We start from the raw sequence: 65,743 nt of genomic DNA, 5'->3' as shown, positions 1-65,743 counted from the left end.
AGGGGACGTTGCAGGGCAACAGCAGTAGCTGTGTGGGGTGAGTTTAGTGAATGATAAGGGGACGTTGCAGGACAACAGCAGTAGCTGTGTGGGGTGAGTTTAGTGAATGATAAGGGGACGTTGCAGGGCAACAGCAGTAGCTGTGTGGGGTGAGTTTAGTATATAAGGGGACGTTGCAGGACAACAGCAGTAGCTGTGTGGGGTGAGTTTAGTGAATGATAAGGGGACGTTGCAGGACAACAGCAGTAGCTGTGTGGGGTGAGTTTAGTGAATGATAAGGGGACGTTGCAGGACAACAGCAGTAGCTGTGTGGGGTGAGTTTAGTGAATGATAAGGGGACGTTGCAGGGCAACAGCAGTAGCTGTGTGGGGTGAGTTTAGTATATAAGGGGACGTTGCAGGACAACAGCAGTAGCTGTGTGGGGTGAGTTTAGTATATAAGGGGACGTTGCAGGACAACAGCAGTAGCTGTGTGGGGTGAGTTTAGTATATAAGGGGATGTTGCAGGACAACAGCAGTAGCTGTGTGGGGTGAGTTTAGTGAACGATAAGGGGACGTTGCAGGACAACAGCAGTAGCTGTGTGGGGTGAGTTTAGTATATAAGGGGACGTTGCAGGACAACAGCAGTAGCTGTGTGGGGTGAGTTTAGTGAATGATAAGGGGATGTTGCAGGACAACAGCAGTAGCTGTGTGGGGTGAGTTTAGTATATAAGGGGACGTTGCAGGGCAACAGCAGTAGCTGTGTGGGGTGAGTTTAGTGAATGATAAGGGGACGTTGCAGGACAACAGCAGTAGCTGTGTGGGGTGAGTTTAGTGAATGATAAGGGGACGTTGCAGGACAACAGCAGTAGCTGTGTGGGGTGAGTTTAGTGAATGATAAGGGGACGTCACAGGACAACAGCAGTAGCTGTGTGGGGTGAGTTTAGTGAATGATAAGGGGACGTTGCAGGACAACAGCAGTAGCTGTGTGGGGTGAGTTTAGTGAATGATAAGGGGACGTCACAGGACAACAGCAGTAGCTGTGTGGGGTGAGTTTAGTATATAAGGGGACGTCACAGGACAACAGCAGTAGCTGTGTGGGGTGAGTTTAGTATATAAGGGGACGTTGCAGGACAACAGCAGTAGCTGTGTGGGGTGAGTTTAGTATATAAGGGGACGTTGCAGGACAACAGCAGTAGCTGTGTGGGGTGAGCTTAGTGAATAAGGGGACGTTGCAGGACAACAGCAGTAGCTGTGTGGGGTGAGCTTAGTGAATAAGGGGACGTTGCAGGACAACAGCAGTAGCTGCACAGTGCGCATTGATACAACGTCAAACTGGTGTTTTTCCTGAACCCGCAACATAGACCAATCAGAAGCCTCGGCTCCATTTCAACCTTCACATGTCCCGCCTACATGTGGAGAATAGGAGACTCGCCAGACTGATTAGCGCAGTGACATTTTACACAGCAAATCAGGCTGGAACCCAGGCTATTGTAAGCCAGAGATACATCCCTGTCTAATACAACTGCTGTTCTAAATCCTTTAGATCCATTATTGACCTTATACCAACCTTGAAATCTACCTTAGTTTACGTCACCAAGAATGGTGGTCCCTTATTGGCTGTTGATGGTGACGTAATCTTAAACAAGAGAGGACACCGACAATCCGACATAAATAATAATAATAATAATAATAATAATGATAAATATAAATTAAATCATGGACATTTCTTTTTAGAACTACTTTTACTTTGAATACAGGACCTTTACTTGTGGTATTATACTACTGATACTTTTACTTATTTTTTTTATTTTTTTAAAGTCTGCTTTCATCTGTGTGCTGAATGAGAGAATGCGTTCTGAGATGACTCAATGAGGCCACAGTGGAGTTTCATTCAACTAAGACAGGAATGCAACCCATGCAAAGGGACTTTACGTGGCCTTTGAAGAAACATAACATGCACGCCGCAAAGAATCCCAAGGCTCCATTGACCTCGAAATGTTTAGACACGCAATTCGTGAATATGGAAGAGGGAAAAAAGGCAGTGAATATCTGTTCTGAAAAGGCATAATGGATTATGAATAAATTCCAAAGAGGTGAGATTCTGTTTGATCTCTGCAGATTGATTTATTTGAACAAAGTGATGATAAAGTAGCCCTTTATATATAACCAAATGCACGCTATCAAAGCACTCAACATTCTGTTCTGAAGGTTTGACATGGAATACATCAATTAACATTGTAAGACACACACCACACACTCCAACACACACTTCGACACACTTTGACGCACGCGCGCACGCGCGCACGTGCACACACACACACACACACACACACACACACACACACACACACACACACACACACACACCTCAGCCACAGACCCTGGAACTCCCTGAAGGACCCCTGGGGGTCCCCGGACCCCACTTTGGGAACCACCGCGGTACAGTAACTCAGGGCTCCTCTCTCATATGGCTGCCTGTCTTGCAGCAATTACATGATGTGTGGTAATTGCTGGGCTCTGAAGCCGCTCTTCAGACACACTTCAAAAGAGAGGGGAGAGCGTCCACGGACGCAATTAACAAGATCAACGGAGCCCAGATGAGCTGGCGCGGCCCCGCGCGCCTCTCCCCATTGTTCTCATTTTCACTCTCATTAGCGAGCGCCCAGTGGGAGAGAGGGGCGGGGCGTGAAAACACTCTCGCACACACACGCACGCACACACACACACACACACACACACACACACACACACACACACACACACACACACACACACACACACACACACACATCACACACATACACACACACACACACACACACACACACACACACACACACACACACACACACACACACACACACACACACACACACACACACACACACCTGCAGAATTGTGATGTCACCAACACAGCACTGGAGCTACTGATGTTGTAGCTGTGGTGGCTTGGCTGTCTAAAGGAAGTGGAACTGGAGTCTTGAGGGATGTGTGTGTACATGTACATGTGTAGGAATGAAGCGATCAGAAAGTGCACAACACTGGACCAGTCTCAGGCTTCCCTTTGCAAACCACTCATTATTACACTCTGTACTGCATGTACAATAACACCATAATAGGTGAGGACATTCTTATTTTCAGTCACCATTAAAGCCTGTTTACAGGTGTTTCCGAACAAGTTCAACTTAGCAACCTGGTACCCGTCAGCACACGACCCACACTGCATCCTACATCCAGTACCATGACAAATAAACAGTCGCACACATCTTAAATGGTTGCAGCCTGCACTATAAAGGACTGTACATTGCCAGACATGACCGTCTGGTGGACCTGGTCTCAGACAAGATCAGAGGAGTACAGGACAGGACAACAAGAATGTATAAACACAGCACTGTAAAAATAGACTGGTTTGTCAATTCACTACAAGATATTCCAAATACCCCAGATATTGTGTTCATCAATGAAATTAGAAAATCTGTCACTATCTTTGAAATAGGCTGCCCATTTGATTTGTATATGGACACTTGTTTTACATCCAAACTTATGAAATATCAGCTTTTGGTGGAACGTATTATGGCCTTGGCTTGGGATATAATTGTCAACTTATTGTCCTTGTATTTGGAAGTCTGGGCCATGTCCATAAACTTGTGCTTAGGGGTCTGCAATTGGGTGGATTGCAAAAGACAATTGCAAAAAAGTTTGTAAATACTGTTCTGTCTCAGCTATGGGCAGTCTGTCTGTCTGTCTGTCTGGAGAAGGCGTTGTTTCATTTATCCCAAGGTGGCTTAAAAAAATCAATCAATGTGCTTTTTTCCCTCTGTGTTAAGCATGTGCAGCAGTTATATCTGGTTGGACCATATAATGTAACCTAATCCTGATCAGTGTTTGGGTCTATTGTAGTATGCCTCTTGTGCAGATCCAAATAAAATAATTCAAATGTGTGTGTGTGTGTGTGTGTGTGTGTGTGTGTGTGAGTGTGTGTGTGTGTGTGTGTGTGTGTGTGTGTGTGTGTGTGTGTGTGTGTGTGTGTGTGTGTGTGTGTGTGTGTGTGTGTGTGTGTGTGTGTGTGTGTGTGTGTGTGTGCTTTTGCGTGTGTGAGAGAGAGAGGAATAGCCTATGTGATGCACCTGGGAAAGGATATCACCACGGCAACTAGATTGAGACTGTCAGCACACTGAAGGAAAGCTGCACCGATACACACACACACACACACACACACACACACACACACACACACACACACACACACGCACATGCACGCACGCACACGCGCGCGCGCACACACACACACACACACACACACACACACACACACACACACACACACACACACACACACACACACACACACACACACACACACACACACAGTACACACACACACACACACACACACACAGTACTGTAACTCAGCCATTTACATGTTGAACATCTCTAGTGACACCTAGAGGAGGCAAAGTGAGAAGAGCAACAGACAGACAGACAGATAAGATCTGTCTGTCTGTCCGCCAGTCTCTGTCTGTCTGTTGCTCTGACAAATGGACAGACAGAGACAGAGATGGAACGATGGGAGATAGACACTTTAGACACTGAATGTAATTTATTTAACTGAAACCTATAAAGAATAAAAAAAAAAAAAAGGTATTGTCCCCAGTCACGGTGAATTGACCTATAGCTAAGCCCCTCCCTAAACTGCTATGGCGCAATCACAGCTAAGCATTACATGGGTTAGACAAACCTCTCCACCAATAGTTTTCCTATGATGATAAAACATTGTTTTAAAAAAGAAATGTCACGCACATATTTTTCCAGTGCATATGGAAGGCCTTGTTGTCGGATTTGGAAGAGATTTTGAAGGTCTGGTTCCAAAAGTGAACCAGTATTTAATGTGTAAAATCCATGATATTTACATTGGAATGAATGAGACTGGCTGGAAAGTGTCCAAGTGGGAGTGTCTAAGAGGGAGAGGGCGGGGCTTTGCTAAAGGTGAATTGGTCATTGGCTCCATCTCAGTTAAAAAAAAAAAAAAATGTAGGACTGAGGCCGATTAAAAAATAAAAAAGTCTTCTAAATCTTAAAAGTTTTCTGAAAAAAACATGTTTCAGAATGTCAGATGGTGCTCAACGAATTTGTCATGTCATGGACCCCCAGAATTTTCTGTATTTGGCCGCGGACCCCCCATCTGAAAATATGTTTTTCCAGGGACCCCCCAGAAGCAGAGATTTGAGTTAAAAACATTCGCTCTGAAAGAATATATATTTGCGCCACATTTTCACAATTATTCAATAGCTAAAGTATAACATAATCCTTAAAACACCAAAAAGGGTCCTAAATGGGTTAACCACAGTTGATGCTGAGGGCTGGAGACAGCAGAGCAGAGGGTCACAGTGATCTATCTCTGCTCATCAAAAGTCTCTGCTGCCTCTCTCTGCCTTCGCTGTCACCCTGCACAGACAGCCTCCAGACCAGCAGAAGATGTGCATATTGCATCCCCGCGTGCACGGCACCAATTCAATTTCTATTAGCCATAAACCAAAATGAGGATATATACAATAGGCTGCGGTTGCCTCGGACGGACGTCAGCACGGGGCACAGCGTTTAACTTTCTGTTGTCGTTTTCCTTCAAAGTTGGATTTCCTGCTGTCTAGACCACTTTGCAGAGGGATTTTTATTCGAAAGCGGCCGAGCGGGCTTGTAAAAGCCTATTGGTTAGTGCTTTTAAGAGGCCCTTTTCATTTGTTTCTCCTGAATGTTTAATGCTGCATGCGGCCCCAGTGGCGCACTGGGAAGGGCTTCTAGATGTGTGATGTGTGGAGGAACGATGTTTTCGTGTCAAACCCCATGTGTGCATCCTTCTCACTTTGGTATACAGTACAAGTACTGGCAGATGGCCAACTCTTATCACATATACATGTGCCTTTAAATACATTACTGTAGCAGAGGGGAAATGGACCACAGAGTTACAGGAGACTGAGTTGTGGGCCATGCAGGTTATCACATTGATCCCTTAGTTTTGCACATTTTGTCTACTGTAGGGAATAGCATCCGCGATTCAAATATACAGTTTGGGAACATACAGTATTCAGGGAACAGGACAATATAACAGACCATTTTCCATGGCAGAGTCGGCAGCCATATTTATTTAACATAAATGGTTGTTATGTTACTTATTCACATGTGCTACAGTGACACTAATTAACCAGTTAAGCCCTATACATGTACTGTACATCATTTCCGTATTTTTGCCGACGCTACAAGTTGAAGCATTCATTTCCATCCACCAACTGTTTAAAAACCCAGAAGAGACGTGCTCTGGCCAATGGAGTGCGACGTTGCTACGTGGCGGCCATCTAACCGATTTTCAAACGGTTTGGTTTGTTATAAACGTCAGAGGCGTCCGCATATTTATATGCTTTTATGCATGCATCTGCATCTATCCCGTAAGCCCGGAGGGTCGTTGGGGCACCACAGACGATCTAACTGTAGTTGTCATCATGTTGTGTCTTGGGCAATTACTAAACCTGGCGGCGCCCATCCCTCTCCAGGTTGGATGCAGTTTAACGTCATACCCAGGACGTTGCTTTTATACGACGTTCATATCAAAAATAAAATTGAGCAGATAAGCGCCCTGAATCATAATTCCGTTTGTAATAAACCAACCCGTTTGTAAATCCGTCAAGATTTGAGAGAGTTATGAGTATTTTAGCTTGATCTGCCATAGAACATACTGTACTGTAGCTCCGAAGCAAGATGGCCGCTGGGTGAACTACTTCAGAGACATCTAGCCTTTATACAATATGTCTATGGTTATAAAGGATAGAGGGAGGACCGGGAGCGACGGCTCTGCCCCCTGCAATTCATTTCAATAGAAGTTGCTCAGTGTCGTTTTGAAGCACCCGGAAGACTGCCGGGAGTACCATTATAACTCAATGACTCCAGCGAGTGGAAGTTGAGTGCGGACCGCGTTGATGCACATGACGTCACTGAACGTCCGTCCACCTCCATGAACGTGCTGCAGTTCCACTTTTCGCCAGTAGGTAGTGGCAGCTTCAACGTTGGATAGCCCTTCTGGGGGCTATCCAACGTGAGCCAACCTGCACAACAGCAGCAACAGTACAACTATAGTTATGCCAATATGGCTGCAGTGGGCCTATTGTATTCATAGAAATGTGTGTCATTTTCCCCAGAATAATGGGCAAGAGTGGACATGCCACGGTATTGTCAAGGGGCGCTGATTGTACAATACAAGCAAACAGTAGCTATAATGTCTAGCCATGTCTATGTCCTCTACCCTGCCCCAACCACAGAGTGTCTCTGCCAAGCCACAAGGGGATGAGGAGGGGTGGAGAAACAGGGGCCGCGCTACTCCTCCTGCAATAACAGCAGCGTTACAACGCCCAGGTCCGGCTGTACTGTATACTGTACATACTATTGTGATTGTTATTGTCGTTTGGCTTTTATACGCTGCGGTGGAAAAAGCTGCTGCGTGTGAAAACGAGGTATTAAAATTGTGCTTGAGTGTCTTTCTTCCGTCGATGCTAACAGATGGAGCTACAAGTATAGCTAGCCGGTTTTGGCTGTGATTTGTATAGGACAGATTTAGTTTGGCATTGTTCTCGATCGCTTAAAGCAGTTCTGCTTCATGTGTGTGAAATGAAGCTTTGGCTGCATACACACACACACACACACACACACACACACACATGCGCGTATATGCACTTGGCTGCCTCAGATATGTGACATACAGCACACTCAGTTCGGTAAATGTCTGCCTCGGCGGCTTAGCAAGTGAGAGAACACAGTGTGAATGTGTGTGTTTACAATCTCAACTCCGACGCTGTGAAACTGTTTCTTAGTGGCCAGATGGAGCTTATATCTTTTGAACACGCGCGCCGCAAAGATGGAAATACACATTGCGCAGAGTGCTAAAAACACATAGCGTCTCGCCACTCTAATCAGGACTGATTGAGTGTGGCTTTCGCTGGGCAGAGGGGTAAATGTTTGGCTCAATTACTGGGTTCCGGAGGCCCTGTACTCTATAGTGAATGCTGAGACATGGAACAACATGGCCACTCAGAATCTAAAAGCACCACATCTCACCAGCCAGATGATTACAGTCTTCATCAGTCACTAACTGTTACTGTGTGACCCTCCACGGCGCTCGCATACGCGCAACATGCACTACGCACGCACAACGTGCATAAATTCACAGAGTCTATAGTCTACTCAAGACATTAGTCATGTAAAAATGTAATCACAGGGCGTTTAAATATATAATATTTGACACAAGATCAGTATAACAATATAGAACCATGAAGCATACAAAAAAAGTAAAAAAAAAGAATCATGATACCTATACCTGTGACCTAAATAAAGTATTCTTGTAAGGCAATATTAAACCATGCCAGACCATCCATGCCCAGTGCTTGACTGCCCAAAACGTTTTTATGTGTTTGAGACCTAAATTATGTAACAGATCTGTCAGCAGTCACTGTGTTTTACTGGTCCAGACAGATGCAGACAAACAGAACTTCTTGACCCGAATCCCAACTTTGAGTGTGTCAGTATTTGTGTGCTTGTATGTGTGTGCTTGTATGTGTGTGTGTGTGTGTGTGTGTGTGTGTGTGTGTGTGTGTGTGCGTTTTGTATGGGAGTGAACTGAAGTTGTAACACTACCAGTAGACACACACACGCACAAACAGTGGAACACACACTTGCTTGCAAGCACACAGACAGACAGACAGACAGACAGACAGACAGACAAGGTTTTAACAGGGCCTGTGTAATTATATGGTCAACCACACTCACCACCACTACTGTTATTTATAGGGTTGAAAACAGAGTGGGGCTGCAGGGTGCTTTTCCCCTCACATTCCACAACATCGGGACTTTTTTTTGGGGTATGGAAGGGGAAGGCTTTAACAAATGATATTTTAAGTAGCGTGTAACTGTGTTTTGGGGGTTGGAGGGCGTGTCCGTGTGTGCGTGTGCGTGTGTGTGCGTGTGTGTGTGTGTGTGTGTGTGTGTGTGTGTGTGTGTGTGTGTGTGTGTGTGTGTTTCCGCCTGTATGCAAGTAATATGTTCATGTGTACGTGAACACAAGTCTGCAGAAGGTAGAAGACGAGGCTGGAGATGGAGTGTGGAGGATGGTAGTGTCACGTTGCCAGACTGTTGCCTCTCGCAATGTTTAAATGCTTTCGTCATACAGTCTGGAGCAACGGAAGCTCTGCGATAAAGCAGAAGTGAAGCCTCCTCCCCACTTCTGTTTCGTCTTTAGTGGCGCACATTTATCCTAATATAAATCAAAGTCATCTAAGCATAAAAGCTTGCTGCTAGTAGAAAAAAAGAAAAAATAACTTCCTTTCTCGGATTTTGGGAGGTGTTGTTCCAGACTCCATAGCATTTGGAAGATTGTGGAATTGTTGTCTGGCTATAGAGCGTTGCAGTTCCGCCCCCGCCGAGCGGCCCGGAAGAGAATTTCCAATACATTTTTCCCACAGACGTTTCATAAAGTATATATTTACAGACCTGTAAGCTTCGGACAAAGCCAACTTGGATGGTGACAACTCATGACAATAAACACAATTTTTTGGGACGAAAGAGTATTAGAAAGAACATAAAAAGGGCAGTGTACAACTCTTTTTTAAATTTTTATTATTGTCATGATTTGTCACCGGCTTTGTCTGAGGCTTGCAGGTCTTTAAATAAATACTTTCTGAAACGTCTATGGGAAAAAAACTGAATGGGAAATTATCTTCCGGGCCGCTCGTCGTCGAGTACAGTGTTGTTCATGATCTCACTCAGTGCCGAGGTGAAGACCACAGGCTTTCAGTCCGCCGGTGTTCCGCGTCAAACGCTCCACTGAGTGACATCCTTGTGCCTGCATGCCGCGCTGCTCCGGGGAACGGCATTGATCGAGCAGCACATTCACTCCGTATAACTAGTGCAGGTCGGCAGCACTCATCAAAGAAACATGGAGGAGAGGACTGGGATGCAATCAATGGGAAAGGCAAGGCCCGCACTACAGCCACAAACCCTCACGGCTACCAAGGCATAACACTCAGAACATTTTGCAGGCTAAGCCAGCTGTTGCTCCCAGGATGCAACAGAGCGTAAACTAGAAAAAGTGCCCTTCCGGGCACAGGTCTCCACCAGGTTATCCACAGATCCGTGCAGTTAGAGGTAAAAACACTTTTCGGCCAGTTATAGCGCCACCTTGAGGCTGAGTTGAAATTGTTCATGTGGCATTTCGTCCTCGGCCTAGTGGGAATGTGGGTGCACAATTTCACGGAAATCACGCGATGTGTTCATGATTTGCAGCATTTTGTTTGAAACTGAGCACTCCTGTGAACTTTGGAAGCCAATCTTAACCAATCAGGATGGAGTCTGATAAATCTGAAAGACCCGTTTCGTTGAATGGCTCTAGAGAGACTGTGTACCAATTTGCGTGATGTTTGGACAAAATCTGTAGGTGTACTGTGCAAAAACTTGTTTTGCACAAAGCGGCCTCCTGGTGGCGCTATAACAGGCCGTTCTGGAAAGTTTGGGGCAGAGGTTCATGGTTGGCATCCAGGGAGTGTGTGTGCAAAATATGGCATCGAAAAACTTGTTTTGCACAAAGCGGCCTCCTGGTGGCGCTATAACAGGCCGTTCTGGAAAGTTTGGGGCAGAGGTTCATGGTTGGCATCCAGGGAGTGTGTGTGCAAAATATGGCATCGAGCGGGTTAACGGTGGCCGAGATTAGCTGTTCACGGACACACGGACACACGGACGGACGGACGGACACGCGGACGGACGGAGTGCAAAACATACTCTCCCCACATGCCTTCGGCCTGGTGGAGACAATTAATAGACGGAGGAGTTACAGTAACATGAAGAGAAAAGAGAAATGAACTTGTAGTAGGATAGACCTTTTTATTGGCTGATGATGAGGCCTTCAGTGTCAGTCTCAGTCAGGGGTTCCATGAGAACGCTGTGTTATCTCATGCTTTTGCCGTTTGCGAGGACGCACGTATGGAGCGTGAGCAGAGAAAATTGTTATTATTAGGGTCGGCTTGGCACTTTTTGGCACATTTTGTTGCCCCCCTCGGCGTGTTGCCCTACTCGCAGTGCGTATTGCACATATACGTATAGCGACTGCGCTGGTCTCAGTTCAGTCACTTCTTTCCCCTCTCTCCCTCTCTTTCTCTCTCCCTCCCTCCCTCCGTCATTCGCTCGGTGCCGGTCGTGCACATGTGCGGCACAAATGAGGGAAGTGTAAAATGTACAGGATATCCTGTTGTAAATGAAACTCCTCAATGGGTGAAGGAGAGTAGTGGGTGTCGTTGACAGAGGGGGAGTTCATGTGGAATGCCTGTAGGTGGGCATATGACACAGAGAGGGCCACTTCCATACGCACATGCAGCATTGTGAATGCATAACAGCGCGCGTGCGTGCATGCGTGCGTGTGTTGAGGCGGCTCATATTGAGTCCAGGTGTGACTGTGAAAAGACTGAAAAGAGTTTGTGTGTGTGTGTGTGTTTGTGCGTGCGTGCCTGCGTGCGTGCGCGTGTGTGTGTGTTCCTAAACCTAAATACCTGCATCTATTTTATGCCTGCTGCTTTATGTCATGATTCATATCATCATATTTATATCTTTTCTTTAAGCACCACCTGCTGCTATTTCATGTGATTTTATACCTGGTGCAGTTTTCTCATTTCTTTCTCCATGTCATATCAACCGTGCATCACACACACAACAACTTATATGCACGCACGCACACAACCACTTACAGATAATTCAGCAGAGTGCCTGCTAAATGCCTAAAGCCACTCATTTAAACCTGTGATCGTGTTATAATGCAATAAAGTTGTGATTCTGATTCTACTAGTTTATTTAAATGCATATCATCTCGTGGAGGTCATCTCACCAAGATCCTAATTGTGGAAAAAACACGTTGCAGTTTATTCATCCATGTCAGAATCATAATCATATGGGGCGGCGGTGGCTCAGGCGGTGGCCGCGGCGGTGGCTCAGGGGTAGAGTGGCCGGATGGTAACCGTAAGGTTGCCAGTTCGAACCCGGGCTCCCCCAGAGTTACTGTCGAAGTGTCCTTGAGCAAGACACTGAACCCCTAATTGCTCCCGATGTGCTAGTTGGTGCCTTGCATGGTTTCCGCTGCCATCGGTATATGAATGTGTGTGTGAATGGGTGAATGTAATGCACAATCTCTGTAAAGCGCCTTGGATAAAGGCGCTATATAAATGCACCATTTACCATTTACCATATACAGTAGATAGTGCTGTATTCTATTCAGTGTTGATTTTGTTGACTAAAACTATGACGAAAATTCTTCGCTGACAAAAACTAAATGTAAACTAAATGAGCATCAACGCCCGCCAAAATACAATTTAGTCGACTAAATCAACTGTAGATGTAGTCGACTAAAATCTTATGATATTTAGTCGACTAAAACTAGACTAACACTAAAACATTCCAGGTGACTAAAATGTAACTAAAACTAAAATCAAAATTTGCTTTCAAAATCAACACTTATATGACTGTATAGCAGTGATGGAAAAACTATGCTCAATTCTTTTAACACCCCGATCGCCCAGGACGAAGTTCACCGTCCTTTCAATTAGTAACACCCAGCGCCCAGGACAATGTTTTATCAAAAAGACGGAGGTTATTGACATCAAAACCGATTTTACTCCAATACAATTATTTGAAAACTTCAGTTATTATTTGAAAACTTTATAGTTACTTTCTATATTTGGATTATTATTACATTTGTACACATTTGAAATCTTGTGAAAGGGACGTTCTGCATCATAAGTACTTTCTACGTTCTACATTTTGATATACTTTTGTAGGCTACTAGAAATCCAAACTTTTACTTGTAACAGAGTGGCTCTACGTTGCAGTATTGATGCTTTTACTTCAGTAAAACATGCAAGTATACTTATTCCACCACCGTGAAATTCACTGGAGGCGTTCCTGAGATATTGCGCTCACAATGTTGGGACGGACGGATGGACGGACGGACAGACAGACAGACAACCCAAAAAACATGCTGGCACAGCTAACCGCCGGCGGGGGCATAAGAACTATGGGTGACCGCCCGAGCCTTTGCAGTTGTAGCCCGCAGTCTATAGAATCGCCTTCCCCTGGCGATAAAAAATGCATAGTCAGTTGATTATTTTTAAAAGCTGTTAAAACTGACTTTTTTTCCACAAGCACTTTATCTTGTAAACATGTGTTTTTTTGTGTTTCTTTTCCTTCTTTGCTGTTTTTTATTTTATTTATCCTGTTCTTTCCTTTTCTTCATATATTACAGTTATTCTTGTAACTCACCATATCCATTGGATTTGATTTGGATCTCATCAGCTAATCTTCCAAAAGTTCAATCCATTTGCGTTCGTTTTCCGACGTCGTTCAATGGTCAATGTTCAATGTTTGGTTGTGCAGCTGTTGTCGCTTCGAGACTGCGGTGGTAAAGCTGCTCACTATGGTGTGGAAATCAGCCCTTTCGCGGTGCGTGTGGCATAGATTAGGAGGCAGGCAAACATCTCACACCTGAATTGGATTGCAATACTTAACCCATTCTGGGCGGGGTTCCCTATTTGTACCTTACCCCCTCAGGCCGGGAACCCATATTTGGGTTCTGTACAGTATGTACAGTATTCAAAAATGTAAAAATTTTGATTCTGCTATATCAATATTTTAAGTTTTTCAGAAACCTTAGGTCAGGATTTAGAGGCGTTTTTAGAATCGGCCTTAGGCCTGAATGGGTTAATAAATAAATCCGGTCCTGGTTACAACACACAAATAATGATAAAAACCTAAAAAAGTACTACAGTTAATACTTAATAATTATTACGCATGCACGCACACACACACACACCCTCACACACACACACACACACACACACACACACACACACACACACACACACACACACACACACACACACACACGCGCACACGCACTCGTCTGGTATAGTGTAAGTGAGGCCAGTCAGGTGGCCACACCTCGGCTGGATAATTGACACTAGCTTTAACAATTTCAAGTATCAAACTCTTAACGCTTACGCACGCGGTTCCTCCCTCACAGCACCGCTGAGGACTTGAGCTATCCCTGTGTTGCAACAGTGTAATTGTCTCCGTAATTAACCTTAACGGAGTGGCTGACCCAGCACAAACAAAAAGGCTCTTCTGGATTTAGTACACACCGCAAGGCCAGCATGTCTCTGGGACCTAATGTTGCTGTATTCAGTTACTTATAACTTGCCTCTCTATATTAGTTGCACAGCCCATGAAAACAATAGGGATGTCCCGATCATGTTATTTTGCTCCCGATCCGATTCCGATCATTTGATTTTGAGTTACCTGCAGATAACGATTTTTCCCAAACCAATATTTATATTTTCACATTAACACATTTTGCCATATCACAATAGTACAATATCCAAAATTACTGACAATACATCACTTAAAGAGAGATAATAAAGAGACACAGAGAGACAGATATGAAATCTCCCTATGATATAGGGGCATAGAAAGGACACAATGAATGCTATACTGTCCATATATGGAGTCTTACAGTGTACAAGGTTTGATGAGGTCAGATCAACATATGGAATGTCAGCTCCATATATGGAGATCTAAGGGTTTGAGGTCAGATAGAGTTGCATGGCTCCATATATGCAGATCTAGGTGATGATCCAGTCTTCTCCATGACTGGATGAACCGGTGCCCGGCTGTAGAGCGCCCAGTCGGTAACCATGGAAGTTTGAGATCCATCCAGGTTTAGATGTCAGTGTCGTGATCTTCATAATGATGGCCATATTTGGTAGCGTGACGCGTCACGAGGAGTAATGTCACGAGGCTTAACCATATGGAGGCTATAATGTCACAAGGTGGGATGTCACGAAGCGTGACCACATATGGAGGTGTGACGTCACGAGGTGTGACCATATATGGATGTGTGATGCGACACACGTAAATGCAGGTTTTCATAGTAAATGCGACCTACAGTCGCAATTAGACTATACCCATTTGGCTGGGGACGGCTTGGAACCCCTTCAAGGTTTCCTTTGGGATCCCTGGACCCCAATTTGAAAACCACATTTGAGTGCCCAAATGGTGGCAATTATAGTTTAAAAAGCTAATTTGTTCTTCTATGAAAAAAAACAACAACCCATGGACACAGGGAGCGCCTCGAATGCAACAATGTATTAGTGCTCTTGAGCGAATGCGTTCAGGCAGCACCTAAACAAAGGGCCAGGACATACAAGCAGCAGAAACAGACTAATGCTCTTCCTCCTCGAGCAGCTTTCTTCCATTAACATCTTAAACATTAATGACATAGTATGAGCTGCCCATCTGAAGCTACAGTCCCAACATGGACTTTGCTACTGCAGGAAGGACGGGTCGCGCTACAGCAACCTGCATGCAGTGACAGACAGTAACGCACAATTGCTTCAGTTATTTAGAATCTTTACTTGATTATTTGCATTATTGGTTACTTCCACTCCACTACGTTTCAAAGACAGATAGGCCACTTTTGACTCCAGTACATTTCTAGAAAAAGGAAAGGGTACATTATCGTTTAGGCCGCCAGCATTTATTGATACATTTTGATATAATTCACGCCAGCATTTGTCCCTGTACATCACTAGCATTGGCATTAAGCGTAACATTTATTAAGAGTTAGCACTTATTTCAATATAGTGAAAATAGCAGATCTACAAGCTCAAGTTATTATTATTATTTTATTTTTTTGGGGGGGGTGATGACTCAATATCCAAACAGAAATGCATTAATATTAAGAGCAGTAACAGTAAGAGCAGTATACTTTTGAATACTAAAGTATTCTTAAAGGCCAGTGCTCCAGTACTCAAGTTGACAGAGCCATTTTTACTCGAGTTATAATAATTGAGTAACATTTGACCAGGAGTATCTATACATTGACTCAAGTTCTGGCGCTGAGTACTTTTCCACCACATGCAATATTTTTGGTGGTGTGGTGACCGAGGAGGGCCCCAGGGATCTATACTTGGCGCCCTCATTTTCTCCCTCTACTCCTAATCTCCTCGCCAGAAATACCAATGTACTCTGCATAGATATAAATAATATATGGTTGACTGTGTCATATATGTCTACATCATAATAATCTATCTATCTATAAATGCACCAAGTCTATACAGTATGTGTGTGTAATCCACGTAACTAAATAGAGAACCGTTAGCCCCACCGACTTCAAGTTCGACACACACGTTCCACACCACCGCAGGGGGTGCAGTGCCCGGTGTCGAGTCGGTCGGAAACACGGTTGTCCAGAACCGCAACAAAAGACCTCTGCCCGGGCTCTGGACAGGGCCCCTGCCCAGGGTCCATACAGTATATGGAGCTCGCCTGTTCTGACCGCACAACACTGCATATTTGGGCATGCCTGACACAGAACTCCACAAGCTGGCCTGTTCTGACATCCCAAAAGGGACACAGACATATCTGGGTGTGTGGGGCATACATTTCCAACTTACATCATTCCAAGTAGGCCAGTGCCCAACAGGCACCGCCATAGAGGCCCCACGGGCACCACTCTAGTAAGGTAGAATGCACAATGGCAATCCCGTATATTGTATCGCATCGTATCTATGTTTTATAGCATACTGTACACACACACACACACACACACACACACACACACACACACACACACACACACACACACACACACACACACACACACACTCCTTATAGTAAAGTCCAGATGGTTGACAAACAAGGAATCATACAAGCCACACATAGAGAGAGAGAGAGAGAGAGAGAGAGAGAGATAGAGAGATAGAGAGAGAGAGAGAGAGAGAGAGAGAGAGAGAGAGAGAGAGAGAGAGAGAGACTCTTCTCACAATAACAAGCGCTGTGTTGTGAGCTTTTTCTAAAAAAAAATCACTCCGGTGGGTCTGTTTACCTTGTCTCAGTCCTCTGGGGTAATTTAGGGAGAGGAAAAGAGACAGAGAGACAGACAGAGCACTGGGAAAGTAAAACTAGCAAATAAGCGTCAGGAGGCAGCCTGTCTCCTTCAATGTTAGGTGTTTGTGCTGACAAACACACACAAAGACACATACGCACACTGATACACCAGCAGCACAGTATATGTTTTACTCTCTCTCTCTCACTCTCCCCCTCTCTCTCTGACTATACCTCAGTCTCTCTCCCATTCCCTCTGTGCCCCTCTCTGTCCCTCTACCTCTTTCTTCTTGGCTCTTCCACACAGACAACTCTCACATAATCTCCAAGAACTTTGCTTGCTTGGAGCTCACAAGCTCTGCAAGGTCACAGTCAGTTGCAGTCAGCGCCAGGCGGGCAGCGTTCCTGGCTTTGTTGCAGTTGTTTGGCACAGAGGAGTTAACAATGCACCTTCAAACTATAGCATCAGTGGAAAATATCTCGCTGCCATCCATCACCTGTCACTGGACAGGCTGATCTGGGAGCAGGTTCCCACCCTCAGTGTTGGGATAAAGTACTACCATCAGATTCTACAAATGTCTTAGTTTTAGTCATCATAGTTTAGTTTTCATATATAGTTTCCATTTAGTTTTTGTCAGTGAAATAAGGTAGTCGATGAAATTTTTTCGTCATAGTATATATTAGTCGACAAAATCAACTCAAGCGGATGAGAAAATACAAGGCCAAGGTCAGGCCAAGGTCGGGCCGAGGCTTGTGCCAGCAACGAGGTTCTAACTGTGTCTGCATCTGCGTGTGTGTGCGTGCGTGCGTGCGTGCATGCGTGCGTGCATGCGTGCGTGCGTGTCAGCGGTGGTGACATTGGAAGTCTCTGGTTTATTCCATTTAGACCCGAGACCAGATTCTACAAATCATGACAGTTTTGATATGTTGTAGCAAAGATATGAGCTAAAAACGTTCGCTGTGAAAGAATATATATATTCAAAGATTTGATGATGAGCTTTTAGATCTCCATTTTCTTTTCAACAGCTGAAATTTTAAACAATGCTTAAAGTGGTTAAGAAATGTAATATAGGCTCCTCAGGTCTAACCGGTTTATTCCTCCTGTCCACAGCGAGACACCCGGGGTCCAAATGTTTACTGTCAACCAGCCGTGAGCTTGGCCGGACAACGGTTTCACACTGTCATCTGTGGTTCACTCTAGTTTACTGGGGTAATAAAATCACATGTAAACACACGCAGTGTGTGTGTGTGTGTGTGTGTGTGTGTGCGTGTGAGGAGCCAGAGTGGATATACTGTAGGCCAGGTCAAACAAGGCCAGGCCAAGCCAGGTCAGGTCAGGGTTGAGCGACGATCCAAAAGACCACGGCAGCCGAGACACGCTGACTGTCCAGCTATAACAAACATATGAGGCCTCTGTGATTCTGCCCTCTCTCTCTCTCTCTCTCTGCTTCACATTCTGCACCACATCACCCTCCCAGGTCCTTGCAAACCCCCAGGAGCCTGTCCCTTTTACGCACGCACACACTTTCTGTCTCACTCTGAGGAGACACCCTTCACATATGGACCATAATGCTCCTCTCTTTCTCTCTCTCTCTCTCTCAGACAGAACCAGCTGTGCCGGGCCAACACCAATACTGCATAAAGATCCCTCAGACACCGCAAATCAATGCCATTCAAATGGTACAGCTCTGTGGCCGCCACGATGTAGACATACAGATACACATATAAACATATACATCCACGATCGAGCTCCCTGCAGGGAGCCTGCAGGGTGCCAATGAAAATGTATAAACGGACTCCATGTTTACGGTTCCGCCCATGCAGTCGAATGCGCCACATTCGTTCCGTTTGCAATGAGAAGAATCTGTTTATGCTCACATCGTTCATTCCCATTTTTATTAGAACTTTATTAGTAGTTCTATAGAGCGTCACAGTCCCGCCCCCTTTCAGATGACAAGGGACCCAGAAGAGTATAGAGCGCCGAAGTCCTGAGGTCACTTGCTCGTCCCCTCGATTCCCCTGGTTCACGGAAGTCATTTCTCTATGGAGAATAACATGGGGTCATCTTAAATTAAAATTGTTTCATATAAGCGTTGTGGTCCAAAAATAAACAAGCTGTCTCTGCGTTATTGTCAGGGAGGTGTCTCTGTATCGTTTGCGACAGTCAGTCACTTTGATACAGTATGTTTCTAGTGAAAATGTAACTAATTCAGTAGCAGTAACAATAACGTTGTCTCTCAGTCAGTTGATTCTTGATGAGTGAAGCGGCCTGGATGATATGTTTATTTTTCAAACACAGTTATTATATGAGGCGATCTAAAACCCCCCCATGGGGATTACAATGCAAATAAAAAGTACACGAACATGAAAAGATGTAAGACAAAGCCAACTGGGATCCTGACAAATCATGACAACAAACACCATTTTTTGGGCCGAACAAATAATTAAAAGATAAAAAAGGCAGGGTACAACACTTTTTGGTTGTTTTTCTTCTTTGTAATTATGTGATCTGCCCAAAATATTGTGTTTATTGTCATGATTTGTCACGCATCTGAATACTTTTTGAAACGTCTATGGGAAAAATGCATGGGAAATTATTTTCCAGGCCGCTCGTCATTCCAGGCTGCTTTTTTCAACCATCGTTTTTTTCCACCATCGTTTTTTTTTCACGTTTGTTTCTTTTCACCATCGGTTTTTTCCACCATCGACCATCGTTTTTTTCACCATCGGTTTTTTCACGGGCGTTTTTGTTTTTTTCCCTTGATGACTCACAAACAGTAAGAAATTAAACATACTGTATCACATTGACGACCTGCTTCTCCTCACCACTACCACTATCACCAGTGTCTCCTTCTCTCCCTCCCTCCCTCCTCTCCCCGAGGGCCCTGGCTTCTTCAGTAGATAAGGAGAAAATCTGCTCTTTATCATTTACACTCTCCCTTTCTTTTGCACTCTCTCTCTCTTTCTCTCTTTCTAAGTCCTTTCGTTCCTTTTTCCCCCTCTTCTCGTCTTTTTTTCCCCTTGGTGGTGCGTTTAATCCCAGGCCTTGCGGTGAATGTAAGTCAGAGATGTAATTCCATTGTAAAACAATCTCTTCCGAGAGCCCCCCCACCATATATTTTATACTCACCACTCCAACCCCCCCCCCCCCCCCACCCCTGAGGCACTCCATGCATATTCATCTGATATCAAAAACAAAAGGCGCGCTGCGCTTGCTTCACCGCCGTGTGCCACGCAACTGAGCGTCATTCAATCCTTTACCCCCTTTTGCTTCAGGCGGATTAGAGGCGTGTTAAACAAATCTCAGACGCACAAATCCATGAGCACCAACGTACTTACAGTATAGACATTCAATCACAGCACTGGAGTGTATAGTTTCTTACGAGTCAGGAGAACGTGCTTTGTCTTACGTGCAGACGTGCGGGCATCTTGCCAACACGTGCAGAAGAGTTTGGTACAGCGGTAATCGCCTGACCATGCATCTAGATATATATGTGGAAAGCAACGTGCAGCAGAAAAATGGGCTTGGTGTGGACCGTGGGGGAATGGCAACTCATATTGATCTGAGCAGGAGAATTCGTTCTCTGCATGATTTGACCCATCATTCATAAACGTCTTAAACCCTACATGCATGGGTGCCCTGCCTGTTGAGAGTTGCGATGCATTATGAGCTTGTAGATCGGTGAACGGCAAACGCACGCCTACTTTTGCCAAATGATCCCCTATTATGACAGACCCATAATAGGAGTGCTGTTCACATGGTGGAGCAGTGAGCAGCCACTATACAGGGCACTCAGAGAGCAGTTACGGGTTCAGTGTCTTGCTTAAACATACCTAAAGTCACGAGGAGTTGTCGCTTCCATTGTCGCCCACCCCATGTGCATTATCCACAAAGTGCATTGCCCCGCCCTGGACACGCATGGCTGTGTGAGAATGTAGGAGGCCAGCCCTTCAGAACCTGACCCGGCGTATGAGTTGGTCCCCATGCACCGTCAGGTCAGGTCCTGCCACAGTGCTTCTGGGTTCTGTCCAGGCTGCAGTGGCACAAGGCTCCAGGTTCCCGGCCCCAGGCAGGCTCCAGACAGATGTAAACACGGACTGACCACACACATGGGCCCAGTGCCAGCCTGCCCTCACCTCATACAAACAACCAAGGAGGCCAGACTCCATGCCAGCAGACAGACTGAGCCTGGTTTGCAAAGGGAGCAAAGGGAGGGTGGATGAGTGGAGGGAGTACACAGTGAAATCCTGACTGGTAATTTCATGGACATTATGGGTCCAATTTTAGTTTGCCTAATTTAAGTTAATGCAAGAACTCTGGATTTTACAGTAAGGGGTAATTGATAAATAAGGCAATCGTTTGATTATGCTTCAGGAATAACAGTGGCATTGGAGAAAGGAAAGGGAGTATTTACCGGTCACCGGTAAATTCCAGCAAATGGCTCAGATCTGATGGCAGAAGCAGAGCTCATGGCGGGAGCTGTTCTGGGTGAAGTGTTCAGGGACACTTTGACCCTCGGCAAGCTGGTGGTCAAACCGACTATAACCCCATGATTTCCAAATGGCCTCTCTACCCTATACTACACCCAAAAGACGTATGGTTGTGTTGTTAAGGCTGCATACACTGCATTGTACCGTTCTCCATCATGGCTGATCATTGCAGTGCTCGTCAGCGCTGCATGGCATGTGGATGTGCTCAGATCTATAGTCTCTCTATAACGTCTCCTCAGTGCCTGTTTGAATAATGCGTCAGGACAAATATGGGTCAAAATGAAACTTCCAACACGGTGGCTCCTGCTTGCTTGTTCTCCTTTCATTCTTTTTAATTTCTCTTGCTCTTTCTTCTCTTCAAAGCACAGCTCCGTGGGGCTGTGAGTCTCTGTGACATGGCGGTGCACTGCATGCGCGCGTGTGTGTGTGTGCGTGTGTCACAGTGTGTGTGCATGTGTGTGTGTGACGTGTGTGTGTGTGTGTGTGTGCATGTGTGCGTGTGTGTGTGAGCGCGCGAGCGCATGGTGAGATGAGACGTGACAAGTTCCTTCATCCTCCCCTCAGACGACACATTCCAGAACCTTCCTCCACCGCTCGCTCCGCGTGACGCGCTTTTCATCTTTTCTTCCACCCGTTCCTCGCCTTCCTTCATCTTTCTGTTCTTTCCTCGTGCCTTCTCCTCGCTCTCACAGGTGGAAGAAAGGCACCGGGGAGGAATGAAAGGCAACCAGATTGTAATTAGACTGGGAGTTTGAGACAAAAGTGCAGTGATAACGAAGGGAAGCAACGATAACACATGTAGCACAAAAGCCTTAATCTTAGAGAGCACATGGAGGGATCTCTCCTTCCTCTCCTTCTACAGAGGAGGGGTGGAGGGTCGGAGGGCCCAGTTTGGCCTGGATTGTCCCGAGTCCCAAGACTCCCTGCAACAAATATCTCTAAAACATCAAGATGTCCCAGTGTTCAACATTCACTACCAAAATGAACAGTTAAAACAGCAACACTTTTGATGGAAGAACTTTACCCGTGCAAGCACTCAAAACAATGTTGGAATGTTACAGTAGATGTTCTGTTGAAAGGTACAGTCACTGGACGTGCTAACTGCTCAGATCCATATATATATATATATATATATATATATAGTTAGACAGGCAGTGACACGCAACAAAGGCCGTCGGGATCGGGACTCGAACTCGCGGCGCCCCGTCAGGCTACATTGGAGACTATAGTGTAGGTGCCAGGACCACCAATTGTCCCCCAATCTGATGGAACCACCAGGTGAAAAATGAAATACAAAAAAAGAAATTGTGAAATGGTGCAAAAAAATAAAAAATAAAAAATGTACAAGCGCAAAACGTCCTGGAGTCCTGCATGTGTCCAGCTGGAGGTGTGCAACGACGAGGGATGGAAGGGTGGAGGGTTGGATGGGTGCATGGATGGAGTTTGGAGGGTTTAGGAATGGAAGGGTATATGGAGATGTGGACTGACAGAGGAATAGCCTGGGCAGCATTCCTTTTCGGGTTTATGATCCGGTTGGGAGCGCATGATGTCGCTATACATCATGTTGTAGTCATTGTTTTGTAGTCATCAAGGCAGGAACCATCAATCTGGAACTTTTCCTCAAACTGATTTTTCTCAATAGAATCTGCAGGCTACGAGAGCTTTTATTGTTATTCTGCAGGCTACGAGAGCTTTTATTGCTATTCTGCAGGCTACGAGAGCTTTTATTGCTATTCTTCCGGTTTCAGGGAAAGGAAGTTCCAGATTGATGGTTCCTCCGGTTCACACGTCAATTTTGTAACGCAGTGTGTGTGTGTGTGTGTGTGGGCATATGCCCACTATACACAAAGTACCAGTTTATTTAGGGTAATTAAACTGATACTTTGTTGCACTTTTGTCCAAATACTGTGAGTAAACACGTCAAGCAGACAGACTCCGTCCCGACTCCCAACGCGGGGAGACGTTCTGCTCTCATTGACGTGAACCCGACTGGAAACAAAATATCAAGCTCATTATCCTTAATATCCTCCTCTATGTTTGCTTGCTGTGTCTTCTCTGCTTGGCCAAGAGGAACGGTTGAGCGCTTCCCAAAGTTCGCTCCGTATCCCTCCCTCCGCTAGGCTTGCTTTCTGCATGTGGATTCTGTCTATTTGCTTATTTTTGTCGCCTCCTCTCAGCTCCTGTGACACGCAGGCTCACCTCAGGGTCCTCGGGCTATAAGACCGGCTCTGAGCCTTGCAGTTTCCCTGCCACTGCTGTGAAACTCCATTCAGATGATGAAACTGCGGTGCAGTTGTGTCTGTGGCTCACGGTGGGACGCTGGTGTCTACAGTGGCTCTCTGCTAGGCTGAGGCATTTTCTCACTGATGAAAGAGCCAGTAAATGTGTGTCTTTAGCCGCGGCCCATATATCTTCTCACCGAGAAGCCGTCGCGGATGTCATCTGCCTGTCTGCCTCTGTGTGCCTCTGTGTGCCTATGTGCGTGCGTGCATGCACGTGTGACACACACACACACACACACACACACACACACACACACACACACACACACACACACACACACACACACACACACACAGACTTGTATTACTGTATAGGCCTACATGTTTAGATGATAATTTTATAGATGCCAAACACGAAACACCTCATTTTTAATCCTAACCCTAAAGCCTGAGTTATACTTTGTTGCGTGTAGTGTCAGGCACTCTAACCCAATCCCTAAACCTCTACATTTCTAATCCCATAATGTCATCATAGGCCTGCCAAGTCTATGGACTTTTAATGTTTGTTTAGACCCTATAAATAAATGCTCCGTCGCAAGCCGTAAGTCTATGGACTTTAATGTTTGTTTAGAGCAGTAAATGATATCGTAAGACAATATATAATAAATACTGCCCTCGCTGCGCCCCTCACTTCACACACACAGGTGTGATTTTTAGCATAAACGGTCTATCATTTCAACTGGGACTGGGGACATTTGGCCATGTAATGTACAGTACAAGTATAGTAATGTGAGGATGCACGCACACGCACAAACCATGGGGGAGGCACACTTGCACAATGCACAAACACACATACAAAAGGGAGAGAGAGAGAGAGAGAGAGAGAGAGAGAGAGAGAGAGAGAGAGAGAGAGAGAGAGAGAGAGAGAGAGAGAGAGAGAATGTATACACATGATGCTCTGCCATGTACACATGTTTGCACTCACTGGAGTGAGGAATCAGGTTAGCCAGTTTGCACAAAGATGTCAGACTATATCTAAGTGTCCCTGGTCCAAATGACAGACAGGTGTCAGAAATAACTTATTTTCCACACAGCCTGCCAACGAAGTTTGGATCCTGTGACTCACAGATAGACTGAGAATAATTCAGTGGGATCTTGCAGGAGGAGATAAAGCCTGATACTGAGCTGCGCGATGGTCTGTTGCATAAAAGAAGTCTGATCTACAAGCTCACAATGCATGGCAGTTCAACGCGTTCTGAGCTTGCAGATCGGCAATTCTCGGTTGCGCGCCACCCTCGCGCCACCAAGTATAACGCCGGCTTAACCTGGCAGAGCACAGTTCCACAGACTCTCTCTTCCCTGAGGTGATTCAAGACTTTAGACAAATGTCTTGTTTGTTCACCACTGAATGGCCATCTTTCAAAGTGCTGTATGCCAGCACACACACACACACACACAGCAACAGATCATTTTTCTCCCTTGCGAAAAAGGTAGTGAGAATATTACGAGCCAAAATCATAACGCGTTGCCGCAGGCCAGAGGTTGCATGAGGAGAACAGAGGCAGCTGTGTAACAGAATTACCATCTGACAGACAGACAGACAGACAGACAGACAGACAGACAGACAGACAGACAGACAGACAGACAGACAGACAGACAGACAGACAGACAGACAGGCAGGCAGGCAGGCAGGCAGGCAGGCAGGCAGACAGAAAGACAGAAAGGCATAGCAACAAAACAGTAGAAAAATAATACTAAAATAATGTGTAATGTGCGTGCATGTGTGTGAGAGAGAGATGTCGAGTTTGTGCCAGAGAGAGAGTGTGATGGAGAGAGAGAGAGGGTGATAGAGAGAGAGTGAGAGAGAGAGAATGGGAAAGAGAGAGAGAGAGGAGGGAGGGAGAGCGAGGCAGAGAGAGTTGAGCACCTCATCCCCCATTACAATAATAACAGCCGCTAATCCCCTGATGTGATTACCACTCCCCCCTCTACTTGCTTCCCCCCCCCCTCCTCTCTCTCCATCATGCGTTGCTCGTTCTTTCCCCATCACTACAGAACCAGCCACTTTGTCTCCAGTGGCTGAGCTCAGCTGGGCCAATCCGCTGAACGGATCCAAGACTCGCACTGTGTTCCACTGCCAGGAGCATGGACTAGTGCCAGTCTCCGTATACTACTGGCCCAACTTGCCTCTGGGCAGGTGCATAGAAAACACAAATCACTTGCTGTTCTTTATGTTCTTGTAACCAGATTAAGACCCGTGCTCCCGCATGTTCAAAGCGCTGACTCTTTAAGCGCAGCTTGAATGAGAGGTGGCATGCGATACAAATCGCACGAGATATCAGCTTTTGGATGTTCAAACATTCATCTGCTTTAAGGATTAGGGGTGTCTGTGTGAAAGGGAAGTAACAAAGCGTGTCAGTTTTGCTATTTCTGTCCTCAATGACTTGCTGCCAAATGAATTTCTTCCCCCACCATTTGACAAACTAGCTACATCAGTGCGAAGGCTATAGTGTGTTTCTATGGAAACTTAGACCTGTGAGATGGTTAGAATTTACCACCGTGTAAAGATCCGCTTCAAAACAGAACAGAAGACAGAAAGCCTTTAAACATGGGCGAGGTTCACACATGCAGCATGTTGTTACGTACTGTGCACTTTCCTGTGACATCAAAAAGCTTTAAATCAATCGCATCATGCCGGAGTCGCTTGGAGACAAGGACTGCTGCGAATCGCTGCTGAGATGATGTCTCCTCGGCAAGCGATGAAATGGTACAGGTCCACCAACCCGAGCATCCAAATATTCGCATATATAACAATATAAAGTATAGTTTCAGACAAGTTCAGAAAAAGTTTTGAGGTTCAAAGTGTAGGCTATATACCGTTTCGTCTTCTGATCAATGAAGCTTGAGCTATTGTGATTTATTTTCACTTGAAGAATTTAAGAGCGGTGGTTTAAAAATGAACGTTGATCTCTCTGTGTACAGCGTAGTGTTTGGAATGGTTCATAATAATAGATCTAATGGCCATTCACACATGCAGGCACAGATAGCGATACTAATGTACATTCTGAGTCCATACCCACATGCAAACAAACAACACAAACTCAGAGTGTGTGCATGCAGTGCGTGCACGCACACACACACACACACACACACACACACACACGCTCAGAGGCTGATGCATGTCCCTCTGGGTATATAGCGACAGCACAGGAGAATGTTCTCCTTGGTTTAGTCTGACTTGACGATGTCTCCATGGTAACTGTTATGTCTGACCTTCAATCATGTGTGCTGCCTTCCATCTGGCGCAGGTTGGCTAATCACACACATACACGCACGCACGCACGCACACACACACACACACACACACACACACACACACTCTCTCTTTCCCTTTCAGAGAACTATAATTATACTCATGAATAAATACATTTTTTTGTTTCATGTTTAGTTTTTTTCGTTTGTTGTTTCTGCTTTGGCAACGTGAACTTCGTTGCCACGCACGCACGCACACAATACAGGTGACTTATCTGATAATTAGTAACATATTTTGTCTTGCCCACCAAGTCACACATGCCTCCACTGTCTCGAGATGACATTTCCCCCTTTTGAATTGCCAATTCTTTTTTCAGTTTTCAAGCAGTCTGCCACATTCATCAAGACTTGAATCAATTAGAGTTTCTTTCATCATATAAAAAGATCTTCAACACTGCATGCGTGCCGTTAACAACCCCCACCACACCCCCCCCACCCCACCCGGGTCTTTTTTGTTCATGTTCCTTCAATAGGCCTACACTCATCTGCTCCGCTTGCTCTGAAGTGCACACACACACACACACACACACACACACACACACACACAGACCTCCAGAAGGGCCTACTACAGTATACATCTGGCAACTCCTTGGGTCCAGGGACATGCATCCGTTGCAGGGGCAGTGCAGGCCTGGAGACCAGCCCCTCCTGCGGAGCTAAAGTCTTTGGTGTGTGTGTGTGTGTGCGTGTGTGTGTGCGTGCATGCGTTACAGTATAAGAGCCTCCACTTCCTGTGGGCCGCTGCCTTGATGTGGGTGCAGTCATGCCGTATGATTTATTAGAGCACTAACTCCGTCCCCCCGCCACTAATACCGCCATTATTATGAGCATATATATACATCCAAGAAGCCACCCCTCCCTCCCTCCCTACCCTCCTAGCCTCCTCCATCATCACCCACCTGCAAGTCCTCTGAAGGAGGAAGCCTTTACCGCGGCCCACGGCCGATGGAGCTCCACACAGTGTTGTGTGGTTTTGGTGAAAAGATGTTTAACCTATGTAGGACTGAGAACCAGATTATACAAAATGTCTTCTAAATCCTGACAGTTTTCTGAAAACCCTTATGTTAGTCAGTGGTGCTCAAACTATTTCATGTCAAGGACCCCCACAGAAAGATTATCTGTATTTGGCTGCGGACCCCCCATTCAGAAAATATGTTCTTCCAGGGACCCCCCCACAGAAGCGAAGATATGAGTTTGCGCCACATTTTCAAGATTTTTCAAAAATAGTAGATCTACAAGCTCGTAGTGCGGCACAGAGAGCTTGTAGATCTGCTATTTTTCAACAGCAAAAGTTTCAAATAATGGTTAGAGTGGTTAAAAGCAATAAGGTGGCACAGATGGGTTTCCCGTCCTAAATGGGTTAAGAAAGAGGCCCCCCTGCGGGAGCTGTTTTGTGCAGGGTTACGGCCGGGGCACAGAAACCCCAACTGTTATGTGTCTGACTCCTCGTCTTCCGTGCTCGCGCCGTTGTTGACCGGGAGTTTTTGTTTCCCTATCGGGTTCAGGCGGGGGCGGGTCAGGGGGGAGGTTGGGGGGATTTGGGGGGGTATTGGTTTATGAGCGTGTGGTCAATCAAAGCGCCCTCATCAAAGTCACCCCCCAACCCCAAACATCCCCTCCCTCTATTCTTCTGTTTATTTAACAGCCAGGCAGTGTAATCAGCGGGTCCTGGTACGGAAGGAGGTCGGGACGGAGAGATGGAGAGATGAAGAGTGGAGAGGCTCCGATGTGTTTGGTGCATTTGATACGATTTATTTCATCCCTGCCTGGGACCCCAATATATATCGTAAAATGCTTGTTTTTTTTTTTACGTATACGAATAGACTCCATTCGTACACTCTTACAGAGCCATGGAGGTCCATTTTGTACCCCATGGTGGTTCCCGTAACCCGGTGCTATATGAGAAACAGTGGTCTAATGGGAACCGAACCCAAGGTGAGGGGGTGGTGGAAGGCGAGGGCGATGGCGAGGACATGAGTGGAACTTACAGGGGACCAAAGATGAGAGGAAGAGGCGACTCCAGAGAGGAGGGATGTGGTGGAGGTCTGTTTAAAAGCCACATGTCACGGGGACAACAACAACACTAGAGGCTTTGTGTGTGTCGGAAGCATCCGGTTCGCAAACAAACAAATCCGATTGCTGTTTATGCCACTGTGGGACGATTTAGTGCATCATTCCCAGGAACGATGACACTGTCGTGTGTGTGTGAGTGTGTGTGCGTGCGTGCGTGCGTGAGAGAACACGCTATACAGTCTGTGCTCTATGTCTACTGAGACCTTCGTAAAACCACTGATTCAGAGGTTGTTATAAACTATACGTGATGATATGATATGATATGATATAGTACTTTGTCAGTTTGCACTGAAATGTGTCTTGCGACCCAGCGGCCTTGTATACGCAACACATACTATATACACACATTTGACATAACACAAAAAAGAAAAGAAAATACAATTACTATAGAAACATAAGGGCACAGAGCCATGTCCACAGCTCAGTCTAGTCCTGGCCAAAATCATGATTAAGCCTCAAAGTCGACTGATGGACAAAAGACCATATCTCCTTCCTGAAGGCAGCAAATACTCTCCAAACAAAACATGGCTAGTATTAGAGGTGATATTCCTTGCTAACCTTAGGATGCTGTTATCATACGTGGATGTATAGAGCCTCAATCTTTGAACCAACAACTGGACGAACAACATACTGTATAACCAACAACTGGACGAACAACATACTGTATAACCGAAGCAGAAAACAAAAACGAAATCATGTTTGATCAAAAACAACAAAATATATACAGCAGTGGTTTTCAACCAGTGGTCCGGAGACCATCAGTGGCCCTTGAGGAGGTTCCAGGTGGTCCCCAGCTAAATGATGGAGAGTTGGTAACCAAATTAACTTTTATAATATATTTAACTCTTGAGAGCGTAAAATGAAACCAAATGGACCCTGCCGGTAACTCTTAAATTATCGTTAGACATCTGCATTACTTAATTTACAAGAACTCAACGTTTGCTTACTCGCAGGGGGTCCAGGAACCCCCTGCGGTCCTTGAGGGAGTTCCAGGGGGTCCCCAGCTAAATGATAGTTTGGAACCAAATTGACCCTATGGGTCTGTAACTCTGAGTGTACGTACACTCTCAGAGTTAAATTAACATTGAATTAACAATATAAATGGGGGTCCCAGAGATAGAAATGCCATTAAATGGAGGTTCGTAGCCTAATACATGTCAAACTGTGGGTCCTTGAAATTAAACGGGTTGAGAATCACTCTGGCATATATTTTTTAAATGGGGGTCCACGGGCTCATTTGGGGGTCCTTGACATGAAAAAGTTTGGGAACCACTGGCCTACAGTATGAGTCCACTGATCCATGCTGTTGCTGTGCCATGCAAGCATGTCCCAGCCTGGGTGTTCCCGTGTGCTTCCCCATTAGTGTCGGGGACTCCCTTGCCGCCAGCTGCCTCAAAGCGCCACAGAGGTATCACATCTCCTTCTCTCCCTCGTTAATTAGGACAATTAAGAGATTTACAGGACAGATGGATGGGTAATCCAGCTGGCTGTGTGCAGGCTGCCCCCGGAGGAATGTTTCTGATGGTGTGTGACTGTGTGTGTGTGTGTGTGACTGTGTGTGACTGTGTGTGTGAGACTGTGCTGTGTGAGCGCCACTACATTAACCCACATGGTGGGTCTCTGGCTCCCTCTTGTGGCTGCTGATGGATATTGTTGGCTAATAATGGTCAGTGGTGGAAAGAAACAAATTTTACTTAAAGGTATATTCAGTGATTTCACTTAATTCAAATCTCACTTATTTTTTTGTTTTGTTGTGATAATCCTCCCTACTATAGAGTGTGCTGGCCATATAAGGAGTTCCTCCCTGTCCCCAGTTAACCCCTGGGGGTCAAAAAACCTTAGGTTTCGTTTTTGACTCTATCCTGATTGGACGAAAGGCTGGGTCCCACAGCCAAAAACGAAACCTAAGGTTTTTTGAGTGAAATCACGGAATATACCGTCCTTAAGTACAGTTTTGAGGTATAAATGTGTACTTTTGAGAGTATTTTCAATTTCTATTACTTTTACTTCTACTCCACTACATTTCAGGTCAAAAATGTGTACATTTACTCCACTACATTTATTTATAGTTACTTTGTACATTTTGATTATTAAAAGAAACTCTCCAGTCTTATCTCAATTTTGGCCATTTGAAAATAGCCGATCTACAAGCTCACAATGCAACAAATTGTGAGCTTGTAGATCTGCTTTTTTTTTAAAGATTTGGATACATTTGAAAACTTTAAATGGGACATAATACACAGCGAGTAGGCCCACTTTTACTTTTGGTACTTAAAGTACATTTTGAAACCCTTAACCAATACATTTGTAGGCCTACTCTTATACTAAAGTAAATTTTGAACAGCGGACTTTTCCTTGTAACAAAGTACTTCTACATTACAGTATTGATACTTTTACTTAAGTGACAAATGTGAGTACTTTTTCCACCTCTGATGGATGTAATCTAATCAGAGATCAGTGACAGGACTCTGACACCTGTCCACTAAGATGAGACAGACGGGTTGCACAAGATGTAGTCTTATAGAGTATAAGATCAATTAAATGTAACAAGCTATACAGAACAAAAAATAATGTGAGTTATCGTCAAAACAGACGTGGTCGTGCAATTTTTATCTTGTCATAAATATTTAAGCACTAGTGATACATGAAAATGTGTTTAATATGTTTTTTTTCAAATAAATCACATGCTATTAAATCAATAGTTTGGTTGTGCAATGAGAATATGCAATGATAAAACTGGAATGTTGTCCAGTTTTAGTCATTAGTTTAAAAATAAATAAAATAATGTGTAAACCAATACGGTTAGGTCAAAACAGGTATTGCATTTAAGATATGACTTAGCCCTAGAATGTCTGTGATATTACATACATTTCATTTATTCCATATTACACAGCCAAAGATCAAATCTTTTCACAAAACAGCCTACTGGAGCTGGAGTTTGGCGTTTTCAACGAGGGCGGCGCAAATAAGAGCAATTTTGGGCATGTGTGCAACATGACTACTGTTTTAAAGTATTTACAGTAACAACTAAAGTCTCTCTAATGTTCATGTTGTACGATTACTACAAAACAATCTAAAATAAAGGGATTTAAGATAATTAAAGCTGGGCTGTTGCCTGAGTCCAATGCATTTCTGCCTACTTCCGGTCCAGGACTTGATCGATCAGGTCGTGATATTACTTAAATCAGCTTTGGGTTGCTAGCTGACATTGTCAACAACACTGGAGGGTGCCATCTTGAATTTCTAGCAACCGAGCCCACTCCGTTTCTTTCAATCGCCTTTATCTCCATTCTTGTACCAGATGGCATTTCTGGTCAAAACAAGCCCATAGCCGACGCTGTGATCCTCAATGAGGCTTTCTCGCCGCCAGTGGAAAATCTATAATGAAACTATGCGTATTGTCATAACCCGGCCGGTTGGGCCATGACAAATTGAGGAGGATGCAGTAGCAGTGTTCAAAATAACAATAGTTTATTTACAAAAGGTAACTAATACTAACTTAATATAAAGAATGCTTACAGAATGTATGAGATGTGGAAGTCAGTAAGATCAGTGGTGTCAGTGTGGATGTGTGGTTGATATGGTGATCAACCAGCAAAGCGAAACAAACAGAAGGGTGCTGTCATCTGGAGGGGGACACCGAGAATGGCTGGCAAGCCCTCTTTTATAGAGGTTCCATGAGCACTGGCCAGGTGCTCCTAATGCACCTAATGAGGAGTCTCAAATGGGCCGACGCCCACATGATCTGTGGAGAAACACACAGACAGGGCAGTACACTATATAGACAGCATAGGCCCTGCAGGCCAAGCCAAGGGGCCGTGACATGCGTATACAACACTATAGAGTGCTATATGACTACATAAAATGCTATCAAAGTTACGTAAGTTGAGCCTATGCATACGCCTGTATAAAGGTCGTCGAGGCTAGGACAAGAGGTGGGTTTTCAGACTACGGCGGAAGATTGGGAGTCTGCAGTTCTGTTTCACTTTGTACCACTTACTAGTAGGGATGTCCAGATCACGTTTTGTTTTTGCTCCCGATCATTTGATTTTGAGCAACTGCCGATATCGATTTTTCCCAATCCGATTCACAGACAATTTCCAGTCTAATATCATGATATGGATATAATATTGATACTATAGGGATGTCCCAATAACGTTTTTTGGCTCCCGATCCGATTCTGATCATTTGAAAATGACGTGATCGGCCCCAATTTCCGATCACCCAATCCGATCGGGACAACCCTAGCCTAAGGATGGCTTCAAAGGGGTCATTTTGACATGGAGTGAGGAGATTCCAGGCTCTGCTTAGCTTCTTGCTCATTATTATTTTGCATCGAGATAAGGAGTTTCGGCCCACTACACCCCCTCCCTTCTCCTTCTTCTCTGCCATCCTGTCTATCTTTCCCTGTCTCTCTCTTTCACTGACCAGAGAGGTGGGATCTAAATGTATATAACTTTGTGGAATCAATCTGGATTTTCGCTTTGTGCACTTGGTCCTGCAGCATCACGTGTGTCCACCTAATAGACTTCACAGAAAGAAAGTTCTGGTTATCTCTTTATTCGTCATACGTTACTTATATAGTGTTCATAAAAAAGCCACATCACCCGTCTCATATTTTATTTGAAGAACATCCTCTTTCACCATCAAACAGACAGGTCCAACATATAAGCGTGACTGAACAGATAACTGCAGAACTCCATTGTCCCTAAAGTCTGTCAAACTGTTAAATCACAGTCTAGGTTCAAAGTAGGCCTCAGTATTCCTGTGTGGAGTAAACACTTTAAGGATTACAGAGGCACTGCAGCCACATATGATAATGTCTAATATCATATGTCAAAGTATTTATTTTATATGTTGTTTGCTAAAACATAGTTTTGTTATAGTATTAGGTGATTGGGTGAAACACTTCAAACAAACTATACTTCCTGGGATGTAAGACACATTTCAGAAGATTTATCCCGATAAAGCGGTGAAACCCATGCAGTCATCTAAATGTAAAGAAAACAATCAGCAAGGCTCATGCTTACTATTTACACAATTGTAAAATAGCTTAGAGTCTAAGCTATTTTACAATTGTGTAAATAGAGAAGTAGCCTTTGGTCTAAGCCTTAGACCAAAGGCTACTTCTCTGTGTTTCACAAATGGGTGTAGCTAATAGTACCCCTAGAATTACTTTGTGGCACTCCTAGGGCTTCTTTTATTAATAAAAGTTCATAAAATCAGTTCAATCTGTGTATGGTGAACCATATCATAATTGATTTTAATGTAACCCTAACCCAATAATGTACGTCAACCACCCACCGTAAAAAAATCACACCCGTGTAAAGTGAGGGGCGCTCTTATCATCATACATCATCATTCATCATCTCATTCCTCACTTTTGTCTCCAATGTTTGTGTTTACATGATGTTTGTGTTTATGTAATCTCTCAAGAACAGATTCTGTGCTGTGCTACCGAATCTGTCAGCAAGGCCATTGTTGATAGTGGGAATGAAAACACAGGCGCACCACAGGAAGTGGAGGGCTGAGGGCGTGCCAAACGGGCCAACATCCTGTTATACACATTCTATTGAGGCCTGCCCCCAGAGGCAAATTCAGACAAACAGCAGAGGGAGCTGTTTTTCCTTTTTTGCCAATGGGTTCCCATATTGGTGTTTACGTGATGTTTGTGTTTACACAAACACTCAAAATTGTCCATTCATTGTCAATGGCATTTAATGTTTGTGTTAGGACAAAGTTTGTGTTTACACAGACACTAAAAGATGGACATAAAAATGTAATAAAAATAACATATTGTAGCAGGGCTACACCTGACCATACCCCCGGTATATGTTTATGTATGTAATAATAATAACATATTGTAGCAGGGCTACACCTGACCATACCCCCGGTATATGTTTGAGAACCACTGCTCCTTTACAGCTCTGAAATGGGCTCAGTGTCTCTGTAGCGTTGGGAGCCATTCTTTAGCCACGCTCTGAAAACAAACCACAAAATCATTATTCAATTCCAGTGTGCAGTTGAGTGTTAATGATTTGCCCCATGTGACCGCATCTTATAAATAAACACTCACATTGACAAGGTGCCCGTTTTAAGTTTATTCATGCCTGCGGAAAGATCAGGTGTAACAATTAAATACATAAAAACTGGGGAAAATGTATGGACTTTTTAAATCAAATTAATCTTATTGTTAGTCGTACTCATACTCACGTTTTAATTGCCATGTAATTGCTATGGCAACAATTACCATCAGCATCACCACTGGAACCACCCATGCAACCACATTACCATGGCTCTTGTCACCACTCACCTAGCAAAGAAAAATACAGTAACAGTCATAATGATATAGAGCCAGACCGATTATAGCGGTCTGGTCAAAATATCGGCCATTATTTGACTTTCTGCAAAAGTGTCTGCAATTATGCAGCCAATGTGCCTGATTTTTACCCACTTTCAACGTGGCTGGCATCCCTATTTTGGGCATGTCATTATATATTAAAAAAAATACAGATCTACCGTACAAGTTTACAGCGTGTTGTGTTGCAATACATTGTGAGCTTGCCTTGTTGTAGATAGGCTATTTTAATGGAAATTAGAGCAGCAGCGAAGAGCTGACTAACAGTTTCATTTCCTTCCTTTTCTCAAAAGACTATGAGCATTAAGAGCAGAACATCCAGGTTCCAGAATAGCACATCTCCTGAAACTGTCCGCTTCCTTTACACAAAAAGCACTGCAGGCCAGTCCACACAGGCCACCCGGCTGCTTTAATCAACCCCATCTACTCACGGTACCTAGTATGTGCAAGTGTGCAACTGTCTGTTAGTTGTATGTTTTATGGTCATTGAATGGGCTGGATATTGTCAAGATAAAACCACATGGACAAGGTTTTTCCTTCAGTTGAAAAAAAAAAGAAAAACTTTTCTGGCCAAAAAGTGCAATGAGAGGCTGGTCTGCATTTCATGTGAGCGCAGAAAGAGAAGAGTAACATAGCTCTAATGAAGGCATTAGAGCTATGGACCAGAGCTTAGTGTGTGCACAAACTTTGTCCTACACAAACATTAAAATGCCATTGACAATGAATGGACAATTTTGACTGAGTTGATGATGAAGGTGCGGACGCCAATTGTGATTGGCCGGAATGAGATGATGTATGATGATAAGAGCGCCCCTCACTTCACACGGGTGTGATTTTATTTTTTTAAGGGCACAAAAGTGTTCCATTTGGCATCATACTCACAGCAGCCTGGGTGTCAGTGGAGAGGGTTGTTGAGAGCTGCCCCCCCTCATGACCTGCAGAGTGCAGACAACAACAAGTGCTCAGGAGGAAGTTCATCTGCACATAATGTGGTCTTATGGAAGTGAAACTCTTGTTAGAGGTTACAATATAGGTGAACATTTGGCTGTGAGCTTGTAGATTAAGTATTTTCTGAAGACATTTGGTGTTGAAGCAAAAAAGGAGGGAACTACCCCAGGGGACGAAATATAGACCCCTACTTTGTTGAAAATCTTCCTTACCATTTTTACTCTTTGTATTTGTGTATATAATTTGTCTTGTATTGACCTGCTTTTTTGTTTTCTGGCATTCTGCTGCTTGTTATTTGTTTTATGTGAAGCACTTTGGGTTGCATTTTATGTATGAAAGGTGCTATATAAATAAAGTTTATTATTATTATTATTACCTTCGGTTGTTGTAGTTGTAGCTGTAGTTGTAGCTGTAATGGTACCTGGCCCTAAATGTAGAGGATGTTTGAAAAGCATGATGAAACATGATAGTAAATTTATAAGCATTAGCCAGCATTCAAATTGAACTGAACCTTCACCCGTACTGTAGATAAACAATATCAGATGAAGCGTCAAATTAAACAAGACAAACAAACAAAGAAATAAACAGACAAGACGCATAATTGTTGGAGTCCATTAAAACCATACCTGCTCTCTCACTGATGGTAACTGTCAGGACATTGCTGGGGTCGCTCAGGCCCACGCTGTTCCTGGCAAACATGCGCATGTTGTAGGTAGCAGGGTGTGTCTCTATTATAGTGGCCTCTGTCCAGTTGGGGCTGATGTCTCCAAAAAGCTTTGTGGAATCCCAGGAGGCTGCGGTAACACAAAGGTCCACACACTCAATGCTATAATACACACCATAGTAACATCCAGGCTCAGTACATAAGTATACTGTACTTACTACAATTTTGAGGCATTTGTACTTTACTTGACTTCCAGTACTTTTTCTTCTACTCCACTACGTCTCAGAGGCAAATATTGATCAACTAAATGTTCTTTTTTGGAAAACTTTATTTACTAGTTACTAGTACTTTTACTTTTAGTACTTTAAGTAAATTTTGATGCCAATAACTTGTACTTTTAATCAAGTGCATTTTGAATTCTGCACTTTCACTTGTAACGTAAGTATATCTAACTTGCAGTATTGATACTTTTACTTAAGTTATAAGTAACAACTTTGAGTATACTTTTTCCCGACCGATGATTTTCTCTCACCGTTTAGGGTTTTGTACTCCAGCTCAAAGGAAGTGACGGGGCTCCCTCCATGGAACCCAGACGCCCAGCGGAGGGTGACCGTCTCATGCTTAACCTCTATTAGCTCCACCACGAGGGAGTCAGGGCAAACTGGAAGATACAAAGAGAAAGTTAAGGCCTGTTCTCTCCTCTGTGTCATCAGTGCCCATAACCGAGGCGGGGTTGGCGAAAGGGCCTTTATGTGTGGAGTTTGCATGTTCTCCCCGTGTCCCCTAGGGTAGATAGGTACCCTCACAAAAACCATGCAGTAATCCTGGTCTCTAAACTACCTCCCCCTGGCCAGCCGGGGCGCCTGATGGAGGGGAAAGGAACTGGTTGGAATAACGTGTTCCTTCCACACACTACGTCCGGCCGGGGAAACTCTCCCCTGTCAGGTGAAAAGAAGCAGCTTGGACTCCTCAAGCATAGAAGGAAGCATGAGGTCAGTCCGCTGCCCCCCCAGGTTGGAAGAGGAAGTGTAGCGCCCAGGATTACATTAGATTATTGACACTGGGTGAAAAAATGTGTTGCAAAATCGTGGGATAAAAATGTAATATATAATGATTAATAATATTTAAAAGCGTGTACCTGGGGGGAGGCTTTCAGTGGTTTGTTCCCACCAGGCTGTGGCGGCGAGTGTAGTCTCAGCTGTTGAAGTTGAGGGAACTTGGGAGGGATGGCATACAATTATACCTTTTCATTTCCAATTTCTATCAATATCCACCTCACATGAAATGAAGTAACTTGCAAAACAAAATAATATATCTTTCACTTTTACGCTTTAACATGTCAGTCACTGTTAAGAATAGACGTGCACGCACACGCACACACGCAGGAGTAATCATCTATGTTATAGTACATTTGGACTGAAATGTGAATTCTACTCAAAATGTATCTATGGCCACCATCACAATTGTTTTCTATATTGAAACACATACAGGTGACATGTGTTATGATTGTGTCAGCCTACCCTCATCCAGTGTGAAGCCTTCTCCAGGGGCTGCAGGCCCTATACCTGCACTTGTTCTAGCCTGAATAAGAACATTGTACTGGGTGGATGGCTTCAGATTGTTCAAGATGACACTTTCCTGCTCCTGTGTGGCCGTCCGACTAAGGTGGTGCCACCTCCCGTACAGTCTGCTCACTGAGTCGTACTCCCTGTAGCTAATGGCGTAGCTGCGGAGAACCCCGTTACGGAGCTCTGTCCTGGGAGCCTATAGTTGACATAAAACCAGTGTTGGAAAAAGTACTCAATTGTTTGACTTAAGTAAAAGTATCAATACTGCAATATAGAAATCTTCCGTTACAAGTAGAAATCCTGAATGCAAAATGCACTTAAGTAAAAGTACAAAAGTATTGGCATCAAAATGTACTTAAAGTACCAACAAGTAGAAAGTAGGCTACTCATTGTGCAGAATGTCTCATTTCAAGTTTTCAAATGTGTAAAAAATCTTTTGAAAATAGCAGATCTACAGGCTCACAGATCTGCTATTTTCAAATGGCCGAAATGTAGGCTAGCCTACATATACAGTATAGAGCTGAAGTGATTATTGTATGATTTTTTATCAAAATATATACAAAGTAACTAAAGTTTTCAAATCAATGTAGTGGAAGTACAATATTTGGCTCTGAGTTGTAGTGGCGTAGAAGTAAAAGTATTGGAAATACTCAAGTAAAGTACAAATACCTCACAACTGTACTTAAGTACAGCACTTAAGTACATGTACTTAGTTACTTTCCACCACTGCACACATTTGCATTTTCTTTTAATGAAATAAAATAAAATAAAATATATAAAATATTTCATGAGACAATAAGCTTCCAGATACAATCAGTCTCATCCTTCTACGGCAGTGGTTCCCAAACTGTTTCATGTAAAGGATCCCCAAATTGATACTCATTAGCCCCCCCCCCCCCCCCCCCCATTTGTATATTGTAAAATCACTGTTAATAACTCTCAGAGTTTCAGTCCCATAAGGGTCCATTTGGTTCCTAACTATCATTTAGCTGGAGACCCCCTGGATCTCCTTCAAGGACCCCTGGTGGTCCCCACTTTGGGAACCACTTCTACGGTGATATGTCAGAGGTTATGAACGACAATGTTCTAATCAATATGTGACCGTTTCCGACCGAGGCTAAATCATTGAATTGTTTTTCATGTCATATGAAAGCAGGGCTTCAAATTGCTTCAAATTGACATATTGGTTGTTACTAGCCTACATGTTTAAGCATTTATTTCATATTTACATGTCAATTTCAGCTCTGACATTAATTTGACATGCTGTAGTATACAGAACAGTTAGTCTTGCTGCCATAACTGTCTCTGTATCAAAAAGAGACATATCTTGACCTTTGTAAGATATCGAGTTAGAGATCTAACACATGAAATTGCATATCCTCCTTACGACGGTTTCGCGGCCCAACAAATGATCAACGGTATGATTACTTACTTTCCAAATGGCTTTTATACTGCGAGAAGAAAGAGCATCGAGGCGTATATCCAGTGGAGGACCTTCCGGTGCTACGACGAAACGAAAAGGTTTAAGAGGAATCTGTTTGACGTTGACTTACATTAAAATCCCTTTTGAATGAGTATTCGGAACATCTTTATCAGATGTGATAATACCACAGTTATACCTGCTTCTTTGGTGGTGACAGAAACAACATTGCTGGCTTCACTCATGCCCACATCGTTCACAGCAAACATACGGACGTTATAGGATTTAGCCGGACGCATATCAATCAAGGTGACCTGAGTTAGAGCAGGGTTGATGTCTCCAGCTGTCACTGCAGTCCCCCATGACTCTGCACCAAGAGAATCAACATTATAATACGCCATTGGCTTGTATGCATGTGTATAGTACAACTCAAATGATAAACATGCTAAACGTGAGGTCCAAAGCTCTTGAATAGCCTTATACTGTATGAATTATGCTGGTTTATGGTCGATTATGACTAATTCATACTTCATCGAACACGTCAGTCGGCACTTCTTTTCAAGTTGAAAACATGTTTGTCAGTTAATTGACACATGAGTATGAAACTGTGTTTACCCATATTGTTCTTGAAGTCTATTCTGTAGGATGTGACGGGGTGGCCTCCATCAAATCCAGGAGTCCAGCGAACTGTGACAGTCCTCGCCTTCACCTCTCGTACCTCCAAGCTCAACGGCCGAGGAGGCGCTGAGCAGGAAAGCAATACCACGGTCATTATTGGAAAGCAAAAAGGTTGTTCAAAGAATCAGAAATAGCATCAACGTTATTGTCACAGTACAGTTTTACAAGGAAAAAGTTTTGTGCATAGTTACCGTTGTGTCAATTATGAATAATTATTCATGTGCTTAATGCCATGTTTGGATCATTTTCCATGCATTAACGAACACACACAGAACATTGTTTTCTTCCAATGGCTATTGAGTCACTGATCGTCTCACCTGGAACAACGGTCAGCGTCATCTCGTGCTTGTGGTCATTGAACCAGCCAGGTATGTCCACGCGGCAGCCGTAAACCCCAGAGTCGCTTTCCTGGACCTGCCTGATGGTCAAGGAAACGTGTCCCTGGTTCAAGTCCCCCATGAGCAGGTAACGCTCCGACAGTCTGGTCACGCCGTGCTCGTCGGCCCTGATGACCTCGTTGCCGCAGCCCCTGTTGGGTATGGCCCCTCGGCCCCAGCAGACAGCCAGCCTGCCGTAGTACTGGGCGTCATATTGGCAATTTAAGGTAACGTCTGCTCCCACTGTGGCTTCAATGCCCTCTGCGCATGCACCACCTAAATCAGAGAGGTTTGTGTAGATATTATAGACCAGTGGAGGACCCCCAAAACTATACTCATTAACCTGCGGACCCCCGTTTGAAAAGGTATGCCAGCCAGGGCACCCCATAAGATTTGTACGGCTCTAGCAGTGATTTTAAACCCGTTTAATTTCAAGGGCCCCCAGTTTGATATACAGGCTACGGCCCCTATATATTGGCATTTCTATCTCTGGGACCCCCATTTATATTGTAAAATCAAAGATAATTTAACTCTGAGAGTGACAGGTCCATTTGGTTCCATGTGTACACTCTCAGAGTTACAGACCCATAAGGTTCCATTTGGTTCCAAACTATCATTTAGCTGGGGACCCCTTGGAACTCCCTCAATGACCCCTAGGGGTCCCCTGACCCCACTTTGGGAACCACTGTTATAGCCTATTGGGACCAGGCTACTGTGAGAATTAAATCTGACGCTGGTCAATTACACTGTAAGGTGGTAAGTGCTCCCTCTCAAAATGGATTGGCCCAGAATTATTCCCAAAGTTATTTTTGGGACCTCTGACATGCTTGTCATTCTCTTATCTATTCTATTGGTTCTATTGAATTTTTGTTTAATGATATTTGTCCATTTCTCCCAAACTTGTGAGCCCTATATTCTCCTAGGCCATTGTACAAGGCTTATTTTCCAGAAACAGGTGGACCAGTGCTCTGTGATCTTTTTGATCACTAATCTATTAATTGAAGCCACTAGATTTGAGTTTAGGCTATCTGCTTGGAAGTACTTGCATGTTTTACTTAAGTAAAAGTGTCAATACTGCAATGTAGAACTACTCCGTTACAAGTTAAACTCCGGAATTCAAAATGTACTTGAGTGAAAGTACAAAAGTATTGGCATCGAAATGTAAAAAGGAAAAAAAGTGCCAAAAATCTATCTAGGTCTGAAGTGGTTAACGTATGTTTTGTAATAATAATTACTAGTTAAAAGTAACTAGTAACTAAAGCTTTCAAATAAATGTAGCGGATAAAAGTACAATATTTGAATCTGAGATGTAGTGGAGTAGAAGTAAAAGTATAATGAAAATTGGAAATATTACAAATAATTTATCTCCAACATGGTACTTAAGTACAGTACTTCCACTTAGATTACTAACAAACACTTAACAGTCCAGGTTTGAACTATAGGGATGTTCGCTTTCCGATCCGATCCCGATACCTCAATTTCTGTGTTAGCCGATACCGATGCTGAATACCGATACCAGTATCGTGATCTCATGTTGTGTTTATAGCTATCTAGCAATATGTCTCGTGTTGTGTTTATAGCAGACTCCTCACTCAAATGTGCACTTGCGGTTTGGGCAACTCCAAAGCAAACTCCACATGCCCCAACATTTTATTTACCTGCCATAGGGGTCGATTTAGGACTTCTATTTTACTTACTTCTATATTACTAATCTAATTACAGTATTATGATCTGGGGGCGTGTAGTATGTCATATTGCAATTTTGGGCATGTTAAGAAGCGCTTTTGACACCCCGCGGAGTGCGCAAAACGGCCTTGAATTAGTCATGGGTGTGTTTAAGGCGTGTTTGAGACGTACCCAATCAACATGTCCGTACTATTCTCTTTACCAGTCAGCTGATGTCACATACGGAATGCGCACTTTGGGGATCGTGGTATGACATTTCTTCAGGCTGGCACCATAGAAGACATGACATGCCTTTGTCACATTTGGGTTAATTATTCCTATTGCACTGCATGCTGTCACCTTTATGCCTCAAAAGAACAGACCCACCTTTCAGATCGGAATGGAATTGCGAGTAGATAGCAGCATATTGGCAAATTGGAAATCCATGCGTAATTAATTAATTCGATAACGATAGAACCATGTACCATACAGCGAATGAAAGCAAGATTCCTAAGGAATATGGAGATTTTTACATTTAATAAAACGGTTGAGAAATGAGAGAACCATGAGTGTTTATAGGCTAATATCAACGTTTTTTTATGAAAGACCAAACAGGCTGTGAACTTGAAGAGCTCAATCACCATCCCGACACGGAAGAAATATAGCCTAGTGCATGCATGTATATGCACTGTTGCACTTGCACACAGTAGCCTACACACGCTCTTTATTTGTTTCTATTGAAAAACACCAGTAAAATAACGTTTATTATATTTTATTTCATTCAAGTCACGACGAAGGAATGAGTTGAATGCGTGCTGCGTAATGCTGTGGCCCCGATGGTATGGTCTTCGCTGAGTTCGCTCGTAGCATTTTATTGAAGAAGACTTGAATCGGGTGTGATACAGCATATGAAAGCACATTTCCCACGGATTATGGAGATGTTTTTATTTATTTTTAAGGTTGAGAAATGAATTCTTTCATTTCTCAACCTTAAAACCTTAACCGTTTCTAATCTCAACATTTTCTTTAAAAAGACGCAAAACTGCCATGTCTCATAGAAACAAGTAAATAGGTCTATAAAAATAAGCGCATATAACAGGGGTCTGTAACCTATTTTAAATGAAGTGCCATGTTTTTATTTTCTAAATAGTGAGTCTGCCATATCCAGATTAATTTGAATGACACCACATTAAAATAAAAAAACATTTTGATTGTCCACAAATATAAAGTTCTTCCTTCTTTTTAAATATGTTCTTGCACATTGTTATAATGATCATTATATATCCCCCTGCAGTCAGAGTTCATAGTTTTAATGAATGAATGTGATGCATTGTGAGCTGGTATAGATCTGCTATTTTCAAAAGTAATCTTTTTATTTAATTTTTGGATTAGCTGTCCTTAGTTGGGCAAATGCATTCATCTGGGGATCCTTGACATGGGAATGTGCTGTGTGAGGATCACTGGTTTAAACAACATAGGAGAAAAGCCCAAATAACCACTTTAGAAACAAGAAAAGCAACCACAAAATAGTACAACTACCAATATTTACACAGAACTTTACAGAAAAAGAAGCCGCTTATAATAAACAGACATGGCAACACTCTACCAGCATCCCAGAGCCGCTCAAGTGTAAAATCAAACAGTGCTTGTTGCGTTTATGAGGTGGTCAGACCCACGTCTAATCGTTATGCGCTGAGTGTCTTTAGGTCAAGGGGCTTAATAGCAAATTGCGCAAAGCGAAAATAATTAACACTCCCACAATGCTAAAATATTCAGGAACGCGGTAAGCCATAATGTGTGTGCGTTCAACACGGGCCAGTGCGTTCAACACGGGCCGATATGCCTTTCATAATACGAATGTGCGCAGAGCGAGGCCAATTTATGTATTTCCATTGGTAAAACGCACCTTCAAAATCTACCCCATAGTGTCAACCCCTTACCCCTGTGTCGGATCAGTGGTTAGACTGGTATATTCACGGATACCGATATGACCCGCTATGAAAAATAAAGGCCGATCCGATACTTTTCCCGATAACGTATCGGGACATCTCTAGTTTGAACCATAGACGAAAGATACAGTTAACCGATTTTTTATGGCCAAGCCAACCAGAAGTTGTTGATTAAAGAAAGAATAGTTTCTCATCATGTTTCAATCATGTTTCTCATGATTGTAGTTTACGATAGTGTACTATTATTCTATTATTGTTCAATTATCATTAGTAATCAATAATTTGTTAAACTCGGCTGTGAATGTGTATATAGGCAATTTATACTAAAACGTTACAATGTAGTTTAGGCCTACATAAGGACAGGTTCACACACTTAAAATAAAATAACATTAAAATTAAGAATCATAATTTACAAATCCGATCCAAATTATTCATCACCACATTCCACTTACTCCATTTAACCACATAAACCATAGCTTCCTTATTCTAATAATAAGGGATAAGGACAAAATAGCCATACATTTTACAACATACAACAGCCAAACGTTTGGTGAAAATACACTAACCTTTGGCAATACAATAGGCAACCATTCAGAAAAAATAGCAGATATACAAGCTCAAAATGTGTTGCAACAGTGATGCGTTGAGAGCTTGTAGAGACATATACAACAAAGTATGCTATTAAGTGGTTAAATGGGCATTTGTTAAAGTGAGACGCAAATGATTATGCTGGATGTCTTACCTAGAAGCACACAAAGGATCATCCTGGATAGCCATCTGCAGCCAGCGTCTGTATTCATTTTCACGCTCATTCAGATCTCTCATCACAGAACACCTCCGAATGGTTTGGCCTCACCTACCGCAAAATGACATTAAACAAAACCACAGTGGGTTGTGCAAATTTGAATCCAGTCCAAATCACATGACTGGTGATGATTTGCACACATCAACAACTTTTGTTGGCTGAGGAGGAATGTCGAGGGGCTGTTTCCTTTTCTGCGGTTTTGGTTCCATGTGTAAATGTCTTAAGTTTTACTTTTAGAAGAAAGAGAGTGAAGGGTGCCAATAAACATATACTGTATATCTCTTCAGCAGTGAGTAAATAAATGGTAAATGGTGCATTTATATAGCGCCTTTATCCAAGGCGCTTTACAGAGATTGTGCATTACATTCACCCATTCATACACCGATGGCAGCGGAAACCATGCAAGGCACCAACTAGCACATCGGGAGCAATTAGGGGTTCAGTGTCTTGCTCAAGGACACTTCGACAGTAACTCTGGGGGAGCCCGGGTTCGAACTGGCAACCTTACGGTTACCATCCAGGCACTCTACCCCTGAGCCACCGCCTGAGCAAGCCTATGTGCTACGATGAACACACATGCGCACGCACACACACACACACACACACACACACAGAGAGAGAGAGAGAGAGAGAAAGAACACATAGCATAAATATACAGTGAATCATAAATGTACCATCTCATTTTGTCTTCTTTAAAATGAAACACAAATTGAGATGTTTATGGTGTGAGTCCCTTTCAGGTCTTTTGACGCCTGTTGTATGTTGTAATATGCACAAGGCTTATCCCACATCCCAGTATATCTGTACATAATCTTAAAACTATACTTAATCACATTTACAGTAAGCTGTAGAGGCAAATACGTGTTTCTGATACCATGTGCTCTCTTTTATCAAGATACTGCAGGCCCATGAAGGAAACATGATGTCACTGTTCAAGTACAATTTCAAATCAATCATGGCTTACATAATGGCGGTCACAGTATATTGGCTTGTGCAAATGTATTATCTTTGTGTGTGTGTTTAATCAACTTCAGAACATGCTATGAGCTTGGTGCTTGCTTACAGGTGAGTAATTCAACTTGGTGTCATCTTGTTCTATTAGCTCGGTGCTTGCTTACAGTCAAGTAATTCAACTGAATGAAGTCACCACCTTAATGGAGGAGAGCTCTTAGATTCACAAATAGGGGTGTCAGGAATGACTCTCGAGGCAAGAAGGACATTTAAACAGTAACAAAGACTTTACTAAAACACTGCAGAACAGTATAGAACATGTGTCACACAAAGTTAACAAACTCACAGACCAACAACACAAGAATACTGAACTAACTAAAACTTAACAGACAGAAGCGCACTCTCTTAGGCAATCTGGCAGTTTGGTGAAAAACACTGGATAAGAGCCAGCTGGACCAGCTTGTGAGAACAAACATTTCTGAACGATTTTGTCTTTGTCTTCAAATCAGTTCAGGAATATAAAATAATACACAGTATAAATATATCACAGGTTGTTTTCTAATCACTTGTTTTTCCGCTGGGCACTACGTAATTGTATTAAACAGCAGCATATATCATTTCTGGCTCGGCAGTATAGGCCTATCGCAAGATTTGGTTGTCAGGCTCTTGAATGAAATCGCAATGCTTTGCATGTTCAGAAAGGTACTCTGTGCTCTTTAAACTTCAATAACATTATACAGTGTAGACATCGAAAAGCAGCACAGCAGAAAACAATGTGTGACATGTCTTATTTGAAACTGAAGAGGGAAAAGAGGGCAGGGGCTACACAATGCAGGGACAAACTGGAGAAGGGCAGAGGTCGTGACCGTGACAAGGGGTACAGATCAAACTAATTGTTTGTAATCCATTACAAACAATAAGCAATTAGTAAAACAATCGTACTATAAATGTGGAAAGTCTCTGTCCATCGGTCTGTCTGTATAGTTCATCGAGAAATATCTGACTACACTCGGCGAGTGCATCATCGAGGACCTGAGGGTGTGCGGTGCCCGGAGTCGAGTTGCTACATTCCGTGACGAAGAACAGGCCCACTGTACATGTTTTCAAACCACTTATCTTCTGCTACAGGCAGCAGTATCTTAAAGTAACCTCCAGTCACCATCTGTGGCAGACTGGTTTACCCAAGGGCTATCTGTGGCAGACTGCTGAGCAAACATCTGGGTCTGCTGACTAGTGGATGTTTAGTTACCGTATACACGGCGGAACTTCCTCTTCCATCACTCAACAGCACCGTGCTTCATATGTCCCTATATAGTCATCGATAGATAGTAAACTATACAAATACCTGAAGAATAGAATGCAGCATTGCATGGCAGCCATATACCGACACATACAGTATAGTTAAAGCTAGGGATGTCCCGATCACGTTTTCTTGCTCCCGATCCGATTCCGATTATTCAATTTTGAATATCCGCCGATGCCGATGTTTACCAGTCCATGTTTATTGATCATTTATGCCATATCACAACAGTATACAGTATCCAAAATCGCAGCCAATATCCGGGACAACAGGTTAATACAGTATAGTTAATGTTAGATCGATAGCAGCACACTGACTGTTTGACCAGGTTTCCAAAAACCGCTTCGGACATACTGACTGCAATGAAAGCCAGCCCAGAGACAAAAAATGCTCTGAACTTCTAAAATGCAAGTCCAAGCTAACCAAGCGCTTCGACAGTGATCTCCAAACATAACTGGGCATCCTAAAAACCCAACGAAACAAGCTAAGAAACATTGTACAGGTAACTTGACGAAATCCGCAAAAAGTAAATCAATAAAGCAGAGGAAAACAAAAACAATCCTCGGGAGCTTTGGCCATGTCTCGCCGGTGACAAAAAATGGCCAAGCCAGGCTATCTTTACAGCACTGCATGTATACAGTACATTGGTGTGTCTATCTGTCACGGCATGAGACAAGTGCAGAACCCAAGTGCAGAACCACACAGGAAGGCAGGCAGATGAAGTTCAATTGAGATTTATTGACTAACGCAGGACATACACGGGCTGGACACACCATAACATAAACTATAAACTGACAAGTGAACACTGAATACACAGAGGCTTAAATAGACACAAAGACTAACTAGACACAGGTGCAACATAACTACAAACAACACATGAGTGGCTGACACTAAACAGGAGTGGACACAGGTGAAATACAATTATAAAGCAGACGGGTGAGACAAGGCAGGTATCAACAAATGGAGCAGACAGGAAACACTAGGAACACAATTACACAATAAGACTAAGAGTACACAGTTCGTAGACACTATCTACCCACTGATGATGTTAACAATACTCTCCCCTGGATGTTCGCTATGTGCAGTGTCTTAAGAAGTCCAGTTATGTTCATGTCCAGTTGTGTCTGCTAAACTTGATTTAGCTTCCTATTTGTGATAGAGAATTTCCCCTCTGGGATTAATAAAGTATCTATCTATCTATCTATCTATCTATCTTGGAGCAGATGTGACAACTCAGGGCCAAGGACTTCAGGGTCGCTTGCTTCCAGGTTATTCAAATAATCCATCCTGCACTGTGGCCATACCTCATGAAGGTAAACTCTATGAACTGGTTGGTCCACTGACCATCCCATGCTCCAGCAATGGGTAACATTATTTGTATTATTTGTTTTATTTTATGGGTAACATAAAAATACCGTTGAACATGTGGAGGTAGCTTGTCAGGTAGTAGAGGCCATAACATTAGATGGAGAAGGCAGTCATCTCATGTTCAGACTAGATGTATGACATCAGCAATTGCAATCTGATAGGCTCTCATCAGGCCCTCTGACTCAGGTCAATCTGCGATCACACTATGGGCTGTATTTTGCGTGTCTTAAGTACCAGGTCTTATTCCCTAACTTGAGTAAACTAAAGACCTGGAGGCGTGATCAATGCCATTTGGCTATTCTGAGTGGCCAAAGAGCATTGATCACGCCTCCAGGTCTTTAGTTTACTCAAGTTAGGGAATAAGACCTGGTACTTAAGACACGCAAAATACAGCCCTAAGTATCACTAGCTCAGCCATCAACTGCAGGGCACGCACACACATTCTGAAGGAACTTCTTTCCCATTCAACATCTTGACAAACATCTGACAGAACACCAGAAAGCCTACTTTCAGCTAATAGTCAACTGTATATACTGTATAACAAAATCATCAAGGCACGCAAGATGCTCAAGATAGATGGCCTGAAAGGGTTAATATGCAACCACCTGAAAATAAATATGCCACCGTTTCACTAATACAGATTGTAGAAAGCAGATTTGATGCATTTGACTTGATTATTGTGCATACAATCTCAAAAGATATATTTTATGGGATTATTGGCATGAAGGGGTTAATATGCATTAATTAATCATGCATTAATCATAAATCTAATTCATTGTGCATATCCACATCCATAAACACTGTAGAAAGAGCCAATTTGATGTACCAAGTATTTTGCATGAAATACCATAAAACTCTATTTTGGGTGGATTTTCAGTGTTTTGGGCAGCCTCTTGAATTCTTAAGAGGTGACCCCCAAGCTACAAGAATCAGGTGGGGATTCTTTTTTACTGACGTTCAGCCAAAATTCCCCCTTTGACTCCCGGATTAAAAGTGATGGGAAGAAAATAGTCTATGAAAAGGTTGAAAAGTACCTTGCAACCAAAAAATGTATGTACCCACGAATTCCAATCTGGCTTCAGAACATCTACTGAAACATGCCTCCTCAATTTGAGCGACCACATCAAACACGAGGTGGTGGTGGATGCTGGCAAATACTGCGGCATGCAGCATTTGACACTGTGAACCACTACATACTGGTTAACAAGCTAAAAGCAATTGGTTTTGATAGCACATCAGTGAGGTGGCTGCACTCCTACCTGGAGGCGAGAAAACAGATGGTGGAGCTGAACGGAACACTGTCAATTTGCTGTAAAAAACAACAGAGAGGAGCAGTAATATAACCTACATGAGGACTCTACATTCTTATTTTATTTTCCATGTGGACAATTCTGAATGTCAATAAAGGTATAAAGGGACAAAGTGTCACGTGTAGGTGAGGTAAGGACCCAAACGCAGGACAGCCAGGCATGTAGAGTTCGAAACCATGAATTGGTGTTTTTAATACAGAAGACAGGTGAACATGAACAACTTAAAACAGACTGAAACAGGTGACAGGATACAATGACTCATCAAGGACTGACTGGGGAACAAGACTGATATACACATGAGGGTTGATTACAAAATGAGACACAGCTGGAGCAAACAAACATAGAAACATGAAAACTAGACCAGGGAACAATACATAGAAATACAAGACATATACTGTACAATGAATGACAAAAGTCTGACTGTGACACAAAGAGAGAACATTATGATATTACATGAGACAATAATGTGCAGTAATTGACTAATTCATTGCAATGGAAGAATGAAGTGAAGATCAGACTCATGCACATACATTTATTGGTTATGATACAATGGCATATTGATTATGTTGCAGTAAGTAATGTTCTATAGCTCAACATTTGGATTTTCCATCGAATGAATCCTTAAAGCCACGATATTAATGGTAAGTATCTGTACAAGTTCTGAAAGTTTTAACTTTTTGGTGGGTTCCTCTCATCAAATATCAACATAATTCATTAGAATGTCCCACTCCACTGCTGCTATGAAAACAATAGGGTCAGTGCTTAAAGGAGAATTCCATACTAAAAGGCTTTCTTACCTTTCTTTGTAGTTGTTACGTTCCCACCAAAGAGGTCCAGGTGTTATTTTGTGCAAAAGCTCTGGCTATTTTCCCTACCATAAGCCCTAAATGAATTGCATTGAATGGAATGGGAATTGAATGGGGCTATGGGGTGTTGTGCTAATTCGCTTATTTCCAACACTCCAAATTATAATTTCTTTGTATAGATCCTCTCTTCATAATGTAAATAATATCCCAAGCGGCACACTTTACTACTTCTTTCGATGGAAATAAGCGAACTAGCATAACACCCCATAGCCCCATTCAATTCCCATTCAATGCAATGCAATTCATTGAGGGCTTATGGTAGGGAAAATAGCCAATAAGGAGTTTTTGCACAAAAAAACACCTGGACCTATTTGGTGGGGACGTAATGACTACAAAGAAAGGTAAGAAAGATAAGCATTCTAGCATGGAATTCTCCTTTAACAGTGACAAAGGACTCCGAAGACCCACCTAAAGAAAAATCATTTAAAAAAAATGTATTTTTTTTTAAATATATTATATATATATATAATTAAACCCAGCAGAATAAATGTTTCTGTTTAGCCGTTTGGGGAATGTTTTGACAAGGATTCTAGAGACCAAAGTCCACTGACACACATTATTTGTTTCATACACATTTGTCATCCCACGTACACCTATAGCACAGATATGTTAGAAAGCACAAAGTATTTAATCAGAGGGTATACTGTAGCTCAGTGGTTCCCAAACTTTTTCATGTCAAGGACCCCCAAAATGGTACTCATTCGCCCGCGGACCGCATTTGAAGATACATGCCAAGGACCCCCACAAGATACGATTTTTACGGCTCTAAGGCACCTGGTTTGACCTGAATTTTACGGTCCCCTATTTCTATCTCTGGCATTTCTATCTCTGGGACCCCAATACATATTGTAAAATCAAAGTTAATTGAGTGTACAAATGATTATGGTCCACTCTGAGTTACAGTTACAGGTCCATTTGGTTCCTAACTATCATTTAGCTGGGGACCTCCTGGAACTCCCTCAAGGACCCCTGGGGGTCTCCGGACCCCACTTTGGGAATCACTGCTGTAGCTGACATTAGTATTGTACATTATATGTGCGTATTAATTATATTTTAATGTATGACATCATGTATTGGATAATGACTGCAGAAATGACAAAACCATTTATTCTGTCAATGATGCCTTCTGTCCACTAGGTGGCAATGTGTCTCTAAAGTACATCACCAGTTCAATGGTGACTGTCAGGAAAAGGATCAAAGCCAAAGTTTCAAGGCTCATGATTGAGCTTAGCTCAATGCCTACTGCAGACTAAGGCTGCACAGCAGGGCTTTAACAAAGTGTGACCTTCTACCATGGAATTAAACAATTTCCTTCCTTGAACGCAATGATAAACACCACCCCCAACACGCACACACGTGCGCGCACAGCCGCACACACACACACACACACACACACACGATTGGAGAACATTCAGAACTCCCCCTTCATCCAAAAACACCTTCTATACGCACAACACATCTCGTTCCCAACTGTCTCCATCATGCACATGCATAGCCATAGCCTACATTTGGGCATCCTCATATATGTTCTCAGTGTGATCGGATGTCTTCGCGTTGTTCACACGTCTTTTCCCTGTGTAGAAGAAATGTAAACATTAAGGGACATTTAATTACTATCCCCCACTGTAGGCCCTATGCAGTCTAAAAACAAGAATTGATTAAATCAATTAATTACCAGCTGCATTTATCTGCGGGGGTCCGCTATAACTGCCTCTGTGTCAGTTTCAGCACAGTAGTTTAGGTAGGAATCAAACTTCTCAAAGGCGGAACTACTGTGTTCTGAGTCGTTCGTTTCCGCCCAGACATATTTGCCAGCTGGACGAGCTTGCGCGGGACTACCTTTTAAGCAGAGCCTCGGTTTCGATGGGCGCTGATGGGAGGCTTGTTTTACAGCGCCGGCTACTACCTACCTCAAACCCTAACCATAACCGCAAGCACAAAGCAGCGCATCCCTCACCATCCTTAATCTGGTCGTTTTAACGGACCCCTCACCAACCTTAATCCGGACGTTTTAACGGACCCCTCACCAACCTTAATCTTAAATTCCCCCTCAGTGACAATCGACTACCAGTCTCTGCGTAAAAGGTCATCCCTAGCTTGCACATCGATTATAGACTCAGCTTGCTATTGCATAGCAGCTGGTATAAAAAAAGGATAATTATCGACCTACACACTGCAGCCATGGCTGCGTAAAGATAGCCTGGTTAATAAACCAGACTAATATCGCATGGACCGTGGGATATTAGTCTGGGGAGGCTCAGCTTGGATTTCATTTCCAGGGGGGCGGGTTGAAACATTTTCTCTTTGACGCAATTGGTCAGAGCTACTGTCAGTCAAAGGTCTCAAGCATTGAAAGTCACTGTACCAAAGCCCACCCATATTGCATACCGTGTCCCGATTGGCCGCCCCATTTCTCTGGTGTAGGAAATGGGCGTACAATTGAGCCTCTCCAGACCGTAATCCGCCGGCAGGCAATTTTTTTTTGCCAACGGCTGATTCGGTCTGGTTTATTAACCAGGCCTGTGCATGTTCAAACTGTAAAAATTCACATGGCACAACGAGTCACAAACTAGAATCCGTTCCACACTTACCAAAAATAAGCACGAGGATTAGGATGACGGTGGTGCAGAAAATTGCTGCTAACCTGCCAAGGTTCCCCACCTCCAGAAGGTCTTTGAACCTTCCCTGAATTGAAGACAAATATGAATGAATGGGCCCATAATAAATCAAACAAAGCACATAGAATAAATGAATTTATTAATTATTAGAACCCTGATGTGAACAAGTCTTAGTGCTTATCGGTTTCATCCTCGTAGGAGTTTTTGTATTGACTTCAGATATGACTTCAAGTGAAAGTTGCTCACTGCTCAGTCAAGTATAAAAATAAAAAGTATTAAAGTGATCTAAAGTAGAATGTCTTTTTAATATCAACGCATTGATGTATTGTTTACACAATGCATTTACATAACAATGTAATTATCTGAAAACCACGAATACAATGACTTACTTGTGGAACCTCTATGCCACAAACACAATCACGACCATAAAGTATGCATACAAACAGAAAAGGGCATACAGTATATTTAGTTCATATTCACCAACATAATCTATACCTGAGTTTTGACAAATCCCATCACGGGGTAGTTGGGGGTAGTCTCTGTTCCAAATACTGCTGTAGGGGTTTGATATACGGTTGGTTACTGAAGTTTACTTTTGCGATACAAAATAAAAATGATAGGATGCAACCTGCTCCGTCTATCGCAGTGCCAAGGAATTAGTTGTCTATCTACAAGCGCTACGAGCTTGTAGATCTGCTATTTTAGAAAAATCGTGAAAATGTGTTGCAAATCTTTGAATATATATTCTTTCACAGCGAACGTTTTTATCTCATAATTATCTTCTGGGGGGTCCCTGGAACAACATATTTTCAGATGGGGGTCGGTGGCCAAATACATATAATGTTTGGGGTCCTTGACATGAAATAGTTTGAAAATGACTGATATATAAACATACAGTAAGTTGTTCAGAAAACTGTCATGATTAAAGAAAACATTTTGTAGAATCTGGTCTCAGTCCTATAAATGGGCTAAAAAAAAACATACCAGATTTAGAACCACTTTTGCCGTGACTGTATTGTGCAAAGAATTGTGCTTGAAATCTGCAGTCACAGTGGTTCCTTTCTACCTCATTACGCACCTTGTCCTGCAACACTGGGCAGCACATAATCCAGTGTAATGGGTTCCTCTTCCATTGGAGCTGCTAAAAACACAAGGGTTAGGTTCACCATGGTACAAATCGCACAGCAGAATGGTAAACTGCATCCAAGGGCTTGAGGACAGAAGGAGCAGCTTTTCCATACATATAGCCCAACACAGAAAGAAATACTGCTTCAAAAAACCTTTTTCCTACATTCCATTTGGAAACTAGCTCTGTTCCGGTAAAAAAGAAAAAGACAACCTTTTGCCGTAATTTGCAGGCAAGATTGTCTATATGGTAGGCATATTCAAATAAAATCTGTCATCAAGCCACATTCCAAGGTACTTGTATATTCAGCAACCCTTTCTATATTGGATCCATTTGAGGTAGTACTATGAAAGTTATTATAATCAATTTTCCTGGCACTATAGAGAATAGCGTGAATTTAGTTTGGCCGGCATTTAATACAAGCTTCAGCTCTCTAAATGCATTAAATTAAATCCTAATGGCTTAACCTAATGGATGAATCGACATTCTGTTCACCTTTAGCACCACTAACGCAGTACTCTGAATCACTGACGTGCATTGGTGGAAACTATCTATTTTCTTAAGTACTGTACTTAAGTACAATTTTGAGGGATTTGTATGTTACATTTTCAGTACTTACTTCTACAAATATTGTACTTTTACTCCTACATTTATTTGAAAACTTTCGTTATTAGTTACTTTGTAGATGTTGATTATTATTACTAAACAATGTTTAGTAATAATAATTTTCAAATGGCCAAAATATATATAGGGCTGAAGTGTAGTAGTTAGTGTATGTTTAGTAAACATACACTAACTACACGTCAGCCCTATATATATTTTGACCATTTGAAAATAGCCGATCTACAAGCTCACAATGTGTCACGATGCGACGCATTGTTAGCTTGTAGATCTATTTTCAAAAGATGTTCATACATTTGAAGACTTGAAATGGGACATTCTGCATGACGAGTACTTTCTATTTTTGGCATCACTTACATTGTGATGCCAATACTTTTGTACTTTTTCCTAAGTACATTTCGAATTCAGATAATTTTACTTAGTACGTTCTGCATTGCAGCATCGATACTTTTTACTTAAATAAAACATTTGAGTACTTTTTTCCACCACTGAACATTTACCTTCCACTATGGTCAGGAGGATGTTCACTTTGATGTCATTGCCCCAGCCGGGGACCTCCACCCTGCAGCCGTACATCCCAGAGTCCGTCGTCTGGGCACGGACGATAGTCAAAGACACATTTCCTTCTCCGACCCGTCCCAGGAACTGGTACCTGGGGGACTGCCGGAAATCTACGGTCCCATACCAGCCAGCGGAGAGGACAGTGTTGGAACACTTTGAAAAGGGGACTTCCGCTCGTCCCCAGCACGCCGGCGAGACGCCATGAGTGTGTGTGTCGTAGCTACAGGGCAGAGTGATGTTGTGTCCATGGTTGCCTTTTACTTCCGAGGTAGCTTCACACACTAGATGTGGGAGAGAACATACAAGCGCAGTCAGGTCGGATGAGGATCAGGATAGCACACACGAACACGCACACACACCAAAAAGGTGGGATATTGACTTACCCTTGATAAGGATAGAGATGAAGAGATAACGTGAAGGATGCATGTGGTCTTCTGTCAGTCAGAAACACTGCTGCCGAAGTAAACAATGATTGATTTCTGCCCACACACACCACCCCAACAGCATACAGTATATATCTGTGGTTCCTGTTCTTTGCTGTTGCAAAGGAAGTCGATTCTAGACATGACTAAATTTAGCAGGTCTTCATCGTCTTTAAGTTCACCATAGTGCTGTCCAGTACTCTGATTGCTGACTACACTAGTTGTAAATGGGGTGTACGTTTTCATCATGCTAGAGAGACCAAATTAAATTCAGTTAATTTCATTCAGACTGAGATGACATTAATATTGACTTTATTGTAAAAGCATGCTTGTTTCCGATAGGGAAGTTAAAGTACCAACGTGACCACAGGGAAATGACACACACTTAAACAGGAAATGTCATGGTTTCAAGTTTTCAACAGCCGTGGTCATATACTTGAGTGCTTTCTTCCGACGTATATATCATCGTGTATATCAAATCTGGCTCATTACGGGAATAGTTTGTACTATTTTTGTACAATTGCACATCTCATGGAGAAAATGGTATCTATCACGATGCGGAACAGGTGTAGGACCCAAGCACAGACAGTGAAGCGGAAGGTTCAGATGCAAGGGGTTTATTAACAACGAAGAAACCTAAAAAACCTAAAAATACTGAAACAGGTGGGGAAGGTGCTTTCAGTTCCCGTGCTGTCTGCACACTCCCCTATATGTTTTAATCACAACTTTATTCCTTCTCAGACAGATGCAGCCTTTGCACAATGGAAGGACAAGGGCCTGATCAAATTTTCAGATCTATATATAGATAATCATTTTGCATCATTTACTGAGCTGAAAGAAGCATTTTCGCTCCCAAACTCCCACTTTTTTTGTTATCTACAAGTTAGACATTTTGTTCAAAATCAATTTAACAATTTTCAAAATCTACCTCAGGAACACTGTTTATATGCACTATTGAAACAACATCCCAACTCCAAACAACTTATATAAAAATTTGTCTCACTGTTCTCCAAACTCTCTATTACATCAACAAACCATATTAAGGCTGCCTGGGAGGAGGATATTGGACTGGAGCTGTCAGATGAGCTATGGAGCGAGGGGTTGAGGAGGATCCACTCTGGTTCTGTCAATTCCAGATTGCAACTAATCCAGTTTAAAGTCATCCATAGATTACACTACTCAAAGGTCAGAATGAACAAAATGTACCCAGCTGGCCACACCTTCTGGTCCTGCCCAAAAAACGTTTTGTTCTGGCATAATATTTTTTCATGGTATATCATATTATCATTAATATTGTTCCTGATGCTTTAGCTGCTCTTATCGGATGCTCTGACGCCTCTCTCGCACTGTCATACACCATACAGCAGACGCTTATGCTCGGCACACTAGTAGCCAAAAGAATGATTTTAACTGAGTGGAAGACAACGACTGTACCTTGTTTTATTAAATGGCTCAATGAATTTGTATCTTTGATACATCTGGAGAGGTTGCGTTGCAACAGACAGGACAGTCTAGCCACTTTTGAGTATATTTGGGGCCCTATTACTGCTCACCTTGACTCCGCTGCGTAACTGCTGACCTGTTTCCCAAACTGTTCATATATATATATATATTTATATGTGCTCCAGTTCATGGTTATATTTGTGTTGTTATAGGTATATATATATATATATATATATATATATATATATATATATTTTTTTTTTTAAATATATATTTATGTTGTATTATGTATTATATATTTATGTTCTGTTTGGCTACTGATATCCATGCCCTCCTGCTCTACTCTTTTGATGTCTCATGATGGTTGTGTTCATCCTATGCTCTTAACACGATAGGCCCCCCACTCGTTTTATATACATTGCCCAGTCTGGTGTATGTGTCATTGTTATGTATGTCATGTTTGTCATGTCTATAAAAACCTAATAATAACTAATATAACAAAAAACAACGAAGAAACCAGGATCAGGCACGAGGAAACTAGAAAACTATAATACTGGGAATTCAAGCTTTTAGGATTCAAAGACAACACTTACTATGAAACAGGACTGAACGCAGTGACACTGACTACATAATACAACAAATCAACAAAGAACTGAAAACACTTATAAATAGACAAGGACTAACTAGACACAGGTGAACACTATCTGACACAATCAACAATGGGATAGGCTGGAGGAGTAAGGGCACTATGGTCCTGGGTGCGCACTCGGGACCACTTGGCAGATGTTGTGGTAGTGTGAATGCTGCGTACCTTCCCGGGTACAGATCAGCCAACCATTCCCGGGACCACATGGAGGTATAGTCTCTGGACCGATTGAAGTGTATTCGGATACGGATCGCTGCAATGTGAAAGCATTGAATACAGTTGATTAAGTGTATTAGGGCAGGGGTTTTTGCCTGGGGACCCCCGGAAATGCGTTGTCATGTCTCGCATTTGTTAATGCAAATGCTATAAAATGACACTGTGCCTCAGAGAAATTAAAGGTTGTAGGACCAGCTTTAATTTGATTTTACTTCACACACTTGAATAAACACGGTTCAACAGAGGAGAGGTTATGAAAACGAGAAGAGAAAAAGGGAAATGAGAAGCAAGTGCTAGCTTTCTCTATAATGCTCAACTTTTGCTCAAGTGAAATAAATTTAGCCTGTTTAGTGTTTGCTTTGACCCACTGCTTGGTCTCTCCGATTGGAGCCACTGTCAATCTGCCATCCAGATAAAGTTTTAAAAATGACATTCACAATCTAGAGGAATGGGGCCTGGTCTGAAGCCAAGATGCCAACAGTGACTAATGCATGACTGTGTGAGTTCTGCTAATGATGTCTGATAAAAATGGAAATGGAAGGAAAAAAAAGAAGAAGTGGATTCCAGGGGTCAGAGTCCTGGGGCTCATATTTTAGAAAAACAAGGAGGTTACCAACGCCTGGCCTGGTCAACTCCATTTACAGACAAACACTGTACGTAGGCACACAGGGCAAAGATGCATGAATTTTGAGTGTTCAGGTGCAGTGTAAAATACAGTAAATGTGACCACATGCAGACTGGAGAGAATCTGGTACGATTTGGTGTAATAGAGGGTATATGCGCATGCATACATTGAGTGGCAAAGTGAGTTTAACGTCTTTTAATGTAATAAGATATAGGACGTTTCTGTTTGGATGGGCTGTCAAGTCCAGAAAGTAGTTTTTTGCCACTCAGTAGGCATTCCCACATAACTTCCGGGTATGGTGATGATGCCAAGCGCATACCCTCTATACAATACGCTGTCGTTCCTCTGCCAGTTTGGGTTCCAAAATGTGATCCATCACAGGCATCGCAATGTAAGGTATTGATATGAGATAGTGCAGATGCAAGCAGACTCAAGCAAACATTGCTGAGTTGTCATAGAGCTCAATGGTTCCTTGAATGACCTCGACATTGCAGTGTTTGTCCAATGAACTAGAACCAGCTGCTAAACTGAGCATTCTTGAAGATGTTCCCCGACTCCCACATAAAGCATTTAGAGAGGGTATGCGCAATGCGCATGCATAAAGTGAGTGGCAATTCAGTGCCACTCACTTTATGTGAGTTTAACGTTGTTTAATGCAATCAGATTAGACTTTTCTGTATGGATAATGGATGTATCCGGGCTGTCAAGGCCAGAAAGTTGTTTTTTTCCCACTCAGTAGGTGTTCTTCCGGGGCCTGAATTACCACAATAGGTCTGTAACTCTGAGAGTGACCCTTAAGGGTTCATTTGGTTCCATTTGAACACTCAAGAGTTAAAGGAGGTCTTTGCAAATAAAACATTTGAGAATCACTATCATAATAAATAATACGGCCCAGGCGGTGGCGTAACTGTCTGGTCACCCGACTGGTAATCCAGTCGCAGTGTGCTGCGGGTTCGACTCCCGAGCCCGACACGGCCTTTACTGCATGTCTTCCCCCATCTCTCTCCCGTTTCCTGTCAGCCTACTGTCTGTCCCTTCAAAAAACCATAATACATACTACTTAATACTTATTCTGGAGAAAATCTGGAGACTTGACGTTCAGTAAGTGGGTGTTAAGATCAAAATAAGAACATAATGGTTTGTAAAACAGGAAATCTAACGTTTGCCACGGACATGCAAGTCTTTGGCACGGACATAATGTCTGTGTACAGACATGTTGGTGACCCCCTGGTCTTTGTGTCATAGCAATTATAGTTTAGTTTTATGTTTTAGATTCAACTACACATTACAGTATATTTCAGTTTATAGTTTCAGCTCCACTTACAGTAGGTTATAATTATTAAACATGAATATGGTGTGAATAAGGCAGCTTCTGCAGTATCAGTTGCTATCATTTATTCTGGGTTAATAGGAAAAACATTAATTATATCTGCAGTATGTTTTTTTTATACATTAAGATGATTTGAGATGAATATACTTTATGAAAACGATTTTTTTTCTTTCACATTTACTTTTAGCTCGTGATAATACCACCTCTGAGTGTCTGCGTGTGGTGTGTATTAACGTATTAGCTTATGCATAAATGAGGTCATGGTTACATGACCTAATGGAAAGGGAGAGACAGTATGCCTCCCCAAAGGTAAATATTTTAATTTGACTGTTTTTATCTTCCCTTTGCTTGTTCACCGCCGCTGCAGACTTCAGACTTTTCCAGTAAGACGGGTTACAATGGAAAAATCCAGACAAGTCAACGCCACTTAACTTTACTGCACCGAAGATCTGTCTGATCTTCGGTTCTTAGAAGTGACATCCTGACGTACTTATCAGTATGACTACCATAAGAAGAATGTTATGTAAAGGTCTTGATTTACACCTAATTGAGACCTGAGTGTATAGCCTAGTGTGTTGGTTAGTGCGTGTCCATAATGTTTGTGTGTGTGTGTGTGTGTGTGTGTGTGTGTGTGTGTGTGGTGGGGGGTTAGTGTGTGGGGGTCCGCAGCTGAATGAACAATGACTGTATATGGAGTGTAGAGCAGAAATCTCTTGCTCTCCCATCCTACCCTCCCCCCCCCTCTCTCTGTGCGTGTGCGTGTGCAGTACATGTATGGTAGATTTATGGTCCCGACTCCCTACTCCTCTTGCTCGACCCGCCTTCCCTCCGGCTCGCCACTTCCCACCGTCATCCCTCCTGGGAGTGGGTCTCCACAGCCCGCAGCCCACCCACCCCCTCCTAATAACATCTGCACCAGGGAGGCCTGCGGAACTCAAAACTCTTGGGGAGTTTGAGAGCGGAAATACGTCCAAGACAAGTAGCCTACACTGCTCCTGGAAAGAGGGTTCTGAGAGCAAGAAAGAGGAACAGAGATTGAGAAGACAGAAGTATAAGAGAAAGAGAGAGAGAGAGGACTGGAAAACGTCTGTAGGGAAGGATGGATGAAAAGCGGAATCTAAGAGCAACGTGGGGAGTGTCGAGTGTCATAGTGTATTGTGTCGAGTGGGTCCATCACAGTGTTGTTTTTTTACAGCAAATTTTGATTAGAATTTTAGTCAGTCTTTTGAATAGTTTTGATTTAGTTTTAGTCACATTTTAGTCACCTCAATATTTTAGTGTTAGTTCAGTCAGACAACTGTCAGATTTAACCAATATTTATTATGAATGATTTATACAATAAAACCCCCATGGGGAACATAAATAACAGAGCCCACCTGTGCTGCTGGGGTGGTGGTGGGAGCAAACCTCACATAACAACCAGGAACCATATATGCAGAGGAAGGCAAGAAAGCTTAGAGAAGGAAAAGACACCAACGTCATGGTGTCACGTGACTGGACGCCGGGGCTGCGCCATGACACCCCACCACGCCCCCATGTGCCAAAATTCACACTGGAAGTTTGATGAATACATGGGAGTGGATGGGAGACCGCTGGACATCTTGTAAACAAACATTATTTATGAACGATAGCGACCTTTGTCATATAATCGGTCCAGGAATATAATAGAAAACATATCACAGATTGTTTTCCGACTGGGTGTTTTTCGACTTGCTAACTGTTTAATTTTATTCAGGAATTTAAAGAGCACAGTACGGCTCTGGGCTGAATGGGCTTAACCTGACTCCGCCAGCTGGTGGCAGTATTGGGTTCACAATCCTGCCTTCAAAAGCCTAACATTACAAACTAAATAACGCTTTAAAAATGTTGAGAATAAAGGATTTTGCAATATTACAAGTCAGTGGTGTTTTCACTAAAGTAAAAGTTGCCTAGCAGTAGCCTATCACAATGTAATATGCTCTACAAGTGGTTAAGTTTCAGAATAAATACGCAAATTAACAGTAGCCTTAGGACCAACCCGCCTAGTATAATACAACAGTAGTTTTAAGTAGTACAATACAACGTAATAGTAGTCTAGTAATAACTAATAATTGTAGTGAAAGTATAATATTTGCATGTGAAATGTAGAGGTAATTAAACGATTTAAGTGTCCCTCAAAATGTAGTAGGCATAGGCATACCTTAAAGAAGTTAATGCTTGCTCTATCAACTCCAACTGTTCCAAGTTACATATGAATGAATGACTGGCTAAATGAAATTGTACTGGTACCACGGAACGTGACGCGCACGCACGCACGCATCGCGGCATGCACACAGAACAGCTGTATAGCCTAAGCCTAAAACACAAAAGTAGACTTAAAATGGTCAGACAAACATCCTTACTGGACACTAGCGAAACTAAAAGGTTTGCTTTGGACGAATATATCTGTAACTGTTATTTGATGGAGGAGAACACCACACAGCAGCAGTAGTCCACACTCCTGTAAGTCAAGTGTGCATGGCATGCTTACCGGCTACGTGCGCTCACAGTCAGCTCAGGTATATAAACAGTTAAAGCTGTTGTTATGCAAAGTAGTGGCTATTTGAATTCGGCACGGTACTTTACACTGTGTGAAAATAGGGGGGGGCGCCAGTAAACCTAGACCTTGTTGGTGACTTCAAGACAGTAAAGTAATGTGTGATGTTATGTTACAGAAGCGTTTATTTTACAATGGTCTCAATCATTCAGAAAGTGTTTATTTATATGCTTGTCTATACTTTGCTCCATTCACTCCAATACATTCCCAGCAGTTTCGGCAGCAGATTCGTCACTGTGTAGGCTACTACTTAAAACTACTGTTGTATTATACTAGGCGGGTTGGTCCTAAGGCTACTGTTAATATGAAAAAAAGTATTTCATCAAACACCACTGACTTGTAATATTGCAAAATCCTTTATTCTCAACATTTTTTTAAGCGTTATTTAGTTTGTAATGTTGATGAATTAAAAACAATATAGGTAGGCTATGGGGTTTGAAGGCAGGATTGTGAACCCAATACTGCCACCAGCTGGCGGAGTCAGGTTAAGCCCATGCAGCCCAGAGGTACCAGAGCTGTGCTCTTTAAATTCCTGAATAAAATGAAACAGTTAGCAAGTCGAAAAACACCCAGTCGGAAAACAATCTGTGATATGTCTTCTATTATATTCCTGGACCGATTATATGACAAAGGTCGCTATCGTTCATAAATAATGTTTGTTTACAAGATGTCCAGCGGTCTCCCATCCACTCCCATGTATTCATCAAACTCCTAGTGTGAGTTTTGGCACATGGGGGCGTGGTGCGGTGTCATGGCGCAGCCCCGGCGTCCAGTCACGTGACACCATGACGTTGGTGTCTTTTCCTTCTCTAAGCTTTCTTGGAGGAAGGCAGGAAGAGCATGCAGTCTAGTGAGCTTAAGTAGCCTGCCCAATTGGTCAGCTGACTGCCACATCAGTGAATGATGTGTGGGTCTTGCACACACTTATACACCCAGATAGTAATGCAGATATTACCCCCTTGAGTATGTGTATGCGCCCTTGAGCACGGCATGGAACCCCTCGAGTATATCTGACTGAACTAACTCCGCAAGCTACGTATAAGTTTTAGTCGACTAAATTTCACAAGATTTTAGTCGACTAAATTGTATTTTAGTCTATTTTATTTGTTGACGAAATTGTCATTATATTTAGTCTCATAGTTTTAGTCATCAGAGCTTAGTTTTCATTTAGTTTCCATTTAGTTTTCGTCAGTGAAAAAAGGTAGTCGACGAACATTTCTCGTCATAGTTTTAGTCGACAAAGTCCCGGTAGAGTAGTTCCGGAGCAACGGATTGTGTGGCCTTGGTCTTGCTCTAATGGGACTAATAATAATAATAATAATAATAATAAAACTTTATTTGTATAGCACCTTTCATGACATCAAATGCAGCTCAAAGTGCTTTACAGAACAATGGAGAATAAAAGAAAAGCAAGGCAACGACATTAAAAAACAAGCAGTAATGCAATACAGTGAGGACATGAATAACAAAGAATATAAGATCACTTAAAAGCAATGTTGTAGAAGTGGGTCTTGAGCTGAGCTTTAAAAATGTCTACAGAGGCTGCCTGACGAAGGTACAGAGGGAGCTTGTTCCATGCCGATGGCCCGTAGAAGCAAAAAGCTGCTTCCCCGTATTTTTTAGTTGCCATTTTTTTAGGCAAAGCGAGCAGGCCAGCAGTGGAAGACCTTAGCGGGCGGTTTGGGACATATTTAGGCAGGCAGTCATGTAGGTAGGAAGGTGCGAGACCATTGAGGGCTTTATAGACAAGTAAAATAATTTTAAAATCAATCCTAAAAACAACCGGAAGCCAGTGCAGTGATGCCAAAACTGGAGTAATATGTTCTCTCATCTTAGTTCTAGTTAAAACTCTGGCTGCTGCATTTTGAACAAGTTGTAATCTGTCAGTTGTTTTCTTAGGCAGTCCTGAGGGTAGCTACCTGAGTGAGGGGTATGATGTTCGAGAGACCCAAAACCCTGATGACCTTGGCATACGTCCCAGGTGCATCCATGCAATGTATTTTTAAGTGGTGCAACCACTTCTACATCCAGCATGCAATGTCCGTGTACCTGTTTGTGATGTACCTGTGTGAGCACGAGTGGTGTGCGCATGCGTGAAATTGGAACGAGAGAAGTATGTGACATGGCTGCCACCTGCTGGACGCAAACGATACAGAGAAGAAATTGGAATGATACAAATTGGAACGATACAGAGAACCAATAGACGGGAGTTGCACCACTTGGTTCACACTGGTGTGATTTTTTAGCTGGACAAAAAAATCTAGTTTTCAAAGCGTTTTATTACCAGTAAAGAGCAGG

General features: G+C 42.9%; 1 protein-coding gene and 2 long non-coding RNA genes across 5 annotated transcripts; all 3 read right to left on the bottom strand.

Moving 5' to 3' along the window:
* Nucleotides 1-32,656: 32,656 nt before the first annotated feature.
* On the bottom strand, nt 32,657-45,529 carry LOC310873342 (protein sidekick homolog). Of its 3 annotated transcripts, XM_083785706.1 has the most exons (15): nt 45,405-45,529; nt 40,989-41,324; nt 40,609-40,737; nt 40,193-40,360; nt 40,006-40,076; nt 38,526-38,769; nt 38,144-38,221; nt 37,538-37,666; nt 36,968-37,135; nt 36,718-36,768; nt 36,276-36,328; nt 35,249-35,348; nt 35,112-35,145; nt 34,924-35,015; nt 32,657-32,780 (listed from the first exon to the last, which is right to left on the bottom strand). In XM_083785706.1, the coding sequence occupies exons 1-14, from the start codon at nt 45,472-45,474 to the stop codon at nt 34,955-34,957; spliced, it is 1,692 nt and encodes a 563-aa protein (XP_083641832.1). In that variant the 5' UTR covers nt 45,475-45,529; the 3' UTR covers nt 32,657-32,780; nt 34,924-34,954. The 3 variants fall into 3 exon arrangements, with proteins under 3 accessions (XP_083641832.1, XP_083641831.1, XP_083641833.1); XM_083785705.1 differs by lacking the exon at nt 32,657-32,780 and having other exon boundaries at nt 33,703-35,015; XM_083785707.1 differs by lacking the exons at nt 32,657-32,780; nt 36,718-36,768 and having other exon boundaries at nt 33,703-35,015.
* Nucleotides 45,530-51,722: 6,193 nt separating this feature from the next.
* LOC310873167 lies at nt 51,723-54,438 on the bottom strand. The gene is made up of 3 exons (XR_014570464.1): nt 54,376-54,438; nt 53,854-53,947; nt 51,723-52,835 (listed from the first exon to the last, which is right to left on the bottom strand). It is a non-coding gene; the product is annotated as an uncharacterized lncRNA (long non-coding RNA).
* Nucleotides 54,439-54,958: 520 nt separating this feature from the next.
* On the bottom strand, nt 54,959-56,816 carry LOC310873344. The gene is made up of 3 exons (XR_014570486.1): nt 56,572-56,816; nt 56,128-56,469; nt 54,959-55,021 (listed from the first exon to the last, which is right to left on the bottom strand). It is a non-coding gene; the product is annotated as an uncharacterized lncRNA (long non-coding RNA).
* Nucleotides 56,817-65,743: the final 8,927 nt, after the last annotated feature.

The sequence above is a fragment of the Protomyctophum parallelum genome (assembly GCF_964188405.1).
Source record: "Protomyctophum parallelum genome assembly, chromosome: 16".
In the NCBI taxonomy this organism is placed as follows: Eukaryota; Metazoa; Chordata; class Actinopteri; order Myctophiformes; family Myctophidae; genus Protomyctophum; species Protomyctophum parallelum.
The sequence above is the reverse complement of the archived record's forward strand: the minus strand, read 5'-3'. Positions and strand labels throughout refer to the sequence as shown.

Bases quoted from the DNA above. Each gene is read 5' to 3' on its own strand.
- LOC310873342 (XM_083785706.1), bottom strand. From the start codon at position 45,474: ATGAGCGTGAAAATGAATACAGACGCTGGCTGCAGATGGCTATCCAGG. The intron at 36,329-36,717 runs GTAATAATAATA...TGCACTCTGCAG, and splicing joins TACAACTACAACAACCGAAG to GTCATGAGGGGGGGCAGCTC. The intron at 35,146-35,248 runs GTGAGTATGAGT...ATCTTTCCGCAG, and splicing joins AATTACATGGCAATTAAAAC to GCATGAATAAACTTAAAACG.